This window comes from Calonectris borealis, chromosome Z (genome assembly GCF_964195595.1).
Source record: "Calonectris borealis chromosome Z, bCalBor7.hap1.2, whole genome shotgun sequence".
NCBI classification, from domain to species: domain Eukaryota; kingdom Metazoa; phylum Chordata; class Aves; order Procellariiformes; family Procellariidae; genus Calonectris; species Calonectris borealis.
Window position 1 is genome coordinate 29174271 of NC_134352.1, and position 72089 is coordinate 29246359.

At 39.5% G+C, this 72089-nt stretch overlaps 1 protein-coding gene across 4 annotated transcripts; it reads left to right on the forward strand.

The window, feature by feature from the left end:
• Positions 1-21656: 21656 nt before the first annotated feature.
• RIOK2 (RIO kinase 2) lies at positions 21657-46231 on the forward strand. 4 transcript variants are annotated; one of them, XM_075137554.1, is made up of 11 exons: positions 21724-21814; positions 22040-22169; positions 22652-22790; positions 23704-23820; positions 24755-24930; positions 26518-26606; positions 36499-36690; positions 37097-37189; positions 38144-38680; positions 39663-39759; positions 44499-46231. In XM_075137554.1, exons 3-11 carry the CDS (start codon positions 22658-22660, stop codon positions 44658-44660), a joined length of 1596 nt encoding a protein of 531 aa, XP_074993655.1. In that variant the 5' UTR covers positions 21724-21814; positions 22040-22169; positions 22652-22657; the 3' UTR covers positions 44661-46231. The 4 variants fall into 4 exon arrangements, with proteins under 4 accessions (XP_074993654.1, XP_074993656.1, XP_074993657.1 ...); XM_075137553.1 differs by lacking the exon at positions 22040-22169 and having other exon boundaries at positions 21657-21814; XM_075137555.1 differs by lacking the exons at positions 22040-22169; positions 37097-37189 and having other exon boundaries at positions 21657-21814.
• Positions 46232-72089: the final 25858 nt, after the last annotated feature.

The window sequence follows — 72089 nt, forward strand, 5'->3', positions numbered from 1 at the left end:
AAGCCATTCAGCTGGCCTTGGACATTGCCGAATGAGAAAAATGGCCAGTACTTTATCTTTATACTGACTCATGGATGGTGGCAAATGCCCTGTGGGGGTGGTTGCAGCAGTGGAAGCAGAACAACTGGCAGTGCAGAGGTAAACCCATCTGGGCTGCCGCACTGTGGCAAGATATTGCTGCCCGGGTAGAGAACCTGACTGTAAAAGTACGTCACGTAGATGCTCACATACCCAAGAGTCAGGCCACTGAAGAACACCAAAACAACCAGCAGGTGGACCAGGCTGCCAAGATCGAAGTAGCTCAGGTAGATCTGGACTGGCAACATAAAGGTGAATTATTTACAGCTCGGTGGGCCCATGACACCTCAGGCCACCAAGGAAGAGATGCAACATATAGATGGGCTTGTGATCGAGGGGTGGACTTGACCATGGACACTATTGCACAAGTTATCCATGACTGTGAAACATGCGCTGCAATCAAGCAAGCCAAGCGAGTAAAGCCTCTTTGGTATGGAGGACGATGGTTGAAGTATAAATATGGGGAGGCTTGGCAGATTGATTATATCACATTCCCACAAACCCGACAGGGCAAGAGCTATTTGCTCACCATGGTGGAAGTAACCACAGGATGGTTGGAAACATATCCTGTGCCCCATGCCACCGCCTGGAACACCATCCTGGGCACTGAAAAACAAGTCCTGTGGCGACATGGCACCCCAGAAAGAATTGAGTCAGATAATGGGACTCATTTCCGAAACACCCTCATAGACACCTGGGCCAAAAAGCATGGCATTGAGTGGGTATATCACATCCCCTACCATGCACCAGCCTCTGGGAAAATTGAACGATACAATGGACTGCTAAAGACAACACTGAGGGCAATGGGTGGTGGGACATTCAAGCATTGGGGCACACATTTAGCAAAGGCCACCTGGTTAGTCAACATTAGGGGATCTGTCACTCGAGCTGGCCCTGTCCAATCCAAACCCTTACATACTGTAGAGGGGGATAAAGTCCCTGTCGTGCGTATGAAAAATATGCTGGGGAAGACAATCTGGGTTACTCCTGCCTCTGGCAAGGGAAAACCCATCCGTGGGATTGCTTTTGCTCAGGGACCTGGGTGCACTTGATGGGTGATGCGAAAGGATGCGGAAGTCCGGTGTGCACCTCAAGGAGATTTAGTTGTGGGTGAAAATAGCCAATGAACTGAATTGTATGATGTTAGTTATTACATAGTACTGTATGTCATCACTTCTATGGTTACCATATGCCATATTAACAGTATTATAGTAAGAATCACTCAGATTAATGTAGGATGAACTCCGATGAAACTGAGCAAGGTGCAACGATGATAGAACCGGACGAGCGCCCAGAACTGGCCTCCGCATGCAAGAGTCCAACAGCACACACCATCTCTCCTGCCCTGAAAGACTGTTATGACAGATGGAACCCGAAGTCATGGACTAAATGAACTCAATGGACATTTTAGAGGGATGGCCCATGGACTAAGGGAATGATATCCCTGTGTGTGTATATATCAAAAGGCAGGAAAAGTAGTGGTGACTAATTGGAATGTATGGGAAAATGGGAGACCTGGGCATGATGTAGATGGTGTAGAATAAGGGGTTGATATTGTCCTGATTCCGGCTGGGACAGAGCTAACTTTCTTCCCAGCAGCTTGGAGGTGTGCTGTGTTTTGGGTTTAGTGTGAAAGGAGCGTTGATGGCCCATTGATGCTTTGGCTGTTGCTGGGTGATGCTTGCACCGGGAGGGGGGAGCACAGCCGGGGTGGTGGACCCAGCTGGCCAATGGGGTATTCTATACCATGTGACATCATGCTCAGTATAAAAACCGAGGGGAGGGGGGGGAGAGGGGGCTCGCCCCCCGTTCGTGACACGCGGTCGGCGGTCGGTGAGCAGTTGCATTGCGCGTTGCCTGCTTTATGTATTCTGTTATTGTTGTTGTTCTCATTGTTATTATTACTGTTGTACTTTGTTTTATTTCAATTATTAAACTGTTTTCATCTCAACCCGGGAGCTTTCCTATTTGTGCCCTCCCGATTCTCTCCCCATCCCACTGGAGGCGGGTGGTGATCGAGCGGCTGCATGGGGTTTATTTTTGCTGGCTGGGGTTAAACCACGACAGACTGACATCTAGATTTCTTTACGTAAGTCAACTTGGATAGCTTTACTTCTTTCCTCAGACTGCTACTTTAGTGTTCTGACAATCACAAAAATCTCATTTAAAAATACTTCACATATAATTACATGAAGTAAATAAAGGAGCTTAAACTTCTTAAAAGTTTACAGTGGCAGAAAACTGATAACTGAATCTCAATCAAGCAATCACACATTAACTGTGAATGTTATCAGATGTGCAAAGCTCTGGTAGAAAAAAAAATCCAAACACTATATGCATATGCATTTTACACAATGTCAAATATGTATTAACACATTCCTAAAGCAGACAAATTCCTCCTCTGTTAAAACTTTTCAAAAGACTTCTGAAAAGACTTTTGAAATAAAATGCAAATTCTAAAAATGAAATATTAAAAGTATAAACACAAACTAAGAAAAGGAGGCATTTAAAATTTTATTATCCTGATTCCCAAATTGCAGTTGTCCTTTTGACAGGAAAAATGTTTGGTCCTTGTCATGTCTGTTTCATTTTCAGCGTCAAGTTGATGTTAATTTTAACTACTTGCTTTCCCTAAGTATCTTTCGTTCTAGAAGAGACATAAGAAAACCATTTATTTATGAAAAAACAAGTATCATTTCAAGCTCATTCTTCAAGAGACCTAAGAAAATTATTTATTTATGAAAAAACAAACATAATTTCAAACTGGCTTCTGATAGCAAATAGTTTTCTGCCTTTTGTTTAAAACTGATTATTCTTATTAGCCTGAAATTCTACTATGTTTCTCTTATCAGCAATGTTACTATAAACATATTCTAAACCAATTAAGATTTAAGATATTAAAAAAAAAAAAGAAGTGTATCAGGAATATTAGGCATTCGACTTACTTTTATATGAAAAAAAAATTTGCCTTAGTTACAGTAGTACATGGAGTGTCTAAGGAAATAACACCACAGAGCCACAAGAGCATGGTTAGAACTGAGGACAAAAATATGCTTACAATACTAGTCGTCTTTCCTCCAAATCCACATGGAGTGGAACTAAGAATAAAACTTACAATGCATAAACAAATCCTACAAATATCTTTCTCAGAAACCTTATTACACTGAGGGAATGTATTTTACTAATTCTATTTAAAAAAACAAATAAACAAACAAACAAGCAAATTAATCAATTTGAATATTACCATCCACACCAATTTCAATTAATTTAATGACCCAAATGCAAGACACTCACACATATTCCGACATCTCTCTATAAGAAAGGCATGTAGGCACAAAGTACGTAAATCCAGCAAACGTTGGTATTTTTATTAAATGTGCATTTGTTATGGCCAAAGACACCAAACAAGTACTTCAAGAGCAAGGAGCCGGAGAGGCATTATAGAGATCACAGCCCCAGGGCTCATTTAGGGTAAGATTTCATGAAACAGATGACAACCCCCACTCCCTCTTGCTCTCAGAAGAGGCAAATAGTTCCCTCCTCATTCCCTGCTTGGCTGCATGGCCTCAGCTCTTCCTCATGGCTGCTCTTGTTGCCTGGTTGAACTGTTGTTAAACACACACGGAAGCTCTTTTCCCCCTCCAGCACTACTGACCCACTTCTCCACCAGCCCAGAGATCTGAACTGGCACACCACGAGGACAGAGGAAACCAGCAAAACCATGTAGTCAAGGGGAACTGAATTAGCAGTGGCAGTAGGTCACCTGATTAGTATTGCTGCCTTTTGAAACCTCACCCCCTTAAAAACAATATTAAACAAAAGGAGAAAATAACAAACCACAGCAGTTCTAGAAAGAACATCAGAATTTCCCAAACTCTAACAAGCAGGGAGGTAATAGCCATCATGACCAAAAGTGTTCAAAGAACCTTCCATGCTACTCATACAGCTGCACATCACAAAAAGCCCCATGACTCTTCAATTAAAAAAAAAAGTAAAACACTCAAAAAACTACTGTGTTACAGAAGACTGAAGGAGCCTGCAAACACAAGGATCAATTTCAACACGCAAGAATGGTCCATAGGATTCTAAAGAGGTAACTTGCTTATCAGATTGCCAGCCCAAGCCTGAAATCCCAGTGAAATTAATTAAAATTTTGCCTAAATGATAACTATTAGATACAGTATGACTATGATAGTTTACAGGTGAGAAAACTTGGAAAATTAAAGCAAACAGCACATTCAGGATGACCTCTCTTATCCACTCTAGTCAAACGTAACACTAATCTGTACTCTAGCATTATTTGCAGCAATCTGTACTTTGACAGGAATAGCCATCTTAGTAGTAGGAAAGTTTGGAAGTAAACATTGGATACATATGGCTGCAATCACAACCTAAATACAATTTCATTACTTCCTCATTTCTTCCACTTGACTGCTATTTGTTTTCTTTTGTCAATAAATATTTTTTGGAAGCATGAAAGATTTGAAGGAAGAAGAAGAAAATTACAGTCTGAAATGCAACATGAAATAGCAGTAGTGATCTGTAACCTGGATGCTTCTGATAACTTGCAACTCTAGCATGCCAAGGGTACAGCAGATTCTTTAAAAAATCTGGAAAAAAAAATATTTGAAAGTATGTCCTATTCTAACTGATCCCTTTAGTTTGCATTGCTAATAAAAGGAAAGCATATCTTTCTCCCTGTGAGAAAGTGTCTGAAGAATCATTGAAATTAAAGTAGGTTTTGTTCACAAGGAATACAGATATCTTACCTGTCAGGTTGAATAGAACTACATTTACAGGACAAAGCAACAGCAAAAAGTCTGTGAAGTAGCCACTGGGTCTGACCTATTCAACCTACTCAGAAACTAACTCAACGGACCATAAATGAAGTATATCACATGTGCCTTTAGAAATACTTTGGTATTCAAATAGGTCAAATTTGGTCATATTTTTGGCCAGGACACCAACTACCATGAATCCATTCTAGACCACATTCAACCACAAGGAGAACTAAGAGGGCATAACACATGGTGAATGTCACTCCACAACAGGCACAAATATCCTGCATACCAGCAGGACACCAATGACTAGGGTGGATCGGTTAAATAACCGTAGAAAATTTCGGCTCCTGATTTCAACAGCAGCAGAAAAGCATCGTAACTGCCTCCAGCCCCCAAGTGAACCTAAGCATACAGATTTCTACAGGCACCCTGTTCTCCTCAAGGCCAAGAGAAAGAAGCATGGAGGAGTGATCAAAGACCACGACCAGCATATTTTGAGTTACAAGGCTTCCTTGAACTATCTACTGACAGCTGTGAGAGGGTGGTAACTAAAAACCACCATTTAGCCCAAACAGATGCATACTTTAAAATAATGTCTAGAGTTACAACAAACTTTGGCTTTCAAAGGTACTTGACTTTTAAAAAGCTCTCTTGCCTAAGTCCATGAACCAAAAGCAATACTCAAGAGACAGACACAGCATTGAAAGCCATTCCTTATCCCCTCGTAAAATCATATTTTCCTAGTCTTCCTATTTCAAGAGAGAAAGGAAGCATCACCCTCTAGAGGAAATCTATTATTTTCTGGAAACAGTATTACAGCAAAATAAGGCATAGGCCTTATTCTCCAAATCCCCTTTTATCTTCACTTGATTACAAGAAATACAAAAGTTGCCATTCAAGATCTTCCCTAGTTTCTACACCCCCTCCCAAAACAGGTGAAACATACAAATAAAATTTTATTGCTAACAAAAAATGCTATCTTTTTCGTGTACAACATGCATTGTTTAATACACACTGGCTTTACAAGCTGTTTTGAAGGGCTTTAACATACTTAACATGTTAATCATATACAACAAAGATCAAAGGGACAGGGAGGGAAACAAGCTTTGACAGAGGCAAACACTTCTTTCTGCATAAAATCTGGGAAGGCATTCAGGTGACCAAAAGGGGAAGAACACTGCAATGCTTTGTTGCAGTAACACTCTTAAAAAATTAATCCAGATCATAAATTAGGATTCAAAAAGTCACCTGTCCAGCCAGAGGACTGTCAGAAATGGAAGGAAACACCACAATTTCCTAAACATTACTATTAAAAGACTCTAAGGATAGCCAAAGTTAAATGAACTTTAGACAGTTTGGATGATTACATCCAGCGACTGCAACTGCTGCTCTGTCTGATCTACTGCATCTCTCTGCTTGGGTGCCTTCTAACAGTGCTTTTCAGCAAAGAATATGAAATATGTTTTTCCCTCTTATCTTTTTGACCCAAGTACCTCAAGTCCCTGTGGTACTAAAGACACAAGATTATAAATGTTTTTGTAACACACTGCAAGAGGGATTGTATAAGGAAAAGACAGCATTCATCAGACCCCCATAACATATTCTCATTTTTAAAAACTATCTTGACCTCCTACACAAAAACAGATAGGAAAAACGTGCATCAAGGAAAAAGGAAAAGATTGGTGAGAAAATGTCCATGTCAGCAAGCCCAGTTAATCTACTCTAATATGTATATTAAAAAAATGCAAACAAACAAAACACAACTCTCCCACATAAAGAAGAACAAAGCCAAATTCAGTTTTGTTTTCAACTTCAGAACTACATACATGTCGCGGGTGAGTGATTTAGATCGCTTAAAGAATCACTATCAAAGCTATTAGCAAAAGTGGTTTTAATATGATGTTGTAAAAGTGTGACTTAACAAAGTTCGATGGCAAGCTTCACTCTATTAATTACTGCATGGAAGAAACATACAAAGCAAAATTGAGTTACACTCAAGTTGGAATGATTCGAAGAGAGACCAAGGACTCAAAAGGGTAAGGAGGACCCTCCCGTTGAGTCACGAGGTTCAGAGTGGGCGCTGTTGCTTTCTAAACTCCCCCTCAGAGAGGAGTCTAGGTGCGGTTAGGTCCAAACCTAGTCTCAGATTTGGTCAATGGTTTATGTCTAAGGGATTATATATGCAAAATTTATGTAATGTTTCATTAACATCAATTCAGCATGCAATCAAAGTTACCAAGACAAAATCAAAGTTACCATACCACAAAGTTACGCACAGTATCGGTCACTTACCAAAGATCTGCTGTTTGTAAAAGATCTGTCTGCCTCAAGAAGCAACCTTGAGAGGTGTCCCAGCTCAAGGGGAGATCACCGCCATGCAGCCATGCTGCTTAGCTGGAAGAGCTCAAAGAAGGCTCACCTAGGCTGTCATATTTATGAAATAAAGTGGTTGGCTTACATGCAATGGAAAAGGTATGCATGAGACTCTTTGTACCCACAACTAACTTCGTTCCTTGATAAATGAGTCTTGGAAAAGCCACCCGCTATTCATGTGTTAATCGCATGATTGGCAATCCAAGCTCATATGCATCGATGCTCACTCTGCTCCTTGGTGGGTTTTCAGAGAACAGATTGGAACTAGAGGAGTTCACGGCCCAGTTATGGCTCAGGCCTTTACCTCCTTTGGAGCCTGTACCAAACTACTGCTAGTTTGGTTAAGTGTTCGAGTGCATCCGTCATAATACAAGAGCAAAAGAAATCTGAACAATTGAGTAACACTAAATTCGACAGCTTTTCTCAGTTTGATGGCAGGTGTTACAGAACAGTTCTAGAACTGCCTCCCATAAGACAACTTCTGTTGTCACTAAGATCTCTGACACACAGATTTAAGCCATTATACAGAAAAAAAATGCATGAACCTGTAATTCCTATTAAATGCTTAAAGATAAAGTGATTTTAAAGAAAAGCACAGATCGATTCACAAGAGATACAATTACAATATCCAACAACCACTTTCATTTAATCAAGTTTATATGCATAATATCAGGACTGATAGCATATTGGTTTGTAGAATCAATGCTACTGAGAATTAACTGTCCTATCATTTCTTGGAAAGGTCGCCACCAAGAGGGCACAGAGGTGTATTTAGGGTGCACTTGCATTTTCTACTCAAGCTTATCTGCTCAATAGGCAAATAATAACTGACTTGCAAACAACTGCTTGTTTGGATAAAATTTTTATTTCTCTTTCAAGTAAATGGGGAGGGGGCAGAAATTATTTAGACACAGTCTGTAACATCCTCTCTTCTTCAGCTAAGCAGTAATGAATACCACTTCTCTGAATTTTGAAAGATAGTCACATACTAATTCATAGTGCAAATCTGATTCTAAAATCTGTTTATTCACATCACTTTCCTGTATGGCAGAATGATTACAAGTGATATTAATAGAAAATTCAAACATTTTTAGAAATGTTTCCATTAGAACTGCGCCAATTTGAAGGTTATTTGGTAAGTCTCTATTGTCCCTCACTTAATTTGAAAATAAGAATGCCAAAGAATTGTCAAGTATTAAGACAAAGTTCTGGAATATCTTGAGCACTGAAGTTCCACTATTATATACTATGTGGATTTTAGAAAGGGGTTTTTGTGCTTTTTGGGTTCGTTTTTTTTCCTTAAATTAGCTCAGCAGTGTGGTGCTTTCAACCTTGAAAATTCAGCCAATACATTTTTAAATGCTTTTGTGAACAAATTCTCCAAATACAAGCTCATTACTTTTGCAGGTATACATACCTGCAGGTGGCTGTACACTTCTGATTTAACTGTTTAGTTACTTTATGCAAAGTAAACCAAATTGTGACATTTATTTACCATGCTTCTCCTGTTATGATTAATGTGAGTCCTATGTGCATGCAACCAAATCCAAGTATTTTAGAGTGTGAGAATGATGACATATTAGTTTGCTCAAATACAGATCACATGAATAAATGCATTTTAAAAAACTAATCTGTTAGTTATGCCATTCTTAATAACAAACTTCAAAATTGCCTTTACTGTACAAAGCAAATTTATCAGTTCGCATCTACATGAACATAATTTTTCCAAGTTCTTTACCAGTGCATCTTAGGTTGCAAACAGGACTTTTCACTGAAGACTAATAAACAGAGGGAACTAAATGCAAAGTTCTGTTTTTAAGATTCTTTAAACTAGATACACTTACAAGTATATAAGGGGAAAGCTCCTGAAATTGTATAAACATGCTTTATGGTTATTAGTATGCCTAATAGTAGCTTAAGGTTTAGAATTATGACACTCATAAAAGTTTGCATAAAAATTCTTTCGATTTTAGCTGTGGCACGTACCTTTTCTTTTAAGGGGTATATACCACAGATCATTGTTTGTAACATTATATTTCATTCATATTTTTCTATACATTGCCTGGAATTAAAAGACATATTTCAAACATGAATATATATTATCTCTACACTATATCTCTCTTTCCTATTTTTCTCCACTGACACATCAAGGAAAATAGCTTTGCAGAGCATGTGTACAAATATATGGGCATATGAGTATGGGGGTATACACAGACATACATAACCTTCTCACTTTCCTTCTTACAGCAGATAACATAAAAACTAAAATATTGATGCAACACCAAAGAATCCTGCTGATATCCAGGGACACACTGTAACTACGAGATTAATGCTAAAGGTATAAAAAACAACCCTCAAATACTAGCTAGTTACCCTTAAATACACATGTAACACACCTGTGCTAAAAACTATAACCTTCAAATAGTGAGGAATTAATAATCTTATATAAAACAAGCTTGCTATTTTAAAGAAAAGTTCTTACTGATTGCAATATGATCAAACTGATCATAACAAAACTCACTGTTCTGGAAAACATACCATCCTCTACTTATCAATGTCAATGCAACTAATATCAATAAACCGCCACCAGTCACAGAAACATTGCATCTTTCTCTGTTGAGCTAGTTATGTAACCCATTTCTCTACCTGAATATATTTTTCTGGAGGCCATACAAAATTGCCACTGACCATAAACCTTCCAAATTAGGAGTAACTGTAAACAGATCAAAAGCCACCTAAAGCAAACCATCTACAGGCAAACGACTTCCCAGAGCTTCTACTTCCATATTACTGAGGTTTTTTGGCCCCTGTCTAATAAATATATATTATATGGTCAGATAACAGCATCAGCAGTTGTTAAGCCCTAATGAAAAGTCAGTCATCCAGTGGCACAAACTAACACACAGTCTTAATTCTCTTTTGTCTTAGAACATACTAAACAAGGCCATTTTGATTAGCAAGAGAAATCACTCTCCAAGTTGAAGAGTTCTTTGGACCAATGTGTAAAGGAGGCCAAAATGGCTAAAGAATTTTTTATAAAGAATTCAAGACATCCTTTAACCACAAGCTTTGTGATTAAAAAAAAAGTTCTAGATCATAATGGTGACTGTTTAATTACATTTACAAACTGATAGTAAAAATCATTCTATCCAAGTGTAACTCCTAAAGATAACAAGTAAGAACCAGAATACAACTTTAATGCATAGTGATTCAATCTTTTGCAACTGTTATTAAAGATGTAAAGCATTTTAAAAAGACACAGAAACAGGAAAGCCCTTTACACAGATTCTTCAAAAACTAGGCAGCATGCCAATTATGTTAAAAAAATGCAGACAAGGCAAATTGTTTCCAAATTGTTCTCACTGTAAGAGAGAATACCGTTAGTTAAGAATATTGTTTAAGATGGATTAATCACTTGACCACAGGCTGCCACAAAAAGATTAGTTGTCAGTGACCACCACCTCAATTTAAGCAAAGAACATCACATGGCAGAGGAATTTGCTATTGTCAAAAATTAAATCTAAGCTGTATCACCACAAATTATAGTAAATATAGTTAGTTGCATCTAAAATAAGCTTTGCCAAGGCTTACTTGAACTAGCAGTCAATATCAGTTTTAATGTCTCACAGAATTAACTTGTTCCCAGCTTGCTCCAAGAACCATAAGTTACCCAACCTAAGGGAATAAGAACCAAAGCTCCATACAGCTACTATCTTTGCAGTCAAGACACAACTGAACTGGAAAGGCAGCGACCAGGGTAGAAGGAGGACCATCTAGAGCAGGTGAAGTAAATGGATATTTTAAATGGGAATTACCCTCATAACATCAACTCAGTCAAGTACCCTGTCTCTGCAAACAGGAAAACTCAATAAACTCTGTGAGAAATAGTTACTTAGTACCAAGAAAAATTTCTTTTTGAACTCCAACAGTTAGAAGAGTAACACAGTCATCCTAAAACTTATATAAGGAAGAGTTCTCAGTTGCTCTGTTTCATCTGTTGAAAAGCTCCATCTCGCTGGAAATCAGATTATGTTCTATCCAGAGGAAGCAAAAGGCTTGGGCTGCTGTCCCACTACAGTCAACAATCCTGAATTCATCTAGAGCTACAAATGCATGGCCAAAGACAAAGACAACTTTGCAAAAGTGCAAGAAGTTCCAGCTTTAGCACTAGCTTTATTTCTACCTATGAAAAAAGCTTCAGTTTGCTGCCTTCCCCACTGATCCACCTCCCACAGAAATGCAGCAGTTTAAAAAGAGCTGCAGGGAACAAACAATATTATTTTCAGTCCCCGCAGTGACACTATTTGTACAGGAAGAGAAGGTGATTTGTTTCAGCAACTCCCTGAGACTGGCAGAAAGCTTTCTCCCCACCTCCAAAGCCTCCATGTCCACATAAAACAGACTTGGGAACACAGAACAAGTACTGAAGAAACTCTGGAGTTGTTTCCACAAATCTGGAAAGAAAAAAGACACACCAGGGGTAAAAAAATTCTCAGAAACTTCCTGAAGAACAGAAGTAATGCAAAGGCAAGATCTGACAGTAAGGACCAAACTCATCATTGAGAGAGTACTAGTGACATACTTCAGCATAGCAAATACATTTAAAATTGTAATATTTGACTTTTACGTTTCCAGCTTTGTGGAGAGATCTGATCCTTGATTTTTGAATCTTTGGGGATGGAACATTTACAGTTGTCTCCAATAAGCACACCATTCCTTACACTTTTCAAATCACTGAGAATGTCTTCCTCAAATAAGAGCAAAACCCTCCTCTAATTTCCCCAAAATACCTTTTAGCATTTTTTCTACAACGAGTACCTAACTTGCTACTGTCCCAGACACCTCCTTGTTGTAAATATACCTTATACAAAACTATTTTGAGTATTTTATTAAAATCAGAATACTGTACTCAGTAGATTTCCTTTCAGTGAAAGGATTGATACACAACTAGCTAGCCAGAACACTGAACACAGCAGAGCCAGAAAAAATATACTGCAGCACCAGAAAGTCCCATTTACACTGTGCCCAGAACTCCAAATTTATCAAATACATTTCCAGTCTCTCCCCTTGAAGTTAAGATTGCGTTTAAAAATATATTTTGTTCATACTTGTGCTTCATTCAATCATGAGCATATGGTTTTTATGTTTTAGAGAGCTAAGCACCTCAATTTCCCTGAGTGAGAAGACACCTTACTCCTATCCACATGTTGTCCGAAAAGCGGATTCGTGCCCGGCGTGCAAGTAACCAATTCCACACGCTCAGGAGAGATATTGTTTTATTCAGGCCTGGGTGCTCGGTGGACTTGCCACAAATCAAGCACACCTAGTCTAATTACCTTTCTGTTTATATCCATGCTTCTCACACATATTTTAAGTTTCTCTTTTACATATTCATTAAATTTCTGAGAACTAATTATAATATTACATCATCTTAAACACATGCGCACTAAAGCCTTTAGGGTCTTCTTGGGGGTCTCAGGTGGTCTCTGGTGGTCGGCAGGGTAGTGAACTCTTCATGAACTTATTTCCTCTTTACCTTATAGGGTCACAATTTGTCCCTGAGCCATGCTTGGACCACATTTGTTTATAGTTTCCAAGGTTATTCTTCACTAGAGCCTAACGATGCTTCCAGGATACACAATTTAGACTAGTTACAATTCTACACACCTGCAAACACAACACCTACTAGTTACCTAACTTCTAAGCAACAAGTCTTCATTGTTTAGAATTACAGAAGCGAACAGTAAAATTACAGAAGCAAGCAGTATGGAATAGTAGATACTGTACCTACTACATCACACACAGATCCAAAAACTAGGCCAAAAATTATATACTTCTACTTTAAAAGCAGTGGATTTAAAGGACAGTAAAATGTAAAGAAGCAAACTGACCAAAACATATATCTTGTCCAAAGTCAAATGGTTTCCTGTGAAAAATGCATCTTCTTCCCTCCAACAAGCAATTCTTATTTTGGATTCCCGAAAACATAACAAATTGAAGTATAGTAATAAAACAAGATGCTTAGGCATGGACTCATATTTCAAGAACTTTCTGAAATTTCTTTTAAAAGACACACACAGTTTTAGATTCAGAATTTTGATCAAAAGTTGCTATAAAATTTCTAATGTACCATTCCTGTAGCAAGACCACTGTATCTTCTTTTTCATTTGATTTATTTTTTAAGAACAATCTGCATACTTGAGATATTAAACTTTCTATAAGCCTCATTCCCTCAAATGAGAACTTAATCTGGCCTTTCATTTTCAATGGTGAAGCAAACTACTTTCAAAAGTTTACATTCCATTATTATCTCTTCCTTGCACATACATATTTCCTATAGTGTTACAGATTCAAGACTCACTTGTCATACTTCAGACCAATGCAGAAGCTATCTGTTATAGAATGTATGACTGCCTCAGTAGTCATTTGGGGGTTTTGTTTTTAAATCAGTTTAGTCATAAAAAAATACGTGAGCTGTCCTACAGTATGCAAAATACCTATTAACTGCAATATCCCTGGCAGGAGAGAGACAAAGTTCTTAAAGCTGTAGTTGAAGGAAAAGATTCCTGTAGAATACCTAGCCAGTTTTGAAGGATTTTAAGATAAAAGGTGGATTTGCTTACATGTAAAGTTGTGTATGTTTAACAAAAACATATGGCCAGTTCACCTGAGAGCAAATCAACTTATGGCCTTTACTTGGACCTAAGAGTAGTTTATTCTTTCTGTAAGAAGTTGCTTAAAAATTGTTTTAAGAAGTCATCTGAAATAAAACTGTCTACAATAGGCCCACACACCTGACAGCTGCTCTCTCAGGAGACAACCATGATGACACCAAAACTCTAAAGAAAGTACTTCTTTCCAGCACACCAGCAGTCTCCACATTGTGCTCCAGCAGTACAGGGGTAGAAGAGTGAGATCTGTATGGTGGAGGTGCTCATCAGTCAGCATTAGGAGTGAGAAAGCTCAGAGCATGTGTGGTGAATATAATGAAAGAAAGAGCCAAGGATTAAGCGAGGGTCAGGGGGAGACACAAGCAAGATGGGATGAAACAGGCATAGGATAGGGGAAGAAAATAATGGGAATAGGGAGAAACACAGATAGCTAGATTTTCCACAAAGACTAAATGCCAATCCCAACAAGGCCTGGTATTGCATTGCATTTCTGAGACTCTTTACTTGTTCATAATAAGAAATACTATGAAAATAACTGAGTTGCATTGGTTGAAAAACAAATGAAAATTAGTTTGGATGGACTCTCAGCATGGAGGCTCTGTCAACTTCACAGGGAGCTTCGGTGTCTGGTTCAGGCACCAAGAATAGTATTTGCATTTCACATTTGCATTTGGTAATGACACTGAGATCCACTGGCAACTTGTATGCCCCTATTCCACTCTACTTTGTGATTCTACACATCTACCTCATTATAAGTAACATACACACACACACACAATTAGTTTAAAAATTATATTTAAACTATGCTACAGTAAGTCATGCAAAGCTAAAAACTGAAATAAAACTGGGCTGCCTTAGCAACCTGGATTCAGCCTTTGATTCAGCTTGTGTGCATATTTTTACAACTGCCACCTGATCTCGTATTACTACTTCTTACTTTGGGCAAGGTAAGAACTGAAGATGAAACATTCAGGGTCTGTATACTAAACCAAGCTGTAATATTCCTATCTCATTGCCACAGAAGCTGAAAGGTGTGCAGGGAAATCAAAGCAAACCACAGAAAGAAAGAGGATGATCTTGTGAAATAGCATCCAAATTAATGCAACAAAAGCTTCCATAGACCATATTATGAGGGAAAATAATTTCAAATTACTTCAGCTGATAAAAACAATTATTAGAAAAATTAAATACATCTGAGCTGTTACATCAACCTTGTCCTATTTGCATTTCACTTTGTATTTTAATAGATGGCCTTCTACCATTTCTAACATTCTATACACTGTAGAAAGTATTGAAAATGAGAATAGTAGGCACTTTTTTTAAATTGTTAGCAAAACGCTACCCTAAGATAAAGATATGGAATCCAACGGAGCTTAAAGTCAGCATCGCACCTTCACAAAATAAATACTGACGGATTATGATTCCATAACTATACTTAGAATCTTTTTTGCCTCAAATCTGGAGAAAAAGCAATGATAATAAAGCTTTGGACTCTGAATATAACCCACTATTATTGAAGGGAAAGGAAAAATTCCTCTCACTTGCCCCACCTCATAATTGGAAATAAAGGAAAGAATATTCAAGGTGAAAATCTGTATAATTTTTTATGAAAGCCAGCGTGCCTTAAAAATACCTGAAATATGTTGCTGTGCTTATTTAAAGCCTATTCCGTATGTAGGCTGAAGTAAGAAAAATATCTGTAGAATTAAGTACATAAATAGTATGCTGAAAATTTGTTCATTTACAAACACAATTTGTTCATTACAAACACAAACACCTTATAATTTAGTAGTTATAGAATGAACACAGAAGACATACATACAGGAAAAATAATCAAGTGCATAGGAAAGCAGCCAGAATCTGGACTGTAAATTTCCTGTGCAACCCAGACAGCTGCCTTATTCTCTGTGTCCCTAACCTCTACCTAAAAACTCTGACATGTTGTAGAATAACTAGATAAAAGTTTACATGTTTTCAGTGTTGGAAATGAACAAGCCAAAACTGTACTTTTACAAATAAAACCGTATGATACAACTGACTTGTTCGTTGTTCTGATCTAATTGCTAACTATCCACAACAACGTCATTACCTGCCTGCAAAGGGGTTTTTTTTGTTTTAAATATTGGTGGTTATCTGTCCAGTAGCCTTAATAAATTTTCCTCTTTAGGAAAAAAAAAATCAACATTCTCTTGAGAAATAAGCACTATGATTCTAGCCACGCAAACTGTTGGGTTTTTAAATAAATATAAAAGCCATTAAGTCTCCATATGATTCTCATGGTAGTTGCAAAAAGGATTTTTCTTCTTTTAGTTTTTGAGGGTTTAGCATTACCATAGGCCCCTAAAGACAGGGCCCCCTAAAGACTAAGAAAGTATCTAGTTAAAGAAGAGGAAGCGAGGAGCGTAGCCCTGGATGTCAAATTATTTGTTATCAAAATGTATTGCAAAAAAGAGAGATTCCTAAGAGCTTTTGCAATCTATCATTTTTGCTACACACCTTAAGTTAGCACTATTCAATGTACAGGAAGCTCCACAAAGGGACTGTTACCTGCAAGGGTGAGACTGCATTTTAACACTTCTAAACATACTACTATATGTAAGACTTTTGTTGGAAATCTTTCAGAAAACACCAGAAACTAGCTCAGAAAATGAGCCAAGCTTTCAGACTTCAAGCTTATCCCTACTACTTAGATCAATATCACCATAATAAGGCAGAGCATGAAAGCTTGCACTCATGTGGAAAGAAACCCTCACTAATATACTGAGGGTATATGTGTGAAGCTTCACACACTATTTGCCATAAGCATTAAAATAATGGTGTGCTTTGTGAGCCCTGAAGTTTTTAACAATAAAGAGTCTGAACAGCTGACTAAATAGCTATTCTGGGAAAGATTCAAATGTTAAACATTCTACGTCATTTAATTAGAATTTAAAAGGTCCCATATTATCTACTCTGAAAACACATACTACCCTGCTTTAACAGTCTTTCAGGAGGCTATTTTCAGCCATAAAGAGGGAATGGATCACAGCTAGACCTCACACATATTGGATGAGCTACACCTCTGATGCAAAGTGAGCCGTCTGACCACCAACTAAAGTTCATGAAGTGACCAAACACCTCCTTAACAAGTGCCAAATGCTGATCTGAAATTCCAGGTATAAACATATAGGTAAAATACAGCCATCACTGTGGGCTGCTTATGCTAAAAGTAATCACCTTTTCTCTTTTTAGTAATTCAAACACGTTAGCAGTTACCTAAAATAGAAACTGTAACACTACCACTATCTACCCCCAAAAGAGTTATTTTACTAATTTTAATTTGAAAAGGGACACCTGCAGCAATAAACTCATAAGCATTCATATCTGTCTTGAGAACGGTAGTTTTCCAAAACTGGTATGAAAGAGTCTACTGTATGAACTGCACTGTTCAAACCTTACATTCAACTAGAGCTTTGGGGGATTTATAAAACTACCTTCAGGAAGCAATGTGCAGCATTTGTACACCTGGCATAGACTCTGCTATTCATTAGAAAAGCTTTTACAAATACTAGGGTTTTTTCCTGTCGCCACATTGATCATTCATATGCACTTATGAGTCAAAGTTTAAAAATATCAAAAATGCAATTTTGCTACACATATTCTTCATGATAAAGGCAACGTGACCTTAGTGTTGTCCAAAACGCAGATTCGTGCCCAGCGTGCAAGTAACCAATTCCACACACTCAGGAGAAATATTGTTTTATTCAGGCCTGGGTGCTTGGTGGACTTGCCACAAATCAAGCACCCTTGGTCTAATCACCTTTTGGCTTATATCTATGCTTCTCATACATATTTTAAGTTTCTCTTTTACATATTCATTAAATTTCCGAGAACTAATTATAATATTACATCATCCTAGACACATGCGCACTAAAGTCTCTAGGGTCTTCTTGAGGGTCTCGAGTGGTCTCTGGTGGTCGGTAGGGTAGTAAACTCTTCATGAACCCGTTCCTTTCTTTCCTTATAAGGTCGAAGTTTGTCTCCGAGCCATGTCTAGACCACGTTCATTTATGGTTCTTAATTTCAAGGTTAATCATTACTAGGGTCTAACAATACTATACACCTGCAAACACAATACCTGCTAGTTACCTAACTCCTAAGCAACAAGTCTTCATTGTTTAGAATTAAAGAAGCGAGCAGTATGGAATAAAAAGTACTGTAACAGACTGTACCTACTGCATCATTAGAAGTACACTGACCAGTCAAAAATAACCATATTTTTACAGTCCTTATTAATTTTGTTACATCAGTGCAGACTTCTAGAGAACGTTCTTTTTTCATGGTTATGACCTTAAGCTCACAAGCAATTTTTAAGAAAGATTCCTTTTTTAACTGTTTGTACTGAAAATTTAACATCTCAATTTACAAGTTCAACTTTCAAGGGACCTCTTTGTAACTCCAGAATGTATTTGTGCTGTAAAGAAGTGATTCTATATTAAGAATATGCAACAAGATCTGCTGCAGTTAGAATCTGAAGCACTGTAGCAGTAGCTCATACTAGAGACAGACTGGAGGAAAATTTTTAAAGGTGCTATTCCTTTTTAAGGGCCATGAATATGAAGTTCTGGATAGCAGCAGTATTACAGGAGTATATTCAAACAGCCAGTCTCTTAATTAACTAATTGTACAGTGGGTTAATGTCCTCTTTTTTTCACCTTGAGATAGCTTATTTGGAAACTCATCATACAGTCACATGTTCCTGGTGTTTCTAGTATAAAGATTTTATAGAACTACCTCGTTTTCCAAGGCTTGCCAGCAAACCTTGCAGAACATCAGACAGCAAATCAGGATATGCCATTCTTCATCATGTCATGTGAGAACATGGATGAAATAAAAATAATATTAATTAAAAAAAAAATCCAAAATAAACACACACACACCCTCCTCCAAAAAAACCCCAAAACCTATGCATTGAAGTCAAGTGCATTATTGACATACATTAACTGGCCAACAAATTATAGAATCATTTAGGTTGGAAAAGACCCTTAAGATCACTGAGTCCAGCTGTTAACCTAACACTGCCAAGTCCATCACTAACCATGTCCCTAAGCACCACGTCTACACATCTTTGAAATACTTCCAGGCATGGTGACTCAACCACTTCCCTAGGCAGTCTGTTCCAGTGCCCGATAACCCCTTCAGTGAAGAAATTTTCCCCAATAGGGAGTCTAAACCTTTCCTGGCACAACTTGAGGCCATTTCCTCTTGCCCTCTCACTTGTTACTTGGGAAAAGAGACTGACACCCACCTCGCTACAACTTCCTTTCAGGTAGTTGTAGAGCGATACAGTCTCCCCTCAGCCTCCTCTTCTCTAGATTAAACAACTCCAGTTCCCCCAGCCGCTCCTCATAGGACTTGCTCTCTAGACCTTTCACCAACCTCTTATGCTCCTCTTTCAAGGTTTTCCTGAAAGTGTATTACTAATATTGAGGAAACAAACATAGTTAAATATATCCTAGTTACACTCTGTGTTTCACTGAGTGCTAACTTAAAACAATGAGAATGGTTAGGTGTCCCACCAGATTATATCAGTCCTGTTTATTTCTCCACAGACTCCTTATAGCAGGACAACCTACACGAGAGACCACAAAAGAACTTCTCTGCCATACCACCTTGCAGAGGTTCAGGAGTTCAGTTTTGCATCCTCCTTTCCACAGCCCAACTACCCCCAAAAGTAGTAGTTTGTGGTCTGGAGCCACCAATCCAGGTAGCATATGATGCTATCAAGCAGTCCTGACTACCTGAGCACTGTCAGGCACTAGACACCTTGTAGCTGACAGCTCTGCCCACCTGCATGCTGACCAACCCCTACAAGCAAGGTGGCACAATGACAGGCAGTAACAAACACCACCAATGTGACAAAGAGCAAAAAGTCTATGAGAAGAGATGTAGAATGAATAAAGTACAACTATCCCAGACAATTCTGTTCCAATGCAGGTACAGAACAAAAGCTGATCAACTATAAATATTTACCACCTCTCTCCATCAGATATTATAAAGTAACTGCTTCAGTGCTAATTAGATATTGAGCAGCAGTGAACTGTCTCCTTGAGAAGTACCTGAAACCTTGAGCTGATCAGCATTACTACTTATTCTATGGTAAAATATAATACTTTGAAAGGTACAGACAGCATGAGTGCAGTAGAGGTGTGGATATGGATCTGGGGCTTGTGGAGGTTAGAGAGATGAGGACAGTGTAGTAGAAAGTTAGAATCATGGGGCTCTAGTTTCAGTGAAGATAATAGTGATCAGCAGTTTGGTAGAAGGCAGATACCCATGGGATGAGGCTGACCTACCTATTAGACTTGTGCATGCACCACTGCTGTACAGAATTTCAACACAGCATATGCCATTCCTCCACATAATCTATCTTCTCACTACTCGGAGAGCATTCTATCACCGGCTAGTGAACTGCATACATAAATTATTTCAGATCTTTGTATATGGTCTCTGCCTGCACTGCCGGCAACTTACTACAAGAAAAACAGACAAAAATACATAGATCTTGCTATCATTGTGAAAACTTTTCTCAAAGATACTTGATTAGTAAGTAACATCTTTCTGACTTGCCATGTCAGAAAGGCTTAAAAATAAAAAACGAAAAAAAAAAAGGGAGTGGGGGCAGGGCACATTTTATAGCAATGTTTAAGTTCAGAAAATTAAAAAAAAAAAGTACGAAGGATTTACTGGTTTAAGTCAACAGAAAGATACTCTTTTCACCATTTAAAGACCTTGAGAAAAAATCTGAAAAATGCAGTAGACAAAAAGTTCACCGGAAATATTTTCACTACAAGTACTTATATTACAAAGTAATTGAGGAAAGGGTGTCTAATTTTTCATTACTGCTACACAGTAATTAACCTCTCACCACTGCAGTCTAATACACAATGCAGAATAGTTACTAAAACAGCAGTAAAAGCATTTCTTTTCACGGTTAGTAAACGTGAGTTCAGACTACCGCCTCTTTCTCAAAGGGCGCAGAGCGGGGGGGGGAACACCATCCCCACTTCCCCGGTTTGAGGGGTTTTTTGCCCCATCAGTATTTCTACTTCTTTCAGCCCTACTATCACGTATGATTAAAAAAAAAAAAAACAACCTCACAGAAAGGGGGCTGCACGCCACCGCCCATGGGCAGGACTCACCGGCGCGCCCTCGAACCCGATCCCGCCCCTCCTTCGCTTAGCGATCCGGCGCAGGCATACAAAGAGCTTCGAGGCCCACTCTCTAGTGCCATACGCGGCTCACATCCCGGCCGTGCCCGGGTTGTGCACAGGCGCAGTTGCAGTCGAGGCTTGCGGCCGCCTGGAGGGTAGACAGGAGTTGGGGGGGTGGTGCTGGGGCCGCTGTCGATAGGTCGTGCTCGCAATCCCCGCCGCTCCAACGGAGCAGCCGTGGGTCGAGTTGGTCGCTCTGCCTGCGCGTCTCGAAAGTGGTGTTTTTTCTAGGGAGTCGGTCTTGGCAGATGCACACGCCAGCCAACTAACTCGTTCGCAGTAGGGAAAGAGATCAAGCCAATCTCGGAGTAGAGGCTTGTTCTGTTTCGATATTCAGTCGATAATGACTTAGTGACGAATGAAGCATAAAAATAGCCGGCCGCGAACATGAGTGCGTACGCAGCTGCCAGGACCCAAACACGCAGCAACCTCGGCCAGGGAGGAGCTTGCTGCGACAGTGTCGAGATCTTTGCGCATGCGTCGGAGTAGTGCTGTGGTCGTGGCGCGTTTCCGTACGGGTAGGCAGGCCTAGCTGTCCTCTCCGGTCTAAGCGAGCTCTTTGCGGCGCTAGCGTGTGCCGGCCGCAGCGGTCATGGGGAAGCTGAACGTGGTGATGCTTCGGTACCTCTCCAGGGAGCACTTCAGGGTCCTAACAGCGGTGAGGCGGTGGGCATGCCTGGCTGGGGAGACAGGCGAGCGGGGGGAGCAGGGGAGGCCTGCCTAGCCCAGCCCTGCGCGTGGACTTCCGCATGGCCGGTTAGCTAAGCGGGGTCGGGCAGGTTCCGTGCACGGATGGGAGGCTGGATTGGTTGTGTTGCAAATGGCAGCGGAAGAAAGGCTGCAGGGGAATAGGACCTGCTTCTGTTCTCGCTGCCTCCCCTAGGTCCGATGTTGGTGTTTCCCGGTGGGGACAGCCCAGGTCGTGCCGTTCTTTCTTTTAGCCGGCCGCCTCGGGGGTATCGTTAACGGCTGGGCGATCGCTGGGGCTGTCCAGGTGGTGGTCGCCCAATAAGGTATCGTCACCAGTTTCTCCACATGTGTTGATTGCTTTTGGCACCCTATCTAACGAGGAGTGAGCAAAGGTTTACCAGTGCGCAGCACTTTCTCTTAGCTAGTTGCATGGTAAGTGCAGACCGCACCAGTTGGCCTGTCTGACTGTACTGACAGCCGGCATACTAGTGGAAAGGCAAATTGAAACATTGCTGTGTAAGTATGGGAAAAGAATCTCATTTCAGAAATGTAGAACAGCTCCTTCATCCACTCCTGAGACTGAAATCTAATCAGCCGTTCATCTTCCAACCAGTACTGTTGAAGTTTCAAGGCTGAATTATACAAAGTATATCAAGGGGTAGTGATGCATATTAAAAGGTTTGATTAAGTCATAAAAAAAATAATAGTGTATCCATGAAAAATGATTTTAGTCTTAAGCGGGGTCTGATATTATTTCATTGTTGAACACAGGGGCTAACAAATCTATTTTTATTTACTCTTTTAGGTGGAAATGGGCATGAAGAACCATGAAATAGTTCCTGCTAGCTTAATTGCTTCCATTGCCAGCCTTAAACATGGTGGCTGTAATAAAATTTTGAGAGAGTTGGTGAAGCACAAACTTCTAGCTTATGAACGAACTAAAAGTGAGTTTGAATTTCCTGTTGGGCTCCCTCTCTCATTCTGTCCCCAATGTCTTACAGTTGTAATTGCAGAAGTACCACAGCTTGGCATGTATAAGCATCTAGAGCACTTGCTAGCCTTACCTTCTTTTGGACCTACCCTGAGAATATGGATTTGTGCAGCACCAAATGTTGTAGCTGCTGAGCTGCTGCTGATGAATAAATGATAAAGATGACAGACAGAAAAGAGATGAACAGTTAACTTTTTTTTCTGCTCAGTCACCAAAGTCATGAAAAATAAAAAAATCATCAGTTAAGGCAATATTCAAATCCATACAGGAATCAATCCAGATGAGTTGCAGTCTTATAGTACACAAACTGGAACAGACTGCAAAAGCCTTGTATGTTTTACCCCCTCAGAAACAGCTACTGAAATAGTTTTTATTCCCTGTCATATGACAAGTAGTAGTCGTGCAGGCCTTTCTCCATTTCCTTCAGCCTTTTAGTTGCATCTGGCTTTGCAAACATACTTTAGTCTACAGGAAATTCCTTTACCTTTTGTCCCAGTTCTTCAGAGCATTAACGGTTGCTCTAGATCATCACAACAATCCCAGATCCTTGCTGTGTCTCCTATGTGTGTATTTTCCAAAATGCTCCTTCGGTTTTCCAGGCTATTTAAAGTATTGCCATTACCTCTGTTACAGAGGGGCTAACGGCCCATCTGCCTTTTGCCCAGTTGTCAACTTTCATAAAACTTGCAGGAATTTGAACATCTTTACCATTCTGTCAGATTGGGCTGATATTAGCCAATGGATTAAATATTACTTGGGTGTTTTGTACTGTAAGCTGAAACAAGAAACAAGACTAAATTGAGACAATTTAAATGTACTGGATACATAATGAGGAATGAAATGTTTTGCATTTTATTCTTACCTAGCTTTCCAGGGTTATCGGTTAACTAATGCAGGATATGATTACCTTGCTTTGAAAACTCTGTCTTCCCGACAAGTCATAAATTCTGTTGGAAACCAGATGGGTGTTGGCAAAGAATCAGGTAATTAAAAAAAACATTTTAGTAATGTTAGTAATGTTGCAAATGTTTTTTCTTAGAAACTAGGTAAGTTTTCCTCTGGATAGTCACATCAGTTAATCTGTCAAACACCAAGATTTATGGGTCGCTTGTTGAAATGCTATGTGAGGCTTCTGGCTGTATTTGAATATTTCTTTACAAGAGTGTCGTTCTGCTTTGACCATTTTGTCTGATTCTTGGTTCATCACTTGAAAAGGTACTTTGCAGGCGGATGCTGTTTGTCTCATGCTTTGTGAAAAGTTTTGAAGCATTTTAGCAAAATATAATTTCATCCCACTTAAGATAGTAAAGTAAAATGGGCCCAAAACTATTGGAGTACTATGTTGGTTCCTTTCTCGTTCATGTAGATTGTAATTTGACACAGCACGTAACTTCTGTAATTGAAGAATGAGAAGGGGATTATTGGGGACAAATGATAGTAATGAAACATAGGCTATTTGTTAACACTGTTCAGATTAAGAGGCTTGGATTCCTTGGGTTGTCTGTCCACACAATAAAAGGAAGAAGGCTCTTCCAGAGTGCAGTTAAGAACACCAACATCTGCCCTAGATTTCTCTCAAGGATAGCTTATATTTGTTCTTTGCTGTGCAAATAGCCTGCGGATGTTAACCTGAATATAGGAACCTTAAGACCTCCTACTCTGAAAGATGTTTCAGATCACATCAGTATTTCTTCTAATGGAGTACCATAATCTCTTTAACAATAATTTCTTCTTGTTCAGATCTCTAATGTACAATATGTAGATTTAGGTCTCTTTACTAACTGTAGTAGAACTTGTCATGCCAGAAATAGTGAGAAGTGAAATAACAAACTTATCACTGCACTTTTTCATCATAGAAGATACTAGCTTGTTAGATATAATTTATTTCTTATATCTATGCCATTGTGTGTCTTCTAGATATTTATATTGTTGCAAATGAAGAGCAGCAACAGTTTGCATTGAAATTACATAGGCTTGGAAGAACTTCCTTTCGCAGTCTGAAAAATAAACGTGACTACCACAAGCACAGACATAAAATGTCATGGCTTTATTTATCCCGGCTAGCAGCAATGAAGGAGTTTGCCTATATGAAGGTAGGTGGCCATTCACACAATATCAGCAATGGTGTAATAGACTGGAAGATACTTTTCAGACTGTCTTTTGATCAGTTTGTATTTGCAATACTGGTAGGATTTATGCCTTTTTTTTTTTTCCCACTAATGGACTTAAAGCATATGTTTCAGAGAATTTCAATGCTGTATGTCTTGTATACTGTCCAATGACAAAATGAAGCTTTGCCATGGAAGTCATGTGGAACAGAAGAAGGTGTCATGCGAGAATTTCAGATGAACATTGTTATTTATGGATAGATAATTTATATATCACCACTTCTGCTGTTTTTCCTTTAAAATTTATTGCATAAGCTTGCAAAAACACCTTAAGAAGTAAGGAAATTTACAGTTACTTGTCAGAATTACCTTTTTTTTTTTTGTTCAGCTGTCATTTTTTTAATTCATTTAATTTTCAGTTGTTGCTGTGGTGCTGAGGGAAATCTTTCAGTCCAGACTGGTGTTCTGATCTGAAAAGGCGCACTTTGTTCTATACTGTGGGAAAAGATTTCATTTCCAAGCATAGATTGCTACTCTTGGAGTTGAGATTTTTTTACTTGCTTTAAAAAAAGTTTAGATGTTATATAATGATTGGAAGTTGATAGTGGAAAACTAATTATTTTTAAAAAATTAGTTTTCCCTCTCCTTTTTTTGCTATTAATGTATTATATACATTAAGTATTATTTTCTTGTTTCTCTTAAAAAACCTTGATAGGTTCTACCAGTGGCCTCCACAGAGAGAGGAAGAGCTATTACCATCATTTAGAACCCCTGCATTGATCCAGTTGGTCCAATTAGTAAAGCATTATGTGGTCAGGACTTGTAGGAATATAATCGCGGGGATCAGTTTCCCTGAAAAGAGAATTGGAGGAGGATTAATTGTGTGCTGAAAAGTGATAGTAGTGTAATATTTAAGTAACAAAAGCTGTATTTATTCTGCTTTGACTAGAACTCTGTCTTAGACATGATTAATCTTAGACATGATTAAAAAGAGAATGAACCCATAAAGATGTTGAGTGGACCAAGTGAATGACTAAATTTGCGTTAGAAAAGGCAAACAGGAGAGCTTCAAAATATTATGACCTACCTTTGGTTAATCTTTAATGTGATGTTATGCTGGTAAATGAACTTTTGTCTTACAGCAGCTGAGTATGGATTACCTAGTCAGGCGGAACTGTATTGGCAGTAACTTAGTGTGGAATTTTTTTCTAATGCCTGACACCCTGTTCCCAGTTATCTGCTATTGATTACTTGGGCTAACAGACCAGATATGATTCTGTCATTTTTCCACTCTGTTGTGGTTTTTTTCCAGATGCACGATAATTAAACTGTAGACAATAGAGCAGCATGTTTAGTGTCTAAACTTACAAATTTTATTTGTCTTTGCAGTGAAAGTTCAAATGGCTGTTATGCTGTCTTCCTTCTTGTGATTTGATGTTCCAGTTAGCATTTGAGTAGTGTATGCTGCTTCCACAGTAATATTTATTGCTTGTCTTAGATGGGAGTTTGTCAATTATGTAATGTTTCCTTAATTATTTAATTTTAATTTTTCAATGTGTTGTCTCTTTCCAGGCTTTGCATGACAGAAAATTTCCTGTTCCAAAACCTGTGGACTACAACAGGCATGCAGTTGTTATGGAACTTATTGATGGCTATCCTTTGTAAGTACTGAAGCTTGAATTCTCCCTGTTACAGAAATTCCAACAATGTTAGGTTCAGTAAAGTAACAGGGTTAGGGTTTTTCCTTGTCACGTGAGTGAATTTTGACTTCACCATGCTGAAAAATGCTCTCTAGCCCACACTCACTAGCATTCTACTCAGTTATAGTCTTGCTTTTCTTATCTTCTTATTCGGAGAAAGTGTTTTTTTTCTTAGTGCAAAGAAACTTGTGAAATAGACTAATTTTTTAAATAAGGAATACATCAAAAGAGCAGTGTGACACAGGTTAGTACTGCAACTGTTTTCTACACAGAAGTCACATATTCTGTATGTTACTGGACACATACAATATTGAATATTACATCCTTCACGTTCTGAGCTCCAGTTCGTGATCCTTGCTCTGGTAATTCAGGTAAGATTATAACTCACCGTTTTAGAACTTCTGCTCTGTTTACATAGAATACCATGTATAATCTGGTTTTGCTTCTTCAAGGAACATCACTTTGCTTGAGTTGTTCAACATCTAGAAACATTAAATATCATTGAAGTTTGTATGTGAAGGGATGGTTTGTTTTGTTTGCAGAGCTGAATGCAAAAGGCCTGTACCTAGGTGCTTATCCAGAGATTTAAAGTGTCTAGTTCTAGAACAAACCAGTCCATGCTTTTGTATAGTAATCAAGATTTAAAGTGGGCAGTTTAATCAAAAGGGAATTAATCCCAAAGTGTAACGGTTGAAGAGTAACATGGAAGAGACTTCATTATATTCTGTCTCCCCACCTTCATTTGTTAAGTAATTCCACATCCATCATGTACACGGAGCACTTCAAGTTCCATGTGGACATCTGCAGTGGAAGCTTACCATGCTTTCTCTGTTTTGCAATTCTAACCTGAAGGAGATAAGTAGTGGATAAGAATTATTTCAAATATGGCCAAGATCAAAGAAACTCCAAATAGCCGAGGTTGGAAGGGATCTCTGGCAGACATCTGGTCACAGGGCTCAAGCAGGACCACCCAGAGCCTGTTGCCAATAGTTTTTCTATTGTCCATTGCCTGACTTGAAAATGTAGTGTGGAGTTGGTGATTTATGGTAAACAATTGTTATGCTCTCTTTGACAAGTGCAAGGTTACACAAAATTCCTGCCAAATTGGACTTAGTTTTTCCTAGTCTACCTACTTTATTTCATGTCTCACAGAATACAGAATGGTTGAGGCTGGAAAGGACCTCTCGAGGTTGTGTGGTCCAACCTCCCTGCTTGAGCAGAGCCACCCAGAGCTGGTTGTCCAGGACCATGTCCAGATGACTTTTGAATATGTCTGAGGAGGGAGACTCCACAACTTCTTTCGGCAACCTGTGCCAGTGCTCAGTCACCCTCACAGTGAAAAAAGTGTTTCCTATGTTCAGACAGACCCTCTTGTGTTTCAGTTTGTGCCCACTGGTTCTTGTCCTGTCACTGGGCGTCACTGAAAAAAGCCTGGCTCTGTCTTCTTTGCACCCACCCTTCAGGTATTTATATACATTGATGAGATCCGCCAGATCCTTCTATCCAGGCTGAACGGTCCCAGCTCTCTCAGTCTTTCCTCATAGGAGAGATGCTCCAGTCTCTTCATTGTCTTTGTGGACCTTCCTTGGACTCTCTCCAATATGTCCATATCTCTCCTGTACTGGTGATCCTAGAACTGGATCCCACAGTACCCCAGGTGTGGCCTCACCAGTGCTGAGTAGACACAAAATCACCTCCCTCGACCTGCTGGCAATACTCCTAATGTGGCCCAGGATACCATTAGCTGCCTTTGCAGCAAGGGCACATTGCTGGCTCATATTCAACTTGGTGTCCACCAGGACCCCTAGGTCCTTTTCTGCCAAGCTGCTTTCCAACTGGTTGACACCCAGTATGTACTGGTGCATGAGGTTGTTCCTCCCCAGGTGCAGGACTTTGCACTGCTCATTGAACTTCTATGAGGTTCATGCTGGCCCATTTCTCCAGCCTATTGGGGTCCCTCTGGATGGCAGTGTGACCTTCTGGCCTATCGGCCACTCCCAATTTAGAGTTGTCTGCAAACTCGGCCCCATTCAGCTCATTAATGAAGATGTTAAATAGGACTGGAACCGCTTTTGACTGCTGGGGTACACTGCTAGTCACTGACTTGCGGAAACCGGACTCCACAATCTATGAGATTGTAAAGTAGGTATGTTTATTCAGCACTGGGCGGCACGGGGGGTAGTCCCACCAAAGTCGTGCGCGCCTCAACGCGGCACTCACCATAAATATATACAGTAAAATATTACATATTCATAAAGTTTTGTAATACGCCTATACATATGCATGACCTGTCCCTGCTTTGTATTAAAATGAGTTCCAAGAAGTCATTTCCATAGACCCCTCCCATCTGCGCTTGCGCATTGCCTCCTAGTGGTGGTCGTCGGGGGTCGTGGGGATGAAGGCTGATAGTTCCTCTTCGTCACCGCTAGTAACCTTTTGTTCTTGCGCAGGCTCCGTTGTCTTCTTGCTTTTGTCCATACCGCAGGGTCAGTTTTAGCTGGCTTCTTGAGACAAGTTTTTAGTCTTTATCAGGAGCTGTCCTTGTGAGGCGCCTCAGTTAATTTACACCATAGCTAAGTTGGCCTTATCAGGCTGAGCCGGCCTTGTGAGGAACAAAGTATCAAGCCCCTACCTACTGATTCAATCTTCTAAATACTATTAATCATTCAACTACTAAAATTCCTTAATCCCTTCTCTCAGTCCCCCCTTTTCTAAAAAGTTAGTAAATTCTTTTACTCTATACTAAACCCTATACTAATTTTCTTTATATTATCCCATTCTTCTCCAGGTTGTATATTATGTACAGGCCCATCCAAACCCCTGCTTCGAGTCCCAACCACATATTTCTCAACCTTCCTGAGTTGTTTCCCCAATGCAACCATGTAGGAGGTCATGATTTCATCCCCGACTTGTGTGGACATCCCTTTCTGTACTCTATAGGGTCGTCGGTACAAGATTTCAAAAGGGGTCAGTCCTTCCTTTGCTCTTGGCCTAGTTCGTATGCGCAAAAGAGCTAAAGGAAGAGACTGAGGCCAGGCCAAGTTAGTTTCCTATCCCAGTTTCACAATCTGCTGTTTAATTAAGTGGTTCATTTTTTCTGCTTGGCCACTCGACTGAGGGCGATATGGGGTATGAAGCTGCCAATCTATGCCCAAATGGCGGCTAATTTGTTGTACCACTTTTGAAATAAAATGTGGTCCTCTGTCAGAAGATATGGTTGCTGGAACCCCAAAACGTGGTATTATTTCTTGTATTAATGTTCTAGTTACCTCCCGAGCCTTGGCTGTTCTGGTAGGGAATGCCTCTGGCCAACCTGAAAAGGTGTCAGTTAATACCAATAAATATCGATACCCCCCTTTTCTTGGGAGTTCTGAAAAATCGATCTGCCATTGTTGCCCAGGCCCGTTGCCTTTTCCGATTTGGCCCATTTCTGGTTTGGGGGTATTCTTAGGATTCGTCTGGAGACAGAGATCGCACTGCTGTGTCACTTGCCTTACAGTAGTGTATAGATTCCTAGCTACGATTTCTTTGATTAGTTGTTTATATAGGGCCTCCGCTTTCTGTGCCGAGGTATTTAGGGGCAAAGGCCTTAATTCTATTATCTCCTGACGAGTGGTAATAGCGTATCCCACGTATCTTTTACCACTCAGGACATAGCTGCTTCCATCTGTGAACCAGTTTTCTCCGTCTTCTACGGGGCTGTCTTTCAAATCTGGTCGGCTTGCGTATGTTGCTTCAATGGTTTCTAAGCAGTCACGATGCACTGGTTCTTCTGTGTTTCCCTCTAGGAAGGAAGCTGGGTTGGCAATGTTAGTGACTGTTATTTCCACATCATCCTGTTCTACCAATATAGCGTGATATCTTAGAAATCTTTGTTGAGAAAGCCAATGTCCACCCTTCGCTTCCAGGACTGCAGATACTGTATGGGACACCAGCACAGTCATTTTCTGACCCAGGGTGAATTTTCGGGCTTCTTGTATGTTTAGTATTACAGCTGCGACTGCCCGCAAGCATCCAGGCCAGCCCTTCGCAGTTGTATCCAACTGTTTGGAAAAGTAGGCAACTGCTCGTCTATCGGGACCCAAATTCTGTGCTAGTATCCCCAGAGCAACCCCTTGTTTTTCGTGGGAAAAGAGGAGAAATGGCTTACTCACATCTGGGAGCCCCAAGGTTGGAGCTGACATCAAGGCTTTCTTTAGTTTCTCAAAGGCTCGTACGGCCTGGTTGTTCCATTCAAGGTGTCCCTGGCTGGTAGTTATTAGGGCATATAATGGTTTAACAAGCAGTCCATAATTATAAATCCACAGCCGACACCACCCAGTCATTCCCAAGAAAGTCCATAACTCTTTCACTGTTCGAGGTCTCTGGGTTTGGCAGATTGCCTCTTTGCGGGCTTGTCCCAAAGTTCTTTCCCCAGCACTGATTTCATAGCCTAAATAAATCACTTTGCGCTGTATTACTTGGGCTTTCTTCTTAGACACCCGGTACCCTTGGAGCCCCAAGAAATTTAATAGACTCACCGTCCAGGTGACACAATCGTTCTCTGTTTCGGTGGCAATCAGGATATCGTCCACGTATTGTAGCAGTTTTCCCTTTTCAGACGGGATTTCCCATGATTCCAAGTCCTTTGCAAGCTGATTGCCAAAAATGGTAGGGCTATTTTTGAATCCTTGTGGCAACACCGTCCAGGTGAGTTGAGTCTTGCGACCGGTTTTGGGGTTTTCCCATTCGAATGCAAACAATCTTTGGCTGGCTTCATGGAGAGGGAGGCAAAAGAAGGCATCTTTCAAGTCTATAACAGTAAACCAGGCTAATTCAGGTGTTAGTGTAGTCAACAGAGTATATGGATTCGCCACCACGGGGTAGAGATCCTCAGTTACCTTGTTTACGGCCCGTAGATCCTGGACTACACGATACGACCCGTCAGGTTTACGAACTGGTAATATGGGTGTGTTAAAATTAGACTCACATTCTTTTAATAGTCCGAATTGTAAAAATTTTTCAATTATCGGCCAAATCCCTTCTCTATCTTCTCTCTTTAGGGGATATTGCTTAATCCTTACTGGTTGTTGGTTTCCCTTTTTAAGTTTAACTTCAATAGGTAATGCATTCTTTGCTCTTCCGGGTATATCGGTAGCCCATACCCCAGGGTATACCTGATTTAAGACTTCCTCCCTAATTTCTCCTTTTATGGAAGGACTGGTTAAGAATAAACTTAGGATTTGAATGTATTCTTGATCTTTTACTTTCAGAGAAATTTCTCCTTTTTCGAATATAATTTTTGCACCTAATTGTTCTAGCAAGTCTCTTCCCAATAGGGCCTTTGGAGAGTCGGGCATATATAGAAATCTGTGAATTCCCCATTGTTTTCCCAGTTTATATTTCAAAGGTTTACAGAAATACGCCTTTTCACTTTGGCCAGTTGCCCCCTTTACCATGATGTAATCGTTCTCCAGGGGCATCAAGCCTTGATTCAGTTTATTGGACATTCCCTTTTCCAATGACCAAATCCCTTGCACAGTGCACATTGATCCTTGCCTAACCGAGATGGTTCTCGTCTAGGCCTCCTTTCTTCCTCTTCCCTGACAGCTGCTATTATTCTCCTTCGTACCTGTTTGTATGCTTCTTCCCTATTACTAAATACTCTCCATGCTTCATCTAGCAACACCTCCAAATTTCTACTTTCTGTAGTACGTAGCTTCTGGAGCTTGCGCCTAATGTCCCCTGTGGACTGACCCAAAAACAGAGAGACTAGTTGTTGTATTCCTACCTCGGATCCAGGATCCAGCAGTGTGTTACGGCGCATTGCATCCCTCAGTCGATCCAGGAATTCGGATGGGGACTCGGAGCGATCTTGCTTAACTGCATATAAAGCTGACCAGTTTATAGTTTTGGGGATAGCCCTCTCCATTCCTTTCGAAATCCACTCCTGATACCCCTGTAATTTTTCCATATGTGCAGATCTATTAACATCCCACTTTGGATCTTGGAGAGGGAAATATTCCTTAACATCCCCTCCTGTAGTCTTATAGTGGTCATCAGCCAAACTCCCTGCTGTTTTTTTTAAATCAATTGCTTTTCTGTTTCAGTCATATAGTCTAATAATAACTGTATGTCCTTCCAGTCAGGGTTATGTTGTTTCACAATAAACTGAAAATGTTTAGCTACACCGATCGGATCGGTCCTATAATCTTTTGCAACCCTTTTCCATTCCCCTAAATCAGTAGTGGAAAAAGGTACCTTGATTAGCATCGTCCCGCCATCAGGCGCCACCGCCTCTCGAAGAGGTGCCTGTAAGACTACTGGGGCAGTTTTCTTTCTGGTGCGGGAAGATACAGGGCTGTCTGGGGGGGTGGAAGTTTCGTCCGAGTCCGCATCCTGTTCCTGTGGTCGAGGGGGAGGCTTAAACAGGTCAGATAGATCTGGTTCCGGCACCTGGTGAATTTTGTTTGCTTTCAAACACCTCTGTCCAATACTGCATGCCGAGCAACACCGCTTCAGTTTACCTTTAAATTCTTTATTGTCTCGCTCAAGTGCGAGTACCATAGGGTCCTGTGGTGGCGCCAGTCCACAGTCCCTTTGCCACTCCGGATGGTTTCGGAGGGTGAAAAACATATCTGCATATGAAACTTCATCCCACTTCCCTTCTCTCCTTAGAAATAGCATCAATTGTAGGAGAGTATTGTAGTCTATTGATCCATTAAGTGGCCATTTAGCCTCACTTTCCAATTTATACAATGGCCACCATTGATTACAATATTTAATAAGAATTTTTCTATTTTCCGTCCCTCCGATCCCAACGATATCTCTCCAATGAGCAAGCACACAGCCCAAGGGGCTTTTCTTCAAGACTCCCTTTTGAGTGTTACCCATTTCGTATCTTCCCTTTATTGATCTTTTCTTTTAACCTTTAATAAGATGCCGGGACTGGTTTTCCTTCCCGCATTGTCTTAGTGACTTTATCGGAGGTTTTCTTATCATAGAACTCGCTAGATATACAATACTGCTTTTTCACAAAATTCTACAATGTTTTCGTACACAAAAGACAAAGGTTCGATCTTATCATTCACTTCGTTCGTCTCCGGCCACTCTCCTCGCAGAGATTACAGAGCCGCGGATCAGGACTCCGCACTCGCTTCGCAGCTGTGCTGCGTCTCACTCATACAACACAGACACTCAGTCACACAATAAATTGTTGCAACAGATGATAATATTTATGGCCATGCCACATACAACTCCTCAGATTAGTTGTACTCCCACCCAGCAGCTGCAACCGTAAATTGCAAGGAGGTCCGCTTACCCTTCTCCTGCTTCTTATATACCAGTCATTAGCAGGTCCGTCCTGGCTCCCAACACTGGGATACAGCAGAAACCTCGGATTCACTCGATCTACTCCCAAGATCGCTAGCGGCCGCTCTATCGGTCAGTGAATCCCCCCTATTACCGTGCAGGGTACCCTCCTACCATACGGGGACTATGCTGCACGCCAGACGTCTCTGTGCGATTTACCAGCAGCCCCAGCCATGCGTACGACTTACAGGCCCCTCTCCTAAAACATACCTTTCCTTTCCGCGGACTCAGGAGGTTCTTGTCTACTCCCACGGTGAGCGGCTGGCAGCGGAGTCCCCTCCGAGGAAATGTTCGGGGCGCTCCCAGGGGCGTCCGCTCCCCAGCCGATCCCGCGGTGAAGCAGAGAGTCTCCTGGCTGGCTCGCCAAAACTGACTTGCGGAAACCGGACTCCACAATCTATGAGATTGTAAAGTAGGTATGTTTATTCAGCGCTGGGCGGCACGGGGGGTAGTCCCACCAAAGTCGTGCGCGCCTCAACGCGGCACTCACCATAAATATATACAGTAAAATATTACATATTCATAAAGTTTTGTAATACGCCTATACATATGCATGACCTGTCCCTGCTTTGTATTAAAATGAGTTCCAAGAAGTCATTTCCATAGACCCCTCCCATCTGCGCTTGCGCATTGCCTCCTAGTGGTGGTCGTCGGGGGTCGTGGGGACGAAGGCTGATAGTTCCTCTTCGTCACCGCTAGTAACCTTTTGTTCTTGCGCAGGCTCCGTTGTCTTCTTGCTTTTGTCCATACCGCAGGGTCAGTTTTAGCTGGCTTCTTGAGACAAGTTTTTAGTCTTTATCAGGAGCTGTCCTTGTGAGGCGCCTCAGTTAATTTACACCATAGCTAAGTTGGCCTTATCAGGCTGAGCCGGCCTTGTGAGGAACAAAGTATCAAGCCCCTACCTACTGATTCAATCTTCTAAATACTATTAATCATTCAACTACTAAAATTCCTTAATCCCTTCTCTCATGACTGACCTCCAACTAGACTTTGTGCCCAGCCATTCAGGTAGTTTTCAGTCCACCTCACTGTCTGCACATCCAGACTGTACATCAACAGCTTTTCTGTGAGAGTCTTACAGGAGACAGTGTCAAAGTCTTACTGACGTCCAGATAGATAATATCCATTGCTGTTCCCCCATCTAGCAGGCCAGTTGCTTCATCACAGAAGTTCATCAAGGTGGTCAAGCATGACTTCCCCTTGGTGAACTTAACTACTCTGGATCATTTTCATGTCCTTAATTCGCCTGACAGTGGTTTCCAGGATTAGCAGCTCCATCACCTTCCAAGGGCTCAAGGTGAGGCTGACCAGCCTATCGTTTCCTGGGTTCTCCTTCTTGTCCTTGAAGGTGGGAGTGATGTTTGCCTTTCTTCAGTCTTCAGGTAGTTCTCCCAGTCGCCATGATTGATCAGCAGTTATCAAGAGTGGCCTTGCAATGACACCTGCTAGCTTCCTCAGCGCTCGAGGGTATGTCCCATCAGGGTCCATGGACTTATGTATGTCCAGTTTGCTTAAGTATTTCCTGAAGTGATGCGCTTCCACCGAGGGTACACCTTCCTTGCTCCAACCCTTCCCCCTGGTCCCTGGGAGCTGAGATTCCTATCTCAGAAGATACCAGTTATCATGACTTCCAAATTCAAAGAGCAAGTGGGACATCTTATGATACCTGTGGCTGTGGGAAGTGTCACCATTTAATTTTGGTGTGAGTACAAAAGTGTTCAACAGGAGCCTGTTACAGAGCTGCTAGACTGCCATTGTTCATTCTTTGTATTGTACAAATGATCCATTTTCATAATACTGTAGTGCTGCATGAGGACCAAAATATTTCACGTAATAACTGTAAATGCTGACTACTTCTTGACAGTTTATAGTACAATAAGATAACTGCTTTTTTATGTGGTTTGTTTCTAAAGAGAAGATGATGTGTTTTGCCACTTCAGGTATTTTGCTTTCTCAGGTATATATTCAGGAATACTTTAAGCTTTTATTCTTTTTTTTTTCCCCCGTAACTTAGTCTAGAAAATAGTTTTTTGTAAAATAAGATGTTATAGGGCATTTGAATTTGAATACAGGAGGACCTAGTTCCTACTGAGACCATAAGTCTCAGTAGGAGAGACATAAAAATTTACAGATCCATTATTTAAATAATGCATTATGACAATGGTGCCTGATGGGAGACAATGAGCATAAGTTGAGATTTTGCCTGGATATAAGGAGAAATCTTCTCCCATTGAGGACAGTGAGGCAGTGGCACAGGGGGCTTGGGGAGGTTGCGCAGTCTCTCTCCATCCCTGAAATTTTTCAAGCCCCAACAAGACAAAGCCCTGAGCAATCTGGTCTGATCTCGGAGTAGACTTTGAGGAGAGTATTGGACTAGAGACCTGAGGGCCCCTTTAACTTGAATTACCCCATCATTCTGTCAGATGTATTTTATGTACTGTGTCTATATTTTTCAATAAAGTCTTTCCAGTTTCAGAATATTTTATTTTATTTAACTTTTCAGGTGCCAGGTGCACCAAATGGAAGATCCTGCCTCTGTCTACAGTGAATTAATGGATCTGATTGTAAAACTTGCCAATCATGGTTTGATTCATGGTGATTTCAATGAATTTAATCTCATATTGGATAATGATGACCATGTCACTATGATTGATTTCCCTCAGATGATATCAACATCACATGCAAATGCTGAATGGTAGGTTCAAATTTAAAGATGTTTTTGAAGTAAATCTGGCAAGTGCTGATGACAGCAAATAGCCAACCATGTTTCCATAAGCCTGTTTCTGATTGTTTCTCTACCAGTTGTCATGCAGCACAAATAACATTCCAAACGTAGTTTGATTTATGAATGAGTAGAAATGTCTCTTTAGGAAAATATGTAATTAATTGCTTCTCAGAGAGAATGATGTTGTTCAGTTAAGAAATGCTTAGAAATAAACTGCATGCAGTTTGTCTCCCTAGCCTTTTGTCTTGGGATCACTAGTAGAAATAATTTTCAAATAAAATCAGTAAAAGACAAGAAATGTAGGGTAAAAGTTTGTCATTGCAGTAGACGTCATTACCTTGATTTTGTGTTTGTACAATTCTGTGTTTTGTAACAGGTATTTTGACAGAGATGTTAACTGTATTAAGGAGTTCTTTAAGAAACGCTTCAACTATGAGAGTGAGCTCTTCCCAGGATTCAAAGACGTCAGGTAGAAACTGCCAGATGAATTTGAGTTCTCCTATTTATGGTATTTGTGTTGGTTTTGTGAGAAAAATGGGTGCCTGTGAGAGATGCTTGTAGGAGAAATTAAAAAAATAGACCCAACTATGCAATTTTAAATTACATTTTTGTCATTCCTATTCCTGTCATTCCTGTTTTCTTCAACCAAAGTTACTGTAAGTGGCTTCCAAAAGCTAAAGTGTGGTTTAAAATCTGCTGCTGCCTCCTTTGTCTTTCCTTTTGCAGCTAAGGAAGAGATATCAATCTGAAAGCTTGATCCAAATGGTAAATATCTAGGAAATGTTAACAGTGATGCAGAATCAGTTTCTCCCACTTCTCAAAGCCTATTTGACAGTTCTAGTGTATTGAGGATTAATTTGGGTTTCAATTTTTAATTTATTTTTGAAATGCTAGTAAATATGATGGCTGCCTCTTCAAACATTATTATTTTCAAAATTTTCTTCCTGATGTCTTTTGTCCCTTTTGAAAAGTGAAGTCATTTTTCACTTCAGACTGAAGCTGTTGCAATGAAAAGGGGTTTATTTCATGCTGAGCACTTTTCCAAAGGGGTACCACACTTGAATCAGTCTCTGTGTGTCAATGTAGCTTTTATTATTCTGTTTGTTTAAACATCATTTGAACCTTAAGCCAAATTGTATTCCTGCTAAAATAAAATAATTTCCTATGAATAAATGCTGGTTATGGAGATGGAATCATCTTCTGTAGAAGTTTGCTTCTCTCAGGTCACATTCTGTTAATACTTCACCTAAAGCTCAGCACTATCATGTGGTTTTCTGTGTGTTTCAGCAGAGTATATCCTCTTTGTTAATAGTATGGATAACTATAGTCTAACTGGATTAGTATTTTTAATACAAAATGTAGCATATTGATAGCTTGATGATTTAGCATATTAAAAGAAAACATACTTTTACTTCTTTCACAGGAGAGAGTGTTCTCTTGATAGAGAGGTTGCTGCCAGCGGCTATACAAAAGAAATGGAGGAAGATGGTGAACTGCTTTACCCACCAGGCTCTGATGAGGATGATAATACAACAGAGATATCAGAATTTGTAGAAGATGCTGAGAATAAGCTCAAATTCTTCAGCAAAGATAAAGAAAACAATGCAGACTTCATGTATGAAGTGGGAGATTTCTCTGAAAGCAGAACCCCTAACGACTTCATGTATAGCAATGAAGAGGCTGATACAACTGAAAGTAGTGAAAATACACAGAGGCTGAATATGTCAAAGTTGAGTTCAGCCTTAGAAAAAGTTGAAGGGCAAGCAATGCTTTGGAAGTCTGATGAAGATGCAGAGAGTTCTGCAATTGCTTTTTCTGAGGGCAAAAGCATAACTGAAAATGCTGCTGAAGTCGAAAATCAGACAGGTCAAGGAGGGTGCTGTAATGATAAGGAGAATGGAGACAAATGCCCTGATCTGTTTGACTTGTCAACTTTAAACGAGAAATTCGGGCATTACAGGTAAAGATTCATATTTACTATCTAGGAATGTGGTTCCTCCCCCCAATAAATGTAAATCTTTCAAGTAGCTCAAAAAGGACTGCTCTTCAGCTACCCTTGTTTAAATTGAAGACTAAAAATCCAATTTATTTTTAAAGCATTGCAGTGAATATCTTTCCTATTGGTCTCACGATAGGTAACCTGTTGATTGGTACTGCATACGTAATGCTTCATATGTAATGTGTGACAGATCAGTTGTCCAGCTATGTATTAGTATCTAATGAGAGAACACACTTGGATTTAATTCACAGACTAACCAATTTTCTATGGTGGAATTTTTTTCCCTTTTTCTTTATTTCAGTTAATATTGGTAGTGAAAAGGTTCTTGATATTAAAATACTGCTTCTAAATAACTTTTATGAATAAGTTTGTAGTTTGAATGCACTGTCTCAAAGCCAAATTATTATGCTGCTCACTCAGCTGAAGTCAGCAAGAACAAGCTCCTTGGAATGTATTATTCAAATATATTGTACTGTGTGTTGTTCTAGCTTTTAATTCCTTTCCTGACATACTTAGAAATACCTGATTACCTTCAGGCTGGCCCCTTGTGCATGAAATTCTAAGTCTAACTCTGAGTTTGCCAGCCCATCATGTACCTGGATGCATATACAAAGCTCATACTCCCCTTCATCTGCCTTTGCTTTGTAGTGGAATGACTTGTCAAGACATTGTGCAGAATCTGAAATATTTTTTTAGCGTTTTGAAACTCAGTTTCATGTGCTTGGTATACATGTGGCTATTGTGTAACAGATTCTTCCTTTCGTAAAATGCCTGTTTTGAACAACTAGTGTTAATATTTAAAATGTAAATTTTCTGCAGTACTTGCATGTTCTGTTGGGAGTTTTCAGATTATATCTCGAAGTTAAGACTAAAATATGATTCTCGTAAAGGCAAAGGACGTTTGTCTTGCTCGTGAAATAAAACTTTGATTTACTTATTTTAGAAATGAAGAGAGTATCGTTCAGAGTACTGAGCACAGAACAAGGACTGAAAGTACTACATCAGTCAGAAGTGTTGGGACCTGTTCAACCATTCCAGCGGTAAATATTATTGTTATTATGTTATTACCTAGTTTACTCTCAGACCATGTTAAATTGCACATAGCTGTTAGTACGTATTTGTAAAAAAGGTTACCTAGCACTAATTATCTTCAAAAAGACTGTTGCCATAAATCTCTGGTTCTTAATTCCATGCCCACAGAAAAATAAGACTTGTTACTTCTGTAATTGTTTAAAGGGAATGATTTCCAGCACTTTCCTTCATGTATTGCTCTTTGCTCTTTCACCAAAGCTCTACATCAGCATCAAACAGCTCTCATTTAGCCAGTAACAGGCTAATGAATATTAATGTTTGTTAATGCACTAACATATAATCAGTTCATTCATTGCTGTTGGTAGCCACAATTAAGATTTTTTATTATAAAATTGGATGCTTGAGTCAAGATTTAATTTGGCCTTTTTCACCTGTCGTCTTAGAGATTTCTTCACACTCTTTTCTGAAACATTTATATGAACTCACTTCAGTAGTGATTTCTTTGGCAATATGAATTTATTTGACTTTCTGTATTATATAAATCAGAACATTTTACAGCAGAATTTAATGTCTTTTTTTTCAACCTCAGATTATACACTAGTCAGTATGGCTACCTCTGTCACATTTTTAAAAGTGCATTTTAATTTTAAAGGGAAGAAAGTCCAATTTTCTTTATTAGTTATAAAGTATTCTTGTCCAAAACAGGAAGAAACTTCTTTCAGCTGACAGCTGATCCATGAGGTATTTGTTTAATTAGGTCAGACTACATACTTGCCATTGTAAATATGGGACCTGTGTTCAATCTCATTTCCATTTGGAGTTAGGAGCAGAAGCTCTAAAAAATCTAGTTGGGGGAACACATTACTGTAGTTTCAGCTCTTTCACAACATGTACTAAAAGTAAATATGTACTTTTTTGATTTGTGTCTTTTCAAAGCATTTCTATTGCCTAATTAGAGTACTAGTCCTAGAAATACTATATCTGAAACCTCTAGTGGTGGCAAGAGTGATTTTTTTTTTTTTTTTTTTTAAGTAAGACTTGATCTTCCTCATTTACAGTCTCTTCAGTCTGCTATTTACTGCTTCAGTACTTTTCTAACAAAGGCTTTGCTATTGTCCTATTAAGTGATGTGTTATTCTGTGAAGCAGCCTTGTTTTACACAAGGTGCCTGTTGGTGCCTATAATATTCATGGAATAGTTGGCTGCTTTACTCTTTCATGTTTGGATATATTTTTTTTTTTTAAGACAAGTATTATAAAGAAACACCAATAACCAATAAAGTTACATGTGTAAATAAATATTAAGGAACAGCATGTTTGCATCTTGTCTAAGACATTTTTTATAGGACTTCATGTGAGGAAAAAAAAATCCTTTGATCTTCATCATCACAGTTCTTATTCTAGGGGATGGCATTGTATCTTCTTAAGGAGACAAAGGATTAGGTTAAAACTATGGGATAAAGTAAACAAACGCCACAATGACCTGCCAGGAATTCCCTAGCTTCTGGTCCATGAAATCTTTTTTCTTTCTCTTTCTTTTTTTCCTGTCTGTCTTGTCTTTTTTTCCCTTCAAGGGTGTCCCTGCCCCCCCGCGGGTTCCCTCCCCCCCCGCCTCCGCGGTTCCCCCCGCCACTTTCGCCCCCCCCCAATTCCCCCTCCCCCCATTTTTTCCCCCCCTCCACTAGTTTTAAGTGTGCAGAATTTAAAAAAAAAAAAGATAAAAAGGATTAGTGCTCCTAAGTCCTATAAAGGAAATTACTTGAAATTCTACTCCTCTACACCACTTGGTGGTAGCAGTGGTCATTATGTAGCTATAGAAACTTTTGTGAGTATTTAGTGAAGGTATGTTTATTCCATAGGCAGACAATAAAATGTGTTAAAAATATGTAAATGGCAGGTCCTACCTAATTTTCTGTTCAAAAAGAAAAAAAGCACTTTAGCAGAAAAGCTTTCAAGAGATTCAGCCAATAAAAAACTTCTTTCTGCACCAATTTACCTTGCATAATGCTTTCACTTACATGCTTTTATGCTGAGTAGAATAACATTTCTGCCCACTGCTGAATCTTATTTTAACTTTTGAGTGTTAGAGCTAAAGATATGTATGAGCTATTTGTAACATAAGAAAATAATTACAAAACAAAAAGTAGAAAATAATGGCACTGCAGTAAGATCCACTGGGCTACCTAGAGCTGATGCCTGTTATTGCTGCTAGCATTTATCTGTTGTTTATGCAGCTTGCTTTCTGTTCAATGGAGAAAACATTACAACACAAGCAGATTTTTAAATTAATCACACAAACGAATTCATATAGGCATATATAAACAATGGTAGTAATAGCAGTACAGTCATAACTTCGAGACTATGCCAAAAAGAGAAAGCGTCATGAATTTTGGAAAATCAGCTATTCCACATGAAGTAAGATATCCTTCTGTGCTTGTACAAATCGTTATAAGCACTGATGTAATTTAATTAAAGGAAACAATGTGAATGATCAAAAATTGAAATAATAAAATGTAAATCTGTTTACTCTGAAGCATTTCTCAGTATTTGCTTACATTTAGGTTATGATGATGGAAAGACTAGTGAGTCTTTCCACCATATGCTGTAATTGAGCAATAGAATTTGGTGAATTTATAATATGATTACCTGTCAAAGACTTCTGGTATCCATGTTGCAAAATTTCTTCTAGCAAGTTTTGTATAAGCTGTGAAGGAAGTCATCTGTCCTGGACCAGAGTGCGAGAAGTACAGAAGCTTTCTTTCAGGGTTCTGCCTATAGAAAACACAGAATGACAGATTCTTTATTGGCAAAAGAAAAACATCAGTGCAACAGTTTAAATTAGTTCTGACATTTTTTCCTCAGGAATATTTTTAAAGAGAATCTACAATTTTTATTTCCAAAGAGTTCATGGTTAAATCCTGAGTGCTACTTAAGAACCCAAGGAAAGAAGAACACATCACATGCAACTGTTTTTTATCCACATTTCGACAGTCAGCCTGCATGCGACATAACTTAGGATATTGCTGTTCAGGTGGTTCTCTAATTATTACAGGATTCCTGCTGAAATCAGGATTGAGTAGTTGGATTCATTGACTACCTTGTATTTTGTTACTTTAGTTGTATTAGTCACAGCAATTCTTAAAGAGCATAGCTTGCCAAAATTACGCTTTCTGGTTCCTGATTTACTCCCTACCAACTTACCACTTCATATGCTACAGTGAAGTTGAATTGATAGTACAATCAACAAGCACAACCAGGTAACTGAAATTGGAGTACGTGAAAAGGAAATGTAATTAGATGGATATTTTTCCTCTTGTCCAGTTATTTGGACAGCAGCAGATCTTTTATTAAGGGCAGATTTATTCCTTGATGTGATTTTTTTTAATGCTCTATTAAGTAGAATAAAAATAATCCTTTGGGATTTCCAACAAGATATGATTCCATCATGACTAAATAGTTAGAAAGATGAAAATAATTTGATTTCTCTTTTTCTTCCAAGATAAAATATGCAAGTATGCACTCAATATTAGTGTAGCAGCTTGAGCTGGGATCATTTTCCAATTGACAAAATCACTGCCACAATCTGCTAAATCATGGCTTCATTTTTATTATGGATAGCTATTGCCATCATAATGGACAGCAGAACTCAGAATGAAAACATAGGTGTAAATAACAGATGCAATTTCATAAAATTACTGCAGTTTTATGGAAATAACCGTTGCTGTTGCTGTTTCAGTACTTTTGATGTAGAGACATGAGACAGTTCTGACCTTATAATCTTAATAGAAAAGTGCCTCAGAACAGGGGAAAACTGGAGGAGAAATTGTAAATCACTTCTGACTGACCCTCTTTTTTAGCCACGCTTGTGGTAAAGGGTTGTTTTCCATTAGAATCATAGTCAGATTTTTGTAATCCAAACTTTAGAAAAACCAGGGTGCTAAAAAAAATGGGCACAAACCAAATAATTACTGCAGGACTTGAAGTTTTGTATTGGTCCCTTTTTTTTCCCCTTAACTTAAAAGACATTTGTCAAATCTTCAAGCATAGACTATTATCAACTTTTACATTTTTGTAGAAGGCATGTGTTTTGCACCAAGAGGTGCTGGTCCTTTATGATCCTTCTAAGAAATACACTTAAACTCCCTAAGGTATGATTTAAAATGCTATTTGTTAGAGCTAAGACTGTCAGAAGAGAATACCATAGATAATCCTGCACCCTTTTAGATGCTGGGAGCCCTAAGGGTGTAACATTGAACAGGACTCCAACACACATGCAGCATGCCATGCAGACCTTGTCCATAGCAGAGAATCTCTCTTTTCAGTCAGTTGAGCTATTGTGATTCTCTTACAAGGAAACAACTCAGTTCATTATTTCTACAGTCAAGCTGAATTGATGCTCAGATGAGAACTTCTTGCTGCATTTGTAGATAAAGGCAGAGCCACACAAGAAGCCTAATTGCCAGTATTGAGTAGGAGCTGTCTTAGTTTATCCTACTGCCAATGGATTTGTGCAGCACAACACAGGCCTGAAGACAACCCTGTACATGCAGCTGAGTGCGACACAGCACAGACCTGGGCTTACTCACATTAACTGTTGTGTAGATCACTAACTTCTCGATGTACAGAGGTCTTCTGGTTTGGATCATGCATGTTCATGTTGGTACTGAAAATACATTATCGTTGTGCCATATCTTAGTACTAAATGATCTTCAAAAAGTTCTGTTGCTGAATTGTTAGTTTATTTGCAGGAACTGGTGAAACAGAAGATAAAACGTCAACTGACCAAACGTCAAAAGTCTGCTCTGAGGCAACGGCTGCAAAAAGGAGAGGCAAATATTTATACCAAACAACGTCGAGAAAATACGCACAACATTAAGTCAAGCTTGGATGCAGCTAGTTTCTGGGGATAATTTATTAAAGCTCACGGAGAACATGAGAAAACTCATAGTGTATACAGTTGAAAAAATATGCTAATAACCAGTAATCCTTCTATATAATGGAGCAATCTTTTCTATACAACCAAATGTTTTTCAGGAAGTTAATAAATCTCATTCTGGTTCTTGTGATTTTGATTGGGGGATTTTGTTTTGTGTTTCTGGTTAAAACCATTGACTGTAATTTAAATTAAATCGGTAGTATCGGCTAAGATCATTTAACTACAGTATTTTCCAACAGTATCTTGTTGTAAATCAATTGTACTGTGTTTATTTAGATTAAGAATCTTCTCTTGTGCAGAGGATTCCTCTTAAGAGGGAAGGAAGGGAAATTTTTAAACCCAATTTTTACAATGACATGAAATTTAAATTTAAAGTGTTGCCCTCATGTTATAAACAGATATTTGTTTGGTTTAATTAAAAATCACAAATATGAACCTGATAGCAGTTAGTACTCTAAGATTTCTTTTGTACCTGTTCAAATATGAGCAATCCCTACTATGAATATGCGTTCTTTGAAGCCAGCAATTCTCATTTATTTTTCCCTTCACTCCATATAGATCTCATCTATAAATCTTGCCCAGAAAAGTACGTAATAATAATAATAGTGTTGTACAAACCTGGCAAGCATTCAGCTTTTTAATGTGCCTGCACAGTTGCCAATAAATTTAATTCCTTTATATCTAATAACTTACATAAAGTGATGAGGATTCTGGAACTTCTCTTTTCAAAAATATTACCATGACCTTTACTGTGCCAATCCTTGGGGTCTGAAGACGTAGATGAAAAATAAATATCTTGATATTTTTTTTTATTTTAAGCAAGATATGTGAAGTAATAAATGGTGTTTATATTTTAAAACACATAAGGAGAGAAGTGTTTGTGAACACTGAAGCAACTGAAGCAAGAGAGAGCACTTTAAATTTTTCTTTGTTCCTTTTTTAACCTTCTGTCCACTGTATCTCTGCTTGAGATGTGAGTTGGAGCCCTTCTTGGGAAGGGCAACTTGGAAGAGTTTAGATTATCAATCTATAGTTTGGAAAATCTTCAATCTTTTACTTGTCTTAGTAAAAGAAATTAGGAACTTCGGCTTCAACCTTTGGGTTTCTGCTCACATGTCTGATACTATCTGTCCTTTGCCCTGCGTACCTGATATGCCTGGTACCTTATTCAGGTTTTAGCCTGCTGAAGAATTGCAGCCTCTATCCTGTCTTGCAGCACGCTCTTACTTCCAAAGTTTTTAATTTTCGTCTTCTCTCTGGAACAACATAAAAGCTAGTCTTGGCCAGCAGCTCTATGTGATCTTAAATAAAACAGTTAAACTAGGAGTCTTCCGGCTGTCATTTCAAGCTAAATCGATCAGTTGTGTAATGTGCAGACAATGCTGGGACAATGTTTGATTTTTTTTTTAAGGAGCTTTTTTCCCTAACATTTAAATCTAATTGTAATCTATTATGGGACCTAAGGCACACTGCAGAGGCATTTATTTAATCTCCACTTCATTTGTCAACAGCTATGTTAGAGTTAATAAAATCAATCTCACACAATCAACCGTTTCCTTCTAGCTTGTTATGGAAGAAGTAACATTGCTGGTAATGGACCTGGGCGGAAAGCCTGTGTACTTCTGCATTAAACATCTCTACTCACTAAATTCCCATACTGTTATTCACACTGAAAAGTGAGAGACTGCACAAGTAGTTCCCTGGGAATAAGTAGGAATGTTCATGTAGAAAGAAGCTACTCTCATATAACTGTCGTGTAAGCATCCATCCCAAAACTTGGAGTTCAACATCTGTTTCTCAAGCCACCCTTTAGGTAATTTGTATTACCATCACTGTCTCGGAACCTTCCAGTAAAGTCTGTGAATATACATGCATTGCAGGACCAAAGAATTTGAGGGGGGAGGGAGGGATGGGGGAAGTTAGTCTGGAGGAAGAAGGGCATTCTCTTTCGTAAGTTATCACTGGTAACTAGTTTCTGCAGATCAACTGACAAGGTGTTTATGGAAAGTATATGTACAAGCTGCTTGGGCAATGTAGTTGTGGCCACTCACAGATCTAAGGGGAAAGATGATTAAATTGAAACAAAAGTGTAAGTGGCTTCTTTAGATTTTCTGAGGTATGATAAGAATTTTAAAGACATTCTAACACCAGTTTAACCTACATAGGCTTGAAATTACTGTGAGTGCATGCCACTAACTCTGACTGGTGAAAAACATTCATAGTGTTTTGTATATAAAGTCAGATGAGAATTTACACACATTCTTTTCAGTAAAAAGTCAAGTGTAAAAAGATCTAGGTAAAGTTGTCCATCTCGTGATTTTTTTTTTAATGGGATTTAAACAATCTGAGCAGGTATTATTCTGGAAAGAAGATATTCTCATGGTTCCCTGAGAAAGCATGTCCACAGCTCTTACAAACATATTAGTTTTAGCTTTTGTCAATAATAACCAGATAAGAATGAAAAGCCACCCAGCATCCACTTCGCTGTATCAACAGCTACCTTTTTTCACAGTGTGAGCTGAATCGGTTTAGTATGTAGATCAGACTGAATTTTGCTAAGAGACGAAGAACAAACATCTCAGAGAAAATAGTCTCCTTGCTGCCACTCAACCCCACATACAACCTTTGTTCCCTTTACAACTAATGCGCCTTTGCTTACTCTGACCCAAAGGTACGGTCTGTTGGGAATCCCTTCAGAGAGGGCTTTCCCTAGCAGCAAGCAGAGACAGGAGTTTCAAAAGTTGCTGCCTCCCTGGGTACAGCTGGCAGGAGAAAAAAGTTTTGATATATGAAACAGAGACATGAGTAGGCAGTAGCCTACTAAAAGCCTACAAAAGCCTATTGAGACTTTTGTTCTTACGATCTGTGCTAAACCTGTGTATTTGAACTGATTATGTTCCATACTGGAACTTCCAGCCAGCACGAGGTAAAAATCGATTTTTGTCTGAGTTAACAGATTATGGATCTATCTTTCTGTGAAAAAGCTGTAATCCATGATTTTTGACAAGGACTTGGTGTTTACCAGCAGAAGTGCCTTTCTGTATAAAGGATGCAAGTTCTGCAGTTAGCTAGAAAAACTTAGTCACACTTCTGGCTTTGGAAAACCTCAATTTGCACATGCTCAGTGGAGACAATCTATAGGTATGAAATTTCTTTTCCCCAATAATTGTGTGTGTGCTGAGAGGAACTGGGCCTCTGGGCTGCTGTGAAGGAGGTCTGGAGTTGCAGTGGCACTCACATACTGGCATGGCTACACCTACTGACCCAGGAATATGGAGGGCAAGACTGCAGTATTCATGACACAGAGCACACAGGCCAGCCGTTAGTCTCAAGGAAGAGGCATGTCAGGCTGCCTGCTAACTGGTGGGACAGGAAATATCAGACTGGGACAGCTAATCTGCAGAAAGGTTGTAGCAGGCAGCCCCAGGGAGAAAGGAATGGGCAAAGACCTGGATGATGGAGGAGGATTCTCAGGCTAGAACAAGGAGCCCAGCATTCAACTCTTGTAACCGCAAGAGTTATGTTTACTTTTTTGTATTTCCCTGATCTGTGTTTATTATGTAGCTTCTGTCTCAGATAATGCAAGTGTCATAAAGACAACACCTTCTACCACACAGCCCCTATTTAACCCCAGAGCTGGTCTAACCTGTGCACTGACAGAAAAAAAAAGAAGTGTATGTAATTACTATGTAATTAAATTGTATTTCCTATGCAAATTAAATTCATCTCCCTTCTCCATACATACTATGATGCACTGGTGTATTCTAACTTCTGTTCTTTTTTTTTTTTTAATGTTCTTTGAGGAAGAATGTGGGCACCCAAGCAAGGAAGGAAGCTGAACTCATGAATTCTATAAGGAGTCCAACTAAAGGCTAAAGTACAAAAGGGTTGTTATTCTTTTCACATTTCTGTTAGATCTCAGAAAATGTAAAGCATCACTTGACATGCTACCTTGTTTTTATATCTCATAATATTGTCCGTTAACTAAAAAGTAGATTGCAGTTGCATTTCCCACACGTAAAATATTTTTGTATATTGAAGAAATGGAAAAAAGCCCTTTACCTAACGTGCAATTGTCTGAGTAGAGCCACTGTGGAATGTACTACAGAAAAGGTTTACAGTTTTAAGACTGATCTGATGTGATATACAAGCAAATCTGTAAGACACCTGAATATATGTGAGAACCCAATTCTGTTAAACACTGTGCAATCAAAATAGCTTCTCTGCCTGAAAACGCTTACAGCATAATGTGCTATGCTATCCTTACCCCAGATTTTCTGAAATGTAACAGAAAGTATAAAAAAAGTAATTCCAGATCCAATAGTAGATGATGTACTGTGCAGAAAGATTTTCTTTTTCTTCAAATATATGCTAATTTTACTGGTAATCTCTTCTCTTAGTTGTTCACGGTTCTTAAGCCAAAGATGTGGTAGACATTTAAGATCATCGACTCCAATCGTAAACCTAACACTACCAAGTTGGCTACTAAACTATGTCCCTAAATGCCACATCTACACATCTTTTAAATACCTCCAGGGATGGTGACTCAACCATTTCCCTGGGCAGCCTGTTCCAATGTTTGATAACCCTTACAGTGAAGAAATTTTTCCTGATATCCAGTCTAAATCTCCCCTGGTGCAAATTGAGGCCATTTCCTCTCTTTCCTATCACTTGTTACTTGGGAAAAGAGACCAACACCCACCTCACTACAACCTCCTTTCAGGTAGTTGTAGAGAGCAGTAAGATGTCCCCTCAGCCTCCTCTTCTCCAGACTAAACACTCCCAATTCCCTCACCCGCTCCTCATAAGACTTGTTCTCCAGACCCTTCACCAGCTTCGTTGTCCTTCTCTGGACATGCTCCAGCACCTCAATATGAGTGAGGGTCCCAAAACTGAACACAGTATTCGAGGTGTGGATTCACTGAGTACAAAGAGACAATCACTTCCCCAGTCCTGCTGGCCACATTATTTCTGATACAAGCCAGGATGCTATTGGCCTTCTTGGCCACCTGGGCACACTGCTGGCTCACCAGCTGTCAAACAAAACATCCCAAGGTCCTTTTCTGCTGGGCACCTTTCTAGCCACTCTTCCCCAAGCCTATAGTGTTGCATGGGGTTGTTGTGACCCAAGTGCAGGACCCGGCACTTGGCCTTGTTGGATCTCACACAATCAGCCTTGGCCCATCGATCCAGCCTGTCCAGATCCCTCTGTAGAGCCTTTCTACCCTCAAGCAGATCAACACTGCCACCCAACTTGGTGTCATCTGCAAACTGACTGAGGGTGCACTCAACGCCCTTATCCAGATCATTGATAAAGATATTAAACAGAACTGTCCCCAATACTGAGCCCTGGGGAACACCATTTGTGACTGGCTGCCAACTGGATTGAACTCCATTCACCATAACTCTTTGAGCCTGGCCATCCAGCCAGTTTTTTACTCAGCAAAGAGTACATTCATCCAAGCCATGAGCAGCCAGTTTCTCCAGGAGAATGCTGTGGGAAACAGTGTCAAAGGCTTTACTAAAAAAGACCAGGTAAACAACATCAACAGCCTTTCCCCCATCCACTAAGTGGGTCATGTTGTCACAGAAGGAGATCAGATTAGTCAAGCAGGGTCTTTCATAAACCCATGCTGACTGGACCCAATCACCTGGTTGTCCTGCACATACCATGTGATGGCACTCAAAATGATCTGCTCCATAACCTTCCCCGGCACTGAGGTCAGATTGACAGGCCTGTAGTTCCTCAAATCCACCTTCCAGCCTTTCTTGTAGATATTGTGCTATAACTGACCACTGGTCCACTCTCTCCTGTCCTGTTTTCATCTAGTCCCAGTAGCCTTACTACGCTTTTGAGACTAATGCAGACCAGTGAAAGACACGAGCAGAAGAATAAGAAAGAGCAAATCCTTTTCCCTACACAGCCTAAGGAATTCATCAGAAAACTGTCTCAAATGTAAGGTAACATCTGTAGAACTTGAAGCAACCATGAATCAATTCCTACATTTGGTAAAGTGTTCCCAAGTTTAATTACCTCAGTCAGAGTATATCACCTTGTTTCACGCCTGGATTTGTTGTACAACAGTTTTTAACCACTGTATCTTATTATGCTCTTGCTTCAACATTAAAAAATGCTCTGGTAAAAGTTATTATATAGCTTGGAAAAATCTAAGTACTTCCACAGAGATTTTTTAATCCCCTAACTTGAATTCATGGTTCCTAGCTGAATTGCACTGTAGTTAGTTGGTTTGTGAACATTTTGCCAAGTGATTTCAGTCCATTGTGGAGAAGGAAATAGGGCCTTGAAGGCCCCTCAGCATATTGTTTGTGCCCCAGTACTTGCTACATGATAATATTTTCTTAATGCCTCATTTTATTCTGTTTTAGTGGAGGTTTGGGTCTCATTCTTATTTGTACTACATCAGATAGTATATATTATACATGGAGAATAGAAATTATAGCATGGGGACCAGTATATCCTAATGAAATCATTACTAACATGCTAATATGTAACAGCTTATAAACACACAAGAAGATCATGGAAAAATTAATTGAAATTGCCTACAAGCATTTGCAACAATTTTTTTTCCCTAAAGCTATCCAGTTGTTAATTTAAAAATATGCAAAATTAATTGAAAAAGAAGATATGAAACCTTCCATTAAAAAACTGCTTGTTCCTACCTCAGTTGCTGACCTTTTTTCTACAGATTTAAACAATATCTGTTTGTTATTCTGAAACCAATTTAACAGCTTCCCTAAGATGCATGCATTAAGTAACAAGCTATAATATGCTACAGCTGCAGAAGGGTGCACTTGGAATGTATGAACTTTGTTTGAATGTTATAGTTTTACTGGTTATGTGCCACAGATTTATTTCAGACATGCAAGACAACTTCACTAGCCTCTCACTAAAGGATCTTAATAAATTTCGTATTACATATTTCTTTCATTCAGAAAGCTTGTATTTTTCTCTGCATTCAGATATTAAATTAAATCTACGAAGGTAGTTAAAAGTTTTTAGAAAGAGCTGTTTTAAGTTTTAAAATGAAGTAGGTGGTTATCGTGTGTTCCTTATATGCCACTCTCTTGGCAGCAAAATGTTGTCAAGTGTATGACTCCATTCTGCTTCACTGCATAGCCCTTCTTCTCTTAGCCAAAACATCTCCCTTTTAGTTGGGCATGCTCCTGCTCATGGTCTTGTTTATTTGCTTAGGTTGAGGTGAGTGCCGAGCCAGAATTCATAGAAGTTTGGAATAATTTTTTTCTTTTTTTTCTAGCATAAAAATGATACAAACTTACTGATGTAATTCAGATCAGAGAGTTGTTTCCCACTCAAGAATGACACTTAATTTGACACACAGACTTCCATGAGCAGAGGCAAGGCATTTCATACTCAAAGGTGAGAAATCAAAAGGAAAATAATGTTTCATCATTTTCAAAGGAAAATATGTTTCATCATTTAATCCTCTTCCAAATCTGGTTCACATAAAACAGTATTTATGAATACTGTAAAGAGCTCAGGGCTCATTTAAAGTAAATGCAATAAAACAACCCATGTATTTCTGCTCTGCAGAACTTTGAGTTTCCAAGCAGCCTGCTCCAGGAAAAAAAAACAACAATCCTTGCAGACTAGGAGGACTTTAAACAGGATACCCCAGGACAGCTTCAGCAGGTACAACATTTAACTCCTGGACAAGATGCTTTTTCAGCTGATTAAAAAGCATGGTATAGAAATGCACAGAAAAATATAACCTTCTCACTAGACATTATAGTCAAAATCAAATAGACTATTATGAAACCCTTAATATTCACAGATGGGAGAGAACTAAAGAAGAAGGATACATGAAATTCTTGCCTTTGAACCCAGTAATACTTCTACTGCTATAAGCGTCCACTTGAGAAAGATCTGAGTAAGTAGGGAGGGAGCACACATTGATTTATGGATAAAATATTCTCTATTTGAACAGGACACTTGGCATTGACTTCAATAAAATCAATACAGTTGACCGATTCAGCGACCCACAGCATACAAAATAAGATAGCACAGATAATTTAATCCTGAAAAAATGCATATGAATACTATAATCATTATTTTAAAAACTCAGCCATTTCATAGGCATCATTCAAAATACAAAAACAATTACAAGAACGAGAATGGCCTTTCAAAATGAGATATAAATTGCAGTGTTTTGTTTCACTAAATCTCTCAAGTAAAAGCAAATCTTGCTGTTTACTATATCTGAAAATTCTCATAGTTAATACATTGCATTGATAGGCCAGTTGGATACAAAATACTGATACATAGCATATGATCAAACAACATACTTCCTGGAGTGTTTAAAAATTAAACCAAAGACTGCATGTTCTTACAGGAGAAATGAATAATGGGAGATATTAAACATCAGTAATCATGGTACCATTTCAGAACAGTACCATAGCACAATTAATTGTACACCTGAACACATACATACATTTTTCATCCCATCTTAAATTACTACAAATCTACATAATATATAATGAAAATATACAAATTAATGGTTATCAGGAGCAAGTGTTATAAAATTAAACAGATTTTTAGTAGACAACTTTTAAAAACTCATAACATGTTTAATATAAGATTAAGCATTTAGGCATATATCCACACAGAATTTCTACTAGCTTAGCTGGAATTGGCTTAGTTATCTATTTGAAATTGCTATGCTCTTTTAACCTTGTGACTTACTGGTTCAAATCATAAAGCAGTCTCACAAAAAAAATTGTTTGGCATAACTAACACTGATATCGTGGCTACATGCTACAGTTGACCTTATACAGCTTCGTGTACATCAGTGTTTTGATGTGTTAACTTTGGCTGGAGTTGAAAAATCACAGCAAAAACTGCAGTGATAATCTGAGATGTTACTACACCATACAGATCACCAAGTATTTCCCAGACAGATACTGCCATCCCCACAACTAAGCCAAGTTTTATGACTGCTCTTTATCCACTTCTGTAAAAAGCCAGACACTTTAGAGGGCTACCTGTTGCTATTGTTGGTATTAAGCAAGTTTAAATACCTGGTGTTTCTTGTATGAACCACTATTCTTTTCTTTTAATAAGCAAAAGCATGGTGTTTGTGGGTAGTTTCTCCCTCCATCAAGGATGGCTAGAGGCATTGGACATTAAAATTCTGGGACTTGGTTTGGGCAAAAATTGGTCAAATATTCTTGGGATTTCCCTGTGCTGCTTTGCCAATTGCAGCCTACAGGTTGTTAAAGACTTGAACAGGTAAAGCAGAGCACAAAACTCTGGCACAGATGTATTTAGCAGCTGTGGAATATTCAATCTGATGATGATATGGCTGAATTTTTTTTTTTTTTTTAACAAAAGTTGTAATATACAGGTTAAATGATGAGGCCAGCAAAAGTACTGTAGGTTACCTACACCACCGTATTTGGTATTCCTGCAGGTATTGGATTATTGTTTCTAATGATTACTCTCTTGGACAACAATTGCTTGAAAGGCCAAAGTGCTTTGTGACCACATCCTAAACCTGTGATGTTGGTAATTTTTATTGTGATCTATTTCAATACAAATACAGAACTGAATATCATCAATATCATTTCTTCTCTGAAGTGGCAGCTTCTATTTAATTGCAAGTTTAAAGCTTGAAAGTTTGACATTCACAGAATTTATGTCTAAATATCAGCTTTCACTTAATGGGTTTTGAACTAGATTGTTATCCAATACATATATGAATGTTCTATGAAACAGAAGGTCTCATAAAAGACGCCCAGACATTTACATCAGTGAGACAGTCAGAGCAGAGAGAGATCAGTTTCTGAAACATTCTTGATCAAGGTGAATTACCTTTTGGAGTCTGTTCTGCTGGCAGTTTACCTGGGTAAAATTACAATTTTTCTCCCCTCATGTTACTTATAGTTCATAAATGCCCTTCTAGAATGTAAAAACAGAGTCAATAATTCCAGAAAACTGCTTAATTTCTCTGGATTACCAAGTACTGAATTTCAGAGATCAGCAGTGGTTAGAACAGAACCCTCCATAATAAGATCTAAAAAGATCTTATTGTGAAGAGGGGATTAATTTAGAAAAGCACAAGACAGTTCCTTTGGTTTCTCTGTATTTCAGTTTTTCATAAAGTTGAGCTGCACTATATGACAGATGGTTATCCCAAGGTGTTTCTTGTTACAAATACTTTCATTCAGATAACTGTCTTCCTTATGGTGAAATAGTATTCAGATGCCATGACAGTTCTGCAGCTTTAAACACTCAAAATGCCAGAATTAGTAGGCATCAACACTACTGCTGCATCTGTGATTACCATTCCAGTGATAAAGAGCAGTATAATCCAACCACTCCCCCTCAATTCCCAAAAACTCAGACCATGCTGCTTGCATGTTCTCATGGTTTGAGCACACAAAGAGAAGGAGGCTGGTGATGGTCACACTCTCTGCTCATGCCCTCATTCTGACTAAGTGCCTAAGAAAAGTTGTTGCACATGAGACTAGTGGAGCAAAGAACCAGAAGAAGAAACTATTGGAGATCACATTGCAGGAAACAGAGTAATGCCCCATGTGAGTTACCACCAGGGTGACACTATCTCAAAATGGATCCATTTTCCTTTCTCGCCGCACTAACAAGCTCAGACTGAATGAAAAAGGGGAAAGCTAAGGAGGGAAGTTATCTCTGCCCTCACTTATCCTCTGAATCCCACTGATTCTTGTACAAACAGTTAATGCCTTATAGCATTACAATACTGAACTCAGTATCAGTACTCAGAAGAGTTCATGCTATTGACTAGGACTAATCCATACGCCATTGGAAGCTCCAGAGTAAGAACTTCAGTTCTTACCTTCTAATTTAAACTTTTAGTTTTTAAGTGAGGGTTTACAACCAAAAATACCAGCATGTATTTTTATGGCAGACATCCTACACAGCTGTACTTTTGGGTAGACTGGCTTTTCTGGTAAGGTCTAAAGCAAATGCTGGCAGGAGCTTTGACAAAGCTAAAAAGAACATCTGTATGGTGCTCTTCCGTCTGTAGTTATCTCCTAGAAAAGTAACTTATCTCTGAGCTACAATACACCTGGTTTTGTAAAAGATGTCTAGATAAACTAGGCACAAAATCCCTTTTGAGTCCAAAGCAAAAACTTGTGAAAAAAGTCTACAACAGAATTTAAAACTTTGGAGCACCACATCAATAGTCATGCTGTCAGCTGAATTTCTGATTTTCATATTTCCATTTTCACATTAGCCTGTAACTATTACTATTATAATACACAACACATTTACCATGGCTTCTTCATAATGTTTTGCATTAAAAGCTGCTTTGTCTGGGTAACCATGATTTTTCTGAGAATGCGTGAAGAGAAATTAGAATATAAAATTTTCTCTTGTTTGAAAGTGAGCTGCTCCATTCCTGCTATTCCAACATACTGACTTAAAAGAACAACACTGCTGACCCAGAATGAATGTTCAACAGCCATCTGTAATCTCTGAAATTCCTCAGCCTATGTCTCTGCAATGTGATCACATCTTCACACCAGGGACAAACATAGAATTTTTAATACTGGTGAAGATATGCAAAGTATCAAGCTCATATGTCTGCATTTCTTGTCTAACACAGAAAACACCAAGTCAAGATCAAGGACTTACATGGTATCCTATATTCATTTTTATGTCTTTGACAGTGAATGCCGTAGCAATATTGCAGGAGTTCTGGGAAAGCAAACAGAAGCAGAAAGGCATATTTCTAAGTGAAGGCATCATTGTTTATGAGCCACGGAGCTCCCTGGGACCACCATCTGTGAGTTACGTTACCGTGCCAGGAGAAGGTACTTGGTAACTTTCAGGTAAGTGGCATCTTCCCATCTTTGCAAGGGGAAATTTTCTTCTTAAGAGGATTTTGTCATAAAAGATACATGGCCATGTCTATTTCTGTAACAATGCTGTTTCACACTTGGCTTCTTTAGTCCCGTACACTCTCCAACCTCCAGGATTTGAGAAAGGTAAACTACTTAAAGGAAAATAAGAGCCCGTTCTAGGAATTAATTGAGCACAGAATGATTTTACCAGTCTAGTCTCTGGTTTTCAGTCATATCTACAACAAAAGAGATTATGATTAGCTCAAGTACTTCTATCAGTTGAATCTAAGAGAAAATTGTGTGTGGTTTCTTTCCTTCAGAATATTAGGAAACCTGTTCTGAAGGAGAAATAGTTTTGTTTTGGGTTTTTTTTTTTTTTTTTGGGAGGGAGGGGGGGGGATGTGAAGATACTTCTCACCATAACAGTATGCCCTATAATATGTACCATCCATCCCATGCTAATGCTGGGTTGTTATATAAAGAACAGGGGAAAAAACAAACCACAGTCAGTTCAGATTTCACTTTGAGTGAAACAAAACACTGAAACTTAATTTGATGTCTCCAGTCTCCAAGAGGAGGAAAATTGCCTGGTTAAGCACTCTACCTTCATTTCAAGGAAGGTAGCTCAAGCTTGAACTTCATAGGCATTGACACAGTGAAACAGAAGAACTTTTGAAGAATGAACTTGAGATCTTCAACAATCAAATTTTTGAGACAGATCAGAATTATTTCCAGAACATCAGTGGTAATTTTAGTAGACTCCTTCATAACTCTCTTTTTTCACTGGCTGCTGACTGCATAGTCTTTTGTGAAATAACTGGTGGCTTCAGTACAATTACAGAGAGAGAAGAATACAAACATGGTATTTAATAAAACCAGAAATATCCCAGCTAGCAATTTCATTTAAAGGTTATTTGTATTCATCTATAAAACAGCATATCCAGTTGCTGAACTACTTGGTTTTTTGGTCACGAGGTAGTTCCTCCATGTCAAAACAGAGCAAGATATAGCTGTCATTCTGTCAAAAATACAGACCACACGCAAATGAATAAAAGAAACACATTTAGGAATACAGTTTCCAGAGCCTGTTACTCAGCAATCCTGAGGAATATAGCTACTTCTGTGTTTGTATTACTTTTGGTCGTAGAAAGTTATAGCAGACCCATAAATTGTGTTAGAAAGTGGTGAAGACTTTGATGGAAAAATAGGCTACATTCCTGTTCCACACACGCTGTAAATTACCATAATTTTTTACATTCTCTTTAGAATTTTAGTATTTTGTTATTAGCCAATAAATAGTAAAATCATGGTGTTTATATCTTTTTCTAATCCATTTTCCATTTCAACTGCTTAGTTATTCACACTATACAGTACCTTATGGCACCTGGGGCCAGGTGATGAGATATGAATTAATTTGTTACAGGTAATGTTTGAAATGTAGGGCTCGCCTTCAATTGAAGCTCTTCTTCAACTCAGTGGTAAGTTAGCTGGCATAAGGCATTTTTGTCATGTTCCAAGCTTGTCACAGGAATATATGTACTTTTAAATATTTTCTTTTTATTTATCTATTTATTTGGTGCGGAGTGGCATTATTTCAGTATTTCAGCAATTAAGCAGAGTAATACTGTTATATAGTCATTTTTTATCCATGTCTAACAAGCGCTTGTGCATGATTTACACCACTAGAACATGTCTATCCCATTGCAATAGTCGGAGGAAAAAGATGAATGGTAAGTTTGATTGACCTCTAGTGGTTCGCATGGCAAAGAAGCAGAAAGTGCTGCAACAAATCAGAAAATTCAGAGTATACATAGTAGATATTAAGTAACACAATAAAACTCATTACTTGCCTTTGTTTTGTGACAAAGAGGGGAGTTCACAGGTGAACTCATCCAGAACGTATTTCTAAATCTAGCTATCTTAATTCCTTTTTAAAAAAGAGGTGAGGGGACGGTCAGTAAAAACTAATTGTTTCATCTACAGAGACAATGCTGTTACTCTATGACCAACCTGTCCACAGATGCCTAATCTTCAGCTAAAGACCAGCATCAATCCATCACCTCCACAAGGGCTAATGCAATAGTATTCTTTTCATATATGCACTTAAGTTTCAACAACTACTCATTCATTGTCATCTAATGTGTATATGTAATCCATTAAGATCTAGAACCTATTTGCTTTTATTGCAAGTACTTTAACCAATTTGGTAAATATCCATGGGTCTATCCTATTGCTATAGTTCAGCTCTTCTGTTAAACAGACCCAAATAACAGTTTGGAGACCGCAAATTTTGAATTATGTGCTTTCTGGAATGTTTTTTCAGAGCATAAAGAAAACAATCCATGTGCCATAGGCTCTTTCAGTTTACAACAGGAGAATTACAACCTCAACATTTATGTAGCACTACATACAACATCATAGTGATCAAATATGAGCAAGCCATAATGGTTTACAATGGCTTTGACTGGAGCTGGGAAGTTGTACTCAACTTTAGCTGCACAGGGTAATAAAAGAGTTCTACTGTATAGGATCTCTTTTTTCTTAGCTTTAAGTTTTCAAGGGAAGATACAGTATAAATCAGCAAAACTCTTCCCACATCCCAAGAAAACAAAACAATAAAAATGACCTTGAATTCTCTGGATTTGCACTGTGTTCAGATTAGGTTTCTTTCTCTCATGACAGTTACATCCGTAGACTATTATGGTCACAACAATATTAATACTGTCAAAAGTACAAATACACAAGTATCAAAGTCCACGTAACTGGAATGCTCATTGGTAAAATATGAAGCTTGTGCTTTCAGCCCTTTCTCAATTCCTTGTGGTGTGAAGAAACCCTTCATGACTGAATACAGTGTAGGAGATGGTATATATAGTTTTAGTCCTGCAGCCTGTGTGATGTAATTGACTTAAGGACTCAGTTAATTTCTTCTCAGGCATTTTCATATCAAATGGCCAGAAAATAGCTGTTTAAAATCAACAAACACTTTCTCCCTCTCACTTAAAGGTTTCCATGGTCTTACAGGTTTGAATAATTTGGTAGATGTTTCCAGATTTTTCATGTGTGTGTATCAGACTGCAAATATTGGCTATGGGGAAACAGATAGATGGTATAAATAATTTAGTGTTTGTTATCAGTATTGCCTTCAGTCAGCAGGGACCAATTTTCCCCTGAAAATCTTGTAAATCAAATAAATAGAGGTCGGAGTGCTTCAGAGTTACAACTTAGTTGATGAACTTCTCTCCATTTAAGTTTTCTCTTGTTCTGCCTAGAATCTTCCTCATCACATACATGTAGGTTGCTAAAATGCTGCATTTGCTGCTGCGCCTTCTTCAGCATTCTAGCTTTGAATATGAGCTAGCTGCCAAAAACACTGAGAGAGAAATATGAAGGAACAGCTACCAGAATTATTTCTTTTAGTTCACTATTTAGATTTGCAGATAGAATAAGGAGAAACTCTGTAGCTTCAAAATATGCACATAACAGAACCAGAGACACTTTCTTCTTTTTAACTTACGCTTTCTGCAAAATGCACACTGCCAAACTTGCCTTTGCGTTACCCCAAGTTGATACAATTGTATCCAAGCTACTCCTCAACACTGGAAAAAACCTCTCAGAAATGTAACAGAAGGCAACTGGTTCCTTAGTCAGCAATACATTGTTGCAGCAAACTGAAAACTGTCAGAAATATAACAGGTAATAGAAGGCAACTGGTTGTTTACTCAGCAATACATACTTTCTATTTGTATTAGGTAAGGAATGTACTTGGTTAAATATTCATGCCAGCGGGGATGAAAAATGCTAATTTTTTTATTTACACCAGTCCCTAAACCTTAGTCCTTTTAGTCTTACAGACTTTCTTTTTTATGTTTTAATCCAGCACTTGAACTAAAGCTGTCCCTGTTGGATTGTCAGGGATCCAGCAACACATGAATTCATCGGCTTTGTAGGTCATGCTGCATTTAGCCTCTTTTACAAATTTCTTCATAATGCCATAGAAAGCATAGACTTGAAATGATTGTAGCCAAGTTGGGATGGGAAAGATATTTAGTGTGTCATGAAGGGCACCTGAGGTATCTATCTTTTTAAAAACACAAAAAACCCACATTTTTTAGCTGCAGCACCAAGTTTTGTCAGAATGAGTACATATGTGAAGAATGGAAATACATTCATGAAATGCTAACTTCTGGCTCTCAAAACTCGTTTCACTTCTCACTCCAGTACCCAAACCCACTTACTAAACTTATGAACTTTACTATCCACTGAAAGCCACTGCTTCTTTTCCTCTGAGCATCCTGATGTTCATAAAGTTTTTCACTACACTCACTGTGCAAAAATATACATTTGATGTTTGTTATCACAAAAGAATTACCCAAAGCACAATTCAAGGCAAGGCTGGAATCTAAACTCTAAAACCCCAGCACAGCAAACAGGCAAGGAAAACATCCGTTTTCTTAAAATGGCTGACACATATTGTTGGTCGGGCAAAGAGCCCTCTGAAACCTTCCCCTATATTGCTGCTATAAACAGTGCCAGGAAATACTTGTGTGGTCACTCAGCTGCCTCAACTAGTGGCCCTTGAGCACTAAAGTAAAATCTGGGACCTGCAGGAATTACTATCCTGCATGTCAGATTTAGGTAAGTGAGCGGCAGGAGCAGGAGCAGTAGGGCCTTTCTTCATGCCAATGCCACTGCACATAGGACAAGGGGGCTTCTTTTGCTGATTTGTTATCCAAGGGGACATAGTTGGCCAGCCATCCTCTAGAAATGTAGGGAATCACCAGAGAAACTCTCAAAGCAGAGGTAGAAAGTTTTGAGAGCAGTGGAAATCTTCTGGTGTGTTATGCAATGTTTTGGTCAAAGTTCTCTGTTCTACACACTTTATTTTCCGATGCCAGCCTTAGAATAACTGATACAGACTTTTAAACTCACTTAACAAGCTTCTTCCTCTTTTCACCTATTACAGGAGTGATGCTTTGGTTTTGATCTCCTTGCAGGCACCAAACAGAAAGAGAGGAAACAATTAGAAGGACTCGCTTTAATTTTGATCCTTCTGAGTGATTTCAGGTCTTGCTGTGACTTAAACCAACAGGGTGGTTTTATCATACTGCTGTAGTAACGCAGCAGCCTGTCCTATAGAGCCGATTTTTTTTCAAGTTGTCCCTTTAGACTGGTCAGAGCCTCTTCAAAATATCTTACATAGAATCATAGAATCATAGAATCATTAAGGTTGGAAAAGACCTCTAAGATCATGGAGTCCAACAGTCAAGCCAACACCGCCATGCCCACTAAACCATGTCCCTAAGTGCCTCATCTACATGTCTTTTAAATACTTCCAGGGATGGTGACTCAACCACTTCCCTGGGCAGCCTGTTCCAAGGCCTGACCACTCTTTCAGTAAAGAAATTTCTCCTAACGTCCAGTCTAAACCTCCCTTGGTGCAATTTGAGGCCATTTCCTCTTGTCCTATCACTAGTTACTTGGCAGAAGAGATCAACACCCACCTCACTACAACCTCCTTTCAGGTAGTTGTAGAGCGCAATGAGGTTTCCCCTCAGCTTTCTCTTCTCCAGGCTAAACAGCCCCAGTTCCCTCAGTCGCTCCTCATAAGACTTGCTCTCCAGACCCTTCACCAGCTTCATTGCCCTTCTCTGGACACGCTCCAACACCTCCATGTCCTTCTTGTAGTGAGGGGCCCAAAACTGAACACAGTATTCAAGGTGCGGCCTTACCAGTGCCCAGTACAGGGGCAAGATCACTTCCCTGCTCCTGCTGGCCACACTATTTCTGATACAGGCCAGGATGCTATTGGCCTTCTTGGCCACCTGGGCACACTGACAGCTCATGTTCAGCCAGATGTCAATCAGCACCCCTAGGTCTTTTTCCTCTGGGCAGCTTTCCAGCCACTCTTCCCCCAGCCTGTAGCATTGCATGGGGTTGTGGTGGGCAAAGTGCAGGACCCGGCACTTGGCCTTGTTAAACCTCATACAGTTGGCCTCGGCCCATTGATCCAGCCTGGCCAGGTCCCTCTGCAGAGCCTTCCTACCCTCCAGCAGATCAACACTCCCGCCCAACTTGGTGTCGTCTGCAAACTTACTGAGGGAGCACTCGATGCCCTCATCCAGATCATTGATAAAGATATTGAACAGGACCGGCCCCAAAACTGAGCCTTGGGGAATACCGCTCGTGACCAGTTGCCAACTGGATTTAACTCCGTTCACCATAACTCTCTGGGCTCGGCCATCCAGCCAGTGTTTTACCCAGCGAAGAGTGTACCTGTCTAAGCCGTGAGCTGCCAGCTTCTCTAGGAGAATGCTGTGGGAGACAGTGTCAAAGGCTTTACTGAAGTCCAGGTAGACCACATCCACAGTCTTTCCCTCATCCACTAGGCAGGTCACCTGGTCATCAAAGGAGATCAGGTTGGTCAAGCAGGACCTGACTTCCATGAACCCATGCTGGCTGGGCCTGATCCCCTGGTTGTCCCAGACATGGCTCATGAGCGCCCTCAAAACAAACCGCTCCATGATCTTCCCCAGCACCGAGGTCAGGCTGACCGGCCTGTAGTTCCCCAGATCCTCCTTTCGGCCCTTCTTGTAGGTGGGCATCACATTGGCAAGCCTCCAGTCGTCCAGGACCTCCCCAGTTAACCGGGAAGATCACTGGGGGGAGGGGGAGAAGGCAAAATAAGGTAAGACCTGTAGGTAAAAATCAAAGCCCTACATAGCCTACTATCTCTTCTCTAGCAATGACCAATAGATAGCACATGTGAAAGGCATTAATGAAGGAAATCTACATGATTATTGTTCTTCAAAACTGGTAAATTTTCACTCAGCTGACAAAATTCAAAGTTTTAGTGTTTTTTCACTGTTGTTCTAATAAAGATTGTCCAAGCCAATTTTATGCTTAATACTGTGGTATTAAAATAACAGTTTTGCAAGGCTGTGTTAACCCTTAGAAGTTGTGTAGATATATTTTCTCTGGAGTTTATAACTCGATACAATATTTATAGCTCAGAACAATACTATGTCACAAATAGTGTTAGAAATCTTTAAAAATGAAAGCAGTAATTTGCTAAAAGACATATCTAATAGATTCAGGAAAGCTTACGTGAATTCCTCTTATATTTGCATTTCTGATAAATATGGAAGATATTTTGAAAAGTTTAGAAACATTACTATTTCCTTGTATTTTGTGAGATGATCTGTAGAGTTCACCTTCTGAGTAAAAAGGCTCGTACTCATAGGATACATTTGGGGAAAGATGTAGAAACAGATGAGTGTAAGACGGTCTGATCTGTATCTGTTTTACAGACAAAAGGATGGTTTCTTTTCCAGCACTGCAAATTTTATACTTCTTGGGAGGACAAAAAATCCATAAAAGTTAGGAAAATTATAGCATGATTTATTTTTGTGTGAAATTTAAAAGGAGTTTTGATTCAAGTAATTTATCATTTTTAATGGAAATTTTTGCAGAGTTCTTCTTGGATTTCCTCACGGATTTCAAAAGCCAGTGTTAGTACTTCAGCCACAGTGTGTTAACACTACAGGATTGGAAAACCATAAATTTACTGGCAGTTCAGTGGAACCATATTGGGTAGAAATCTGTTTAACTTTGTCTTTGAACACCTGGGGTTACCCAAAGGAATCTGTCCCAAATTATCTCATGTTGCTTTTTTAGTTTTCCCCCTAAAAAGGAGGATGTCGTGGTTTAACCGCAGCCACCAACTGAACACCACGCAGCCGCTCACTCACCTTCCCCCTCCGGTAGGATGGGGGAGAGAACCGGAAGGGCACAAGTAGAAAAACTCATGGGTTGAGCTAAAAACAGTTTAATAACGGAAATAAAACAAAGTAGAACAGTAATAGTAACAACGATAACAACAACAATAACAGAACATACAAAGCAGGCAATGCACAATAAAAATGCTCACTGATCGCTGACCGTGTGTTGCAATCACAGCCGAGCCTCCCCCCCCCCCCACCCCAGGTTTTTATACTGAGCATGACTTCACATGGTGTAGAATACCACATTGGCCAGCTGGGTCCACCGCTCCAGCTGTGCTCCCCCACAGCTTCCCCTGCACTTGGCAGAGCATGGGAGGCTGAAAAAAGTCTCCATTGCAAGCACTACGCAGCAACAACCAAAGCATCAATGGGCCATCAACGCTCCTTTTATACCAAACCCAAAACACAGCACACACCCCAAGCTACTGGGAAGAAAGTTAACTCTGTCCCAGCCGGAACCAGGACAGAAGAGAAGGAACGAGCTTAAGTGAAAATCTTCCCTTTGCTATAACTCACTAATTCATGTAGCTATAGGACTCTACTGAAAAGGCAGATATAAAATTATGGACCATTTCATCATACTTCATTAGAAGCACTTTATTAAATGCCTTCATTATTATAGATGTACTTTATGAAACGGAAAACCTGCAGAGTCAGAATTATCAGTGTGGTGATAAGACAGAAACGATTTAACCGAAGGGGAATATTGTTGATTCATTGCAAATAATTATGTTTAAGACTTCAGATGCATGAGCAACAGTGTCACAGAGATTGGTGAATCCCGAAGCCAGGAGATAGACTCTCCTATTCATAGAGTACAGGACAGGTAAGATCAGCTGAAGGGGAGCAGGGCATTAACATAAAAATATATACTGCTGAACCACCAGTCCTCCCAGTTTATTTCAGAAGTGCTCTTGGAGGGATGCTGCTCTGCTTCATAAGAAAAACTAAGAACAGCTTCAAAATTTTAGTCAGTCATTTTAGTCCCATTACAGTCAATTTATGTTAGAGCTGTAAAAATAAGAGGAATAAACAAATCTGGACAGAATAAAGCAGATTTTTTTCCTCTTCTTTTCTGCTTCTCCTCCTCCCCAGGCTCATATTTTCCTCCTGCCTTTACACTTGGCAGAAACTTTTGTCAGAGCTCCAAAACCAGATACTCTTCTACATAATTTTCCTTTTTGTAAAGAAATTGAAAATTCCAAATCACCTTTTTTCTCCCATAAGTGTATGTCTTCTTTAAAATAATGGCATTCTTTTCAAGGTGGAAAATACCTCAAAGTATTTTACAAGCTCTGCGTTATCATTTTCCTGGGGCCTCCTCAGGTTTCTTTGTCATCTTTCATTAGCCATACCATTGTCCATTGCTGGGATAGCACTTTCCTTCTTTTTCTCCTCCTTTATTGCTACTGATGAAGGTGTTATTTCCACTGCATGCCAGTGTTGAGATACTTCAGAGCATATCTGAGCCATAGCAAACACCAAGTTAGAAAAGCCTCACAATTCACTGACTCATCTAGTGAAATTGAACAAATCAGGCTAGAAACAGGCTGGCTAGATAGAAAAGAAGGAACTCTGAGCAGGTAGTATGAAGATCACAGGCAAGAGGCAAACCATATCAGCTAAAGCAGCTCAACTATATCAGGAAAAGAATAATTTAAGAAGGATCAGTACTATCTGTGGAGGGGGGCTAGCTGAGCAAGCCTCTAGAATGCTTAATGCTTACTGAAAAGCAAATATCAAAGCATTTCTAGTTAATCCCCCAACTCCTTTCTTCCTTTCCAGTAATCAACAGCTCACTAAGCCATTTAGCATTCTCAATTGCTATCACTGTAGGATGAACGGCAAGCATCCAAAGATATCGACAACTCCAATGTTCAGTAGACCAATGTTTAAGGAGGAAGAAACTAGAGTTTATGAATTGTCAGAGTCTTTTGATAGTAATCAGCTGTTATACAAAATGTAGCTAAAATTGATAACTGCCACGGCAACTATGATTAACAAAAACAGACTCCCAAACTGCTGTGGAAAGAAAGAGAGGGAGGGGCATTAAAAATGGCTCAGGTTTGCAGTGCTAAAATATGTTCGTAACTATAAACTATACAGCAAATCATTAACCAACCACTTCCATTCTAATCACATTCTCTTATTTCTTCCTTAAGGGTAACTTAAAGAATACTGATGACCCAAGCACTAGTATTGGAGCCTAGCATTACATGCTAGAATCAAACATTGGAAAGACAATGCTGGAATTTCAGGTATAAGGATGACAGTGCAGCTTCTGCTTCATTCACATTTGAATGAAACAACTTTCATGACTAATATCTAACAGAATTCATGGCATTTGAGGCATGGTGAGGATGTTGTGATGATGAAGAATGAGAGAAAACTGGATTAAGATCAAATCTGAATGATTAAAGGCTAACGTCAAAACTCTACTAAAATAAGTAAAATGGCAACATCATGTGACTGCTATGTTAGAAAACAGCAGTGTTCCCTTCTGAGTAATTATATGTACTCAAATTTTATCTACATAGTGCTGTACTTAAAATGAACATTTGATAAAATGGCGTGTTTTATTCCAGTTCCTAATGAAAAATATCAGACTAAATCTACATTATTGGAGAAAATACTGTGGACACTAACCTTACAATAGGTACATCCTAGAGAGCGAGTGCGCCTGAATTCCTACTCTGGTGTTCCAAGGAAGAATCTAAAAAACCTGTTCTGAACATGGGTGAATGATTTGTCATCCAGTGTCTAATGTAATATGTTTAAGGGCGAATATTCTTGTAATGCTGGTCATCTCAGAAGGACGGTGACCCCCTCTGGCCGTCTGTCAGAACCAGCCTTTTCAAAGTTTTCATCTGATTGAAAGAAGTTTGATACAACACTTCAAGTAATTGATATACTGAGGCACTAATGAAATCTCCAAGTAGCCATTTGTTTACAGCTTTCTAAATAACGAAGTAATATTTAAAACCTTCACCCACAGTTTTTTCATATAGCTACCAAAGTAGATCCATATAATTCTGAGCCAGTTTCTTTTTGTTCCATTTGATGAAGTGTAAATTGGGCTGATGTCAAACTCAAAACCTCAAACTGCCTGCAGTATCATGTAGGGTTTTGTTTTTTGTTACTGAACACAAGTTAACTGGAAGCAGGTGCTATGTCATAGGGACCATTCTACTTCACCTTACAGGAACAAGCAAGACATGACCACACATAAATATCAAATGAGTGCAAAGGGGGATCAAATTCAGGAAAATAACCTGAGTATTCATAGAGCATCCCCATTTTGAACTGTGTGTTTCCAGAAGCCTATGTATTTTGCCTGAGTTGCAAGTAACACCTCACAGTGGCATACCTAACGCAGTATGAAAAGTGGCCTTATGGGAGAAGTTGCCATATTTACTCAATATCATAAGTAATGATACTGCACTGAACATGGCAAACTTTCAGGAGAGGTGCTGTGGCTTAATTTATGCCCTTTTGAAGTCCTGACCACCCTCTCCTGCCCCCAAGATGTACTTCACCCAGGGAAGGAAACCAATAGAAATTTGAGACATGACCAAAGACTCGTCAAAAAATCAGGCCTTTAACATTCTTGAAATGCAAAAACTTCTAAAAGAGTAAGATGCTTTAGCCTATGAGCAGAGAGTTTTGTGAAAGAAAATGTGTTTGTAAATCCAAATCCCAAAATACCCCAATCAAATTTTAAAGGCCTTTCCTTCCCACTTTGACAAGTAAGCCATGAAGATTTAGCAATTGGCCTAGAATCCCTGTAACAGTACTACCAACAGAAATGGATGAGAAGCCTTCCTAAGAGAAAAGATTCATATCTACTGTAGACATGTTAAAATCCAATGGTAAGAACTAATACAACAGGTTTATACATATAAGCAAATCGGAACAGAGACTGAAGGAGCCTACACTATTTTCCATTAATTACTGAGCTTCCAAGAAAATTTACACCTGTTTATGAGTCCAGGCAGTAGTCTGAACTAGCACAGGTATATGCTATTTTAGAAGGTTTATCTCTCTCCCATTCCTACCTCCACTTCCGATTACCATACATTCTAAGCTTCCACAGGATCTTGGTTGCATTCAGGCAGGATGATTTTAGAAACATTTCTGGTTTGGACCAAGAAATTTTAGAAGTCTTAAATGTTGGAGGATGAGAAACACATTTCCATCCCAGCTCTACTCAGAAGTATTCCAGATGTAATTACACTCCAGTAAAGGATCTAGTTCGAAATTCTCAGATGCAGGCAATTGTCTAAGAGTCATCTAATAGTACCTGTTGACCCATTAAAATGCATCCACTATGGTTCTGTTGAAACAATTAATCATTTTGTGTATTAACTGTGAAATATCCATTGTATTTCACAAAAAGTTCAAAATGCTTAGCTGTGGTAATTTAGCAGCAAAATTTGCATTTAAATAAAGATTAATAATTGTAATAATTTGGTTTAAGGACACTGCATGTCTGCCCTTAAACTAAAATCCCTTTAGAGAGATGATCTGTTAGACAGCAGCAGTTATCCATATTTTTATGCATTTTCATAGGATCATAGAACAGCACAAGTTGGAAGGGATCTTGAAAAATCATCCAGTCCAACTTTCATGGGAAAGGGAGCTTAGATGAGATTATCTAGCACCTTTACCAATCACATCTTGAAAACCTCCAGTGATGGGGATTCTACCAAGACTCTGAGAAGGTTGTTCCAGTGATTGATTGTTCTCACTGTAAAAAAAAATCCTTTCTTATATCTAGATGAAACCTCTTTCATTGCAAGTTGTACCCATTGTCCCTTGTCTTCTCCACGTGGCTCCTTATGAAGAGAGAGAGTCCGTTTTCTTTGTAGTCACCCTTAAAATACTGGAATCCTGTGAGGAGGTCTCCCTGAGCATTCTCTTCTCTAAGGAGAAAAGACCTAACTCCTTTAGTCTTTCCTCATAAGGGCGGGTCCTCCAGTCCTTTGATCATCTTCATGGCCCTTCTTTGACCCCTGTCCAGTCTACTTGCATCTTCTTCGAATTGTGGGGACCAGAACTGGACACAGTAGTCCAGGTGTGGTCTGACAACCACATCTCTATCTCTACTAGTAATGTCCCTGTGGATCTGGTTTGTCTTTGTTGCTGCAGCAGCACGCTAAGACTCAAGTTTATCTCATTGTCCAGGTCTCTTTCAGCAAGATTGCTCCCCAGCCACACAGATCCTAGCCTGTATTGGACTCTTCTGTTACGTCATCTCAGGTGCAGGACTTTGTTAAACTTCACACAGTTCTAGCTAGTCCACTCTTCCAGTCTGTCCAGATGTCTTTGTAAGATGGCTCTCTCTTACAGTTTGGTGCCATCAGCAAAATTGATGAGTGCTTTCAATCCCATCATCTGTGGGAAATAGTGCTAAATGCTTTGCTGAAATCCAGGTAAAAAAATCCACTGCTCTCCCCATGTCACCAGAAATATTGTTTTGTTGTTGGAAACAAGCAGGTTAGTCTGGCATGATTTGCCTTTGACAAATCTGTGTTGGTTTTTCCCAATCACCTGCTTCATTTCCTTTACAATAAATTGGTATGACATATGCCCTCTTCCAGTCACCAGGAAATCCCTTGGTCTCCATGACTTTTTAAAGATTATAGACAGTGGCCTAGCAACAGTGTCACTTCTCTTTACACCCTGGGGTGGATTCTGTCTGGGCCCATAGATGTTTCCCAGGGCTCAGTTTGGGGGCTGGCCTTGTTTAATGTCTTTATCAATGATCTGGATGAGGGGATTGACAGTCCCTCAGTAAGTTTGCAGACGATACCAAATTGGGGCGGGAGTGTTGATCTGCTCGAGGGTAGGAAGGCTAAGGCCAACTGTATGAGGGTCAACAAGGCCAAGTGCCGGGTCCTGCACTTAGGCCACAACAACCCTATGCAACGCTTCAGGCTTGGGGAAAAGTGTCTGGAAAGCTGCCCAGAGGAAAAGGACCTAGGGGTGCTGATTGACAGCCAGCTGAATATGAGCCAGCAATGTGCCCAGGTGGCCAAGAAGAGAAATAGCATGGCCTGGCCTGTATGAGAAATAGCATGGCCAGCAGGAGTAGGAAAGTGATCGTGCCCCTGTTCTCAGCACTGGTGAGGCCACACCTCGAATACTGGGCCCCTCACTACAAGAAGGACGTTGAGGTGCTGGAGCATGTGCAGAGAAGTGCAACGAAGCTGGTGAAGGGTCTAGAGAACAAGTCTTATGAGGAGCAGCTGAGGGAACTGGGACTGTTTAGAATGAAGAGGAGGCTGAGGGGAGGCCTTACCGCTCTCTACAACTACCTGAAAGGAGGTTGTAGCGAGGTGGGTCTTGGTCTCTCCTGCCAACTAACTAGTCATAGAATGAGAGTAAATGGCCTCAAGTTGTGCCAAGGGAGGTTTAGATTGGACATTAGGAAAAATTTCTTTACTGAAAGAGTGGTCAAGCCTTGGAACAGGCTGCCCAGGGAAGTGGTTGAGTCACCATCCCTGGAAGTATTTAAAAGACATGTAGATGTGGTACTTAGGGACATGGTTTAGTGGGCATGGTGGTGTTGGCTTGGCAGTTGGACTCTCTGGCCAATTTCAGTTCTAGCTGAGCCTTAGCTTTCCTGACTGCACCTCTGCATGCCCTAACGAGACTCCTAGAATAGAATAAAACAGAATAAAACAGACTATTTCAGTTGGAAGGGACATACAACAATCATCTAGTCCAACTGCCTGACTACTTCAGGGCTGACCAAAAGTTAAAGCATGTTATTAAGGGCATTATCCAAATGCCTCTTGAACACTGACAGACTGGGGGCACCTCTCTAGGAGGCCTGTTTCAATGTTTGACTATCCTCTCAGTAAAGAAATGATTCCTAAAGTCAAGTCTCAACAAGTATTAATAACAGATGCTTTATGATTACAGCCTGCCAGTCAGGCTGGCAGATTTTGGAAAACTGTTATGCTCTGATTCTGCTATCAAGTAGAATCTTTCACCAGGAGATATTTTTTATTTTTTATATCCTTTCAAAGAGTGTTGATTCACTTTCACTGAAACAAATATTTTCTGAGATTCAAGATCTTTAATTTCCCCATGTCAACTATCAGCCCAATTCTTCTGCCAGAAGTTACTGTCGCGGAGCAGTCAGCAGCATGCGCCTACAACGTACACACTCATGTTACCAAGTGTGGTTCTGCATTTCCTCCTCTGCACCTTCTCAGGAGCCCATTTTCAACATGCAGAAGCAATACTTCGACATCCCCCGCCTAAGAAGCCATGGCTGAAAACTCTGGCTGGTAGGCCCCTACGCGCGGCAGCCCCTTCACAGACTCACCATCACCGGGACTCTGCGCTCAACCATCAACATTACCGGAGATGAAATCTGAAAAGAAAAGCACCCCATCGACTCCCACACACCATTAGCCAGAATTGAGAGACCTTACCGGCTCTCACCATCCCTTGTCAACCTTTCCGGCCCTGCACACATGGGAGCTCTGTGCTTCCTCTAGCCCATATCTCTGACACTCACTGGAGCTCACTTGCAAAATGCATAACCAATACCTCGAGTTAACACGCGTACGTAGCCAAAGCTGAAAGCTATTACTGGCCTTCCCCTTCCCTTGGCAGCCCCTCCTCAGCCCCAACAACACCGGCCCTCTGCATTGCTTCTCCCACCGAAGAGCAATATAGGCCTTACCAACACCAGAGCCCAGCTCCACGATGGACACCCACCACATGGAGCTCAAATACGT

Coding starts and splice junctions, on each gene's coding strand:
- RIOK2 (XM_075137553.1), top strand. CDS start 21,749: ATGGGGAAGCTGAACGTGGTGATGCTTCGGTACCTCTCCAGGGAGCAC. Junction 24,931..26,517: donor AGGAGTTTGCCTATATGAAG/GTAGGTGGCCAT, acceptor GTCTCTTTCCAG/GCTTTGCATGACAGAAAATT. Junction 38,681..39,662: donor GAGAAATTCGGGCATTACAG/GTAAAGATTCAT, acceptor TACTTATTTTAG/AAATGAAGAGAGTATCGTTC.